The sequence below is a fragment of the Anser anser genome (assembly GCF_964211835.1).
Source record: "Anser anser genome assembly, chromosome: 13".
NCBI lineage: Eukaryota > Metazoa > Chordata > Aves > Anseriformes > Anatidae > Anser > Anser anser.
Window position 1 is genome coordinate 13,127,476 of NC_139734.1, and position 69,059 is coordinate 13,196,534.

Here is a 69,059-nt window from a genome sequence, read left to right on the forward strand (position 1 = left end):
CCGAGCCGGCTGCTGGCAGCAAGGAGCCAGCCCCCACAGCAGGCACAGCACCCCCAGCTTTGCCCTCCCCTTCCTCAGCGTCCTCCTCATCATTGTCCTCTTCATCCTCCTCCTCCTCCTCCTCCTCCTCCTCGTCCTCCTCCTCGCTGCCCGAGTCGTCGTAAAGGCAGAGCGTGGCCTGCACGGGGAAGTTCCGCAGCAGCCTCTCCCCCACGCCGTACAGATAGTCGAAGGACTTGGACCTGGGCCACAGGAGCCTGCGGGGGGAGACGGGCGATGAAGGCCTCCTCCCGCCGCCCTCGGGCACGGCAGGGGCAGGGCGGCGGGGCCGTACCTGACCGGGTGGTGGAAAAGCGCCGGCGCCTTGCTGGGGTTGCCGTCCCTCGACGCTTCCGCCACGTCGCGAGGCTGGGCCTGAGGAGACGGAGCCGGGGTGGGAGCTGCCCCGGGGCTGCTGCTGCCCCCTCCTGCTGCCGTGGCGCTCCGGCAGGGCGGGTGGCAGCAGGGGCATTTCTCCCGTCTCTCGCCCACCAGTGCAGGATTACCCCTTACAGACCCCACAGCCCCTGTGCAGAGTCCCTGAGGGGCCGGGCTCCTCCCAGCCCTGCTTTTCCTCGCTCCTCTGCCGTCAGGATTTAGGTCCCTGCGCCCCCGCAAAAGGAAGCTGGCATCTAAACCCCAGACAAGGGCCTTTTGCCAGAGTAATCTCCCCCGCTGTGCCCAGGCGTCCCGCTAACCCCCTGAGGAATGCCCGCCGGGCCGGGAACAGGCGGCCCTTTGAGGCCCCCACAGAGCAGCTGTGTTCGCCGCGGCTGGCACTGCCCCGGCGAGGCGATGTGCTGGGGGACGTGGGCGCCGAGGGTGGCCCCTTCTCACCCCCCTCTCCCCACAGACACGGCCACCCCCACGCAGGCTCCAGCCAGTGCTGCCGTGGGGCAGAAGGGATGGCAGGGTGCGGGCACCCTCGGGGGACACAGGGGTGAAGGAGCGTGGGGCCAAAGGCTGTTTTTTCTGCCCAACGTGGACCCCCAACCCTGCCGGCGGGAAAAGGGGAGCCCCAGCAGGGAGCCCAAAACTCACAGCGTCCGTCCGTCCCCGCTGCCGCCCGGTCGCCTCCTCCTCCTCTCGGGGCAGCCACGGTCTCCAGAGAGGCAGGGGCCTGGGTGAGGACAGCGGGTTGGTCGCGGTGGCCGCGCTGGCTCTGCACCCCCGGTGCTGGGGTCCCCACCCGAGCCAGGAGCAGCGCAGCCTTCGCCCAAAGCCAGCCGGAGCCCACCCGCCCCGAGACCCCCCGCCCCGCGGCACCCGAGGTACCTTCCCCTCTGCTCCAGCCCCGGGGCCGGGCGAGCACCGGGAGGCACCGGGAGAGAGCGGGGAGGCAGGCGGCAGGCAGCAGCTTCCATGCGGGCAGCGGTGTGTCCCTTCCGAGGCTGCGGGCCCTCGGCGAGGACGCCTTTATAGCCCTGCCCCGGCCAGGGACTCGCAAATTCTTCAGGGCAGGGGAGCGCGGGGCTGGGGGCAGCAGTCCCCGGGGTGTGAAATTTGTCCCAGTTGTGTAAACAGAGGGTTGGGGGGGGACCGGGAGCGGGGTGCTGGGATCTCCGGTGGAAAAGCAAAACACAGAAGGGAAAAGTCAGACACCGTTTGTGAGAAAATCACCAGGGGCACCAGGGGGGCAACGGAGGAGGGCAGAGACAATTAACGAGGATGATTAAGTGCTCTTCGTGGCCATTTGCATAAGGGAGAGGGGATTTGGGAAGGGCTCGGGGGCGCTGGGGCACCAGGGTGGCATGCGATGGGCACGGTGGGGGCAGCGTGACGGGCTGCAGCGGTGCTGAGCACAGAGCAACCAGGAGCGGGGTGAAGGGATGCTCAGGAGGGGACAGGGGGAAGATGGATGGCGGGGGATGAAACGGTCCTGCCCGGGTTCGTACCCCCCTGGCACCACCACGTGTCCTGACCCCCTGTAATGCCCCTGCCCGGGCACTCGAGGCAAGGTGCTGCCGGCGGTCAGGTCACCTCGCGGTCCTGGGAGAGTTTCACTTTGGGACAAGGAAAGAAAATAGCAAATGGTCGCTGCTGTAGCTCTGCCAGTGTCCAAACACCGGCCGGACCTGGCCTGGCTCCGAGTGCAATTTGTCACCGGGGGCCCTCCCTGCCCCTCTCCATCTGCGGCAGCCGGGGAGCGGGAGGGGGCACGGCGCGAGCGCAGCCCTCATTACCGTCCCCATTTGCTCCTCATTTGGGCCAGGAGCCTTGTGATAACAAACCCCGCAGAGGACGAGCAGGGCCGGGGGGTTCAACCTGCCAGCAGCGGGCACGCAGCCCGGCCCGGCTCAGACTCGGGCACAAGATGAGAACGGCGCGGCTGCCCGTCGCTGCGGGTGCCGGGGCGCCGCGGGGCACCTCGCCCCCTGCCCGCTGCACTGCCCCACGCCCGCTCGGGCTCCAGCTGCTCTCCTCTTGCCACGCCAGCTCCCGGGGGCTGCTGAGCCCCGCAGGCAGCGACGGCCCCGATGTGCCCCCCGCCAGCCGGGCATCGCCGCCAAAGGTGAAGGTTCCCAGGAGCCCGCGGAGATGCAGGGCGAGGGAGGAATTTGGCTTTATTTCTGCAGCTGCTCCTCCTCCTCGCTCGGCTCCCTTCGCTCCCCCCCGCGCCACGAGCCCCCCGCAGCCTGGCACCCCAAGCCACTTAGGCAAACGCCCACCCTGATAATTAATAGAAAACGAGCAAAACAAGGCGGCCCAGCTCCCCAATCCTTCCTGATGCCGAAAGGGTTTAATTCTGATCTACAATAAGCTTCTGATCCGGGCTGAGATTTGCGGATGGATTTTGCAAAGCCGCCGCGAACAGTTCGCAGTCCCTGATCCCCGGATCCCCAGCCGCTCGCCCTGCCCCGCTGAGCCTCCTCCGGTCCCGCACGCCTGCAGCCTCCCTCGGCCCCGCGCCGCCGCATCTCCAGCCGCCTCGGTAAGTACGGAGCCCTCGCCTGCCTCAGTTTGCCAGCCCCCGAGGGCCCCGGGTGCTAATTTAGCAGCGGCAGCCCTAAGATCGAGCAGAGGGGCTGGTTAGTGCCTGGGAAAGGAGACAGAAGTCAGGGAACTTTGGTAGCAGACATCTGAGGTGCTGCAGGGGCTGCGCCCTCAGCCGGCAACTTTCCCAGGGCGGGAGGCCAGTGGCCGGGCGGCACCGTGCGGTTTGGCGTTTCGCAAGAACCGCACCAGGGGGAATTTTGAAACAAGGCGAAGGGAAAACAAACCCGCGCCTGCCAAACCCCCGCTGCCCGCTCCGAGTCGGGGCCGGAGGCAGCAGAGGGGCAGAAACTCCCACCGCGGCACCAGCACCCCCGTGGGGAGCACAGGCTGCACCCCGCTGCAGGGCGGGTCACCCCTGCTGTGCCCGATGCGTTTCTGTCCTCTGCGGGCCTCTGGGCTCTCCTGGGGACACAGGTGTCACCGGCACCTGCCATTCCTCCCTGTCACCGTGCCATGGAAAAGCTGGCAGCCGAAGTTCGGCCTCAAGAGAGCGCATCCTCTTGTCCCAGCCCCGCTGGAGCGCAGGGCAGGTAGGCAGCAGCAGGAGCCTTAAGCGAGCCCCGACGGGAACAGGAGCAACCCCCTTCCTCCGGTGGGGAAGCCTCGGGGGTCAGCTCCCAAATCGCCACCGCCAGGTCCCAAACACACCGCACGCAGCTGCAGCTTTTTGGCTTTTTCCCTCCGGACAGCGGAAGATAAGGATTAGCTGAGCTTACAAAAGCAGCTCGAGGCGCGCGTAGCAGCAGAGAAATATTTCCGTCCCGTACAACACGGGGGGCAGGGAGAGGCAGCTGGGGAGGCTCGCACCGGGACACGCCGCTCTCCCTGCCCTTGCACCTCCTGCTCCCGTGGGAGATGGCCCCGCGGGGCCGGGCGCGCTCCCCATCCCTGCCCACGGCCGCGGCACCGGGGAGAGCTTTGGCGTCCTGCCCGGGCGGCGCTGCTGTGCCTCTGAAGCTCGCCTGGGAAGATAACAGAGGCGAAAGGGTGCTTGGCGCGTCTCCGCAGGCTCGGGTCAATCGTTAATCGGGGAGGGATTGCTCTCCACTCTTGCAGGTAACCTCTCCTCCCCCCTGCTCCCACCCACGCGCGGGGCCCGCACAAAACTGGCGCCCAGGGGAGCGGGGCGAAGGCACGGCCCGGGGAGAGCAGCCGCCAGCAGGGCCATGGGAAGGTAAGCGTGCGGCAGGGAGAGGCGACGCCCGGCCCCACCATGGTGTCCATGGGGCTCCAGCTGGCGGGCTACGCCATCGCCTTCCTGGGCTACGTGGGCACGCTGACGACCACGCTGCTGCCCAGCTGGAAGATCAGCTCCTACATCGGCTCCAGCATCGTGACGGCCATGAGCTTCACCAAGGGGCTGTGGATGGAGTGCGCCACGTACAGCACGGGCATCACGCAGTGCGACATCTACAGCTCCATGCTCAACCTGCCCTCCGACGTGCAGGCGGCCCAGGCCCTGATGGTGAGCTCCTGCGCCGTCTCCTCCCTCGCCTGCCTCCTGGCCGTGGCCGGCATGCGGTGCACCATCTTCGGCCAGGGCTCGCCGGGCAAGGACCGCGTGGCGGTGGCGGGTGGCGTGGTCTTTGTCCTCGGGGGGCTGCTCAGCTTCATTCCGCTGGTGTGGAACATCCACGTGGTGCTGCGGGACTTCTACAACCCCATCCTCCCCGACAGCACCAAGTACGAGATGGGGGAGGCTCTTTACTTGGGCATCATCTCCTCCTTGCTCTCCCTCGTCGGCGGCTTCATCCTCTGCGCCTCCTGCCCTTCGCGGGACCCGCCGGTCACCTACTCGAACGCCTACCCATCCCGGCTGCTGGCGAGCAAGAGCCCCCGGCCCTCCGTCAGCCCGACGCAGAAGACCAAGAGCGAGTTCAACTCCTACAACCTGACGGGATACGTGTAGCGGCGGCGGGGCCCCTGCCTGGCTCCTCTCCCAGCTCCCCCGAACGCCTGGGCTGGCAGTGAGGGAAGGTGGCGAGAGGAGGGGACGCGGCGGCACCTCCCCTGCTCAGCCCTCTCCTTCATGCGTGCGTGCTTGGGGGTTTGACTCACTGACTCTGGTCACCTTGACTGCTCACAAACCCCAGCTGGCAGCGAAGGACCCCGAATCTGGCTTCTGTTCCCGCCTCGGTGCCGCCGGCCCGCAGGAGCTGCCCCCGTGGGCTGGCTGGAAGCGCACCCAGGGCCGCAGCCCCCAGCCCCGCAGCCCCCAGCCCCAGCAGGGACAGCCACCCCGTGCCCCCAGGGCTCAGCCGCTGGCCACGGAGGGGTTGGGGGGGGGGACCGGGGCACCCCCGGGGGCCCTGAATCCCTGCGGGAGGCGGGTAGGGGTGCAGTGCTGATTACAAACTGATGTCGCAATAAATCTGTGTTTCTAGCTAGGCTGTGACTGAGCTTTCCTCCGGCACCAGGGGGCCAGGAGCCCCCCCAGTGTCTCATTTGGCAGGGCGGGCTGTGGTGGGGCTGTGCTGCCCTGCCTGGCGTCCGTCACGCACAGGGAGCCCCATCCCTTGCTCCGGGTCTTACAGGAGACAAATAAAACACGGCGGGGTCTCGCAGGCGGGTTCTGAGCCCAGGGGTCCTTGCAGGGGCTGGTTTGGGATGGGGAGGCAGGGCCGAGCCCTCCCCACGCAGCCCTTGGGCACTGTGCAGCTGCAGCCCCGCAGCTGGCGAGGGTCCGGGTGCGGGCTGCCGGCGGCACCGAGCAGCGCCACGTGTGCCAGGGCAGGGGAGATGCAGAGGAGGGCTCAGGCAGCCCGTCGCGGAGGAATGAGTGCGTTTTAACTCCGTGCCAGCTCCGATGCCCGTCGGTCCTGCATCCCACTGCCAGAGGCGCGATAACCCCTGCGCCCACGGGGGTTTCAGTTCACCCGCCAGCCCCCCATAAAACGATTTAGATTAGGTCCCGGCGAGGAGGGCACCGGGTTCCCCACTGAGACGTCACCATTAACCTTGCGCCAGTGAAACCGTGTTTACCCGCGGGGCTAACACGCTGCCGATAACAGCGTGAGTCACGCTTTCTCCCCTTCTCCCCGAGGAAGATGCTCACTATCAGGGACCACGGCGATTTCACGGCACAGGCCATTCCCCCGCTCCCCACGGCCGGGGCACAGAGCGCGTGCCCAGCTGAGCTGCTCGGTGCTGCCCTGGGGAAGGAGACCCGGGGTCACAGGGGCCGGGGGTGCAAAACGAGCAAGAGCTGCGGCTCCGGACGGTGCCTCAAATAAAGAAGGGGGGCAATAAAGTATTAACATGCCCTTATCTTCTGAAGCAATAGAGGCACTATAAACGCCCAGCACACAAGCCTGCAGCCACACCTGGGCCACGGGCTGCAACCTCCCAGGCCAGTCGCAAGAAGTGTGGTTTTCAAGCACGTCACTCTTTCCTAACTTCCTCCTCAGAAGGACACTCGCTCGGCCCCAAGCCTTCTGCAGGCAGCCCCCGAGCAGCACAGAGCTCCCCCCTGCCTTGGGGACAGATGCAGGTGATGCCGCCTTCCCCGGGCATCCCGCAGCACACGAAGCACTTACTAAAAGGGACAGCCCTGGCAGGATCCCCCAGCACCAAGGAGCCCTCCAGGCAGCCGGAGGTTAGCTCCTTCTGCCACCCCGCACCTGCCTCCTTCCCTCCCGGGACAGCGGATCCGAAGCAGCAAATAATTCACGGAGGCTCTCTAAGGAGTATGGGGCTAGGTGCTGGGGGAGACCGTCTCTCCCCCCAGTGCAACCCAGGGAAGCACGCAGAGAGGAGAGAAGGGAGGGGAAGAAAATTGAGGCCAAGTTCCTGATGGGCCGAGGCACTTGGAGACGGCCTCCGCATTCCTCTGCCCTCCTCCTTCCCCAGCTGCCTCCCGGCCCCTCGGCAGCAACGGCACTCGTACCTCACCTCCAAAGGCTTCCTGCCCTCCCAAAACCTCGGGGACAGCCTTGGCTAGAGCCACAGAGCTGGGACACCGAGGTGAGGCCGGTGGTGCCCGGCTCTTCTGGTTTTAGCAGGAGGCTTTGCGGGTGAGGGTTGGTGAGGAACCAGCTCCTCCTCAGGGAACACCTTCAGTCGGAGGAAAAGCCGGTCCTGCGCCTCACGGCTACCCATGTTCTGAAAAGTGAGCTTTCAGAGGAGCCTTAAAGGATCTTTTGCTCTTGACAGAAAAATATGAGGTAAGCAAGGCGGAACAAACTCCACGACACAGAGGGGAAGTGGACCTTTGGGTGCACCAGAGCAGGCTCCTAGAAAGCACTTTCCTGGTTGAGGTCGAAAAACAACTCAGAAATTTATCAGGAGAGCTATAAAAACTGTTTACCTTGAAAAATCAGGTATTAGACTCATGAAAAGGACACAGAGGTTCGATCTTCATGGCATTACATTAATATCATAATCACATTTTTCCATAATTTAAGTCTAATCTACCCTAGAAGAGTTCCAGGTTAGCAATCTCAGCAAAGCCAGCACACATGCAATCTGCAGCAGCAACAATCTTTATCAGTGCAGCCTACATCAACTGAGCCAGCAAAACAAGCTTTATCAGCAAGAAACACTTGTACAGGAGTGTAAATAGAAGCTACACCAGGGACCTTACAGAAATATCGCAGAATCACAGGATGGCTTGGGTCGGAAGGGACCGCCAAGCCCACCCAGTCCCAGCCCCCTGCCATGGCAGGGATGGCACCCACCAGATCAGGTTGCCCAGGGCCTCGTCCAACCTGGTCTTGGACACCTCCAGGGATGGAGTAGCTTCACTGGGCAGCCTGTTCCAGGGAAAGCAGACTCATCTCCAGACAAAATCCATCCTGGAGAACTGGGAAGCGCCTGGAGAGTTGAAGAGAAGTTGTGCCGCACCCTGGGCAGCTCCACTGCCCACCTCTGGTTAACCAGCGGCGTGCTGCAAGGAAGAGAGCGAGGCCAGAGGGTCCTAAACCTTTACACGAACAAACCGAGCTGCAACCACGTTAACCAGGCCGCAGAGTCATCCCAAGCAAGCCTGTTGTCCCCATGCTCAGGATACACCGGGACATTTGAGGGCTGCAGTCCAGGGGCACCCCTATTTTGGCAGCTGCTAACCTGTAGGTTACTTCTAGGTAACTTCTGCAGGTAACTTCTAGGTCTGTACCTCGGAGACACCCAGCCCGAGAGGCAGCCGAGCCCCTCCAGGCTCTCAGCCGCGCTGCATGACCCTGGAAGTCACCCTAGAAGCACAGGAACCACGGAGGCTTCACTGGCCCCGGGGCTGCCTCTTGCCTCTGCTCAGGATTTCAAAGGAAGGGTGTGCTTCAAAGAAGCTTTTCCCACACCGGGGAACTAATCTTTCCTTGAGCAGGTGCCTTTTTTCACAGAACTTGCAATACCGTCTCTATTTCTGGGATGTCCAGCTTGCTAAAAGAGGCTAAAACCAGGACAAAACCCACGTCACAGAACAGCATGACTACACTGAACTTGTTTCCCTAGAAGACCTCTAAGTTTCTTTAGGTCATCAGAGCAAAGTCCCACAACACCAGCTACACCTGGCAGACACTCCCAAGATTGCTACAACGGATGTATTATTACCCAAATTTTCAGCCCTTTTCCTTTTATGGGGTGGGTGGAAGCAAGAAGAGAGCTCTTCCAAGCCACAGACACCCAAGAGGTCTGCAGGCATTGCAGAGCTGAGGCCACCACTGGCTCCCCAACCTTGATGCTCCCACACCCTTTGAGCTGTTCCAGTAAGGCTGTACTGGGAAGACCACGCTGCCCTTTGCCTTTCAATTTTCCCCTGGCTGCAGCAGAGGCCAGGGGACAGCTGTCAGAGTGCAGGGGAGAGATCGATTAATCTCTGATCAGCCCTACCTTTCCTGCCGTTGCACACTTCCTCATTGGCCTCCTGCTCTTCCCAACCCACCTCACTGCTACGGTGGTGCCAGGCTGCGAAGGCTGCTCTCTCCATCTCGGCATCTGGGGCAGGGGGCACAGATAAGAGGCGGCAGATGGCAGGAATAATTAACTTCTCCTTTTCAAGGCAAGGAGAGCGGGCACCGCAGGGCTGGGGACTGTCCCCTTGTTGCGTTCCTCAACAAGGGCAACGGCCCCTGCTCCCAAGCCAAGCCCTCGGCAGAATCACAGGATCAGAATCACAGAATTGTAGGGGTTGGAGGGGACCTCAAGAGATCGTCGGGTCCAAACCCCCTGCCGAAGCAGGTAAAATGTCCCAGGGCCTGTTTGCACACAAGGGTCTTGCTGTGCCTTACAGCCTGCTCCCCAGAACTGAAGTAGCCTCCCTCCCAAGCGCACCATACAGTGCCTAGCATCCCATATACGCCCCTGGCTCGTAAGTCTGCAGCTGCAGACAGCTGTTACTGCACAGGTCACAGGCAGGTGCAGCTAATTCCCCCAGCTTTGGGACTTCTGGCTGAGTAAAAGTCTGCCAAAAGGAATAATCGTGCCCTCAGGCACTCCGATGGCAGCTCCGTCATGTCCGAAGAGACAAGCTTATCCTCGGCTGTCCCTGAGCGCAGCTACCCCTCCCCATGGGAAATCTTTGTAAAACAGAGGGAAGCTGCCCACGAAACACAGCGCTAAGACTCCCAGCTCCCGGGTGGGATGGAGCAAGCCGCACTGCTCGCGGCAGCGCGAGCCGAGGGGAAACGCAGCCCTGCTCTTCCCCGGCTCCTCGCACCGCTCCGAGGCTGCAGCAGGGCACCTGCACGCCTCCCACGCGGTGCAGGAGGACAGGCTGGGTTCCTCCACTGAGCCTTGCCAGGGCTGCCTGCCGCAGCTCCAAGGCTTCATGAGACACGGCATGGTACTGATAGGGAGGACCTGGAGAGCTCTAGGAGGAGAAAGCTTTGCCAAGTGGTCTTATCTTTGGAGATGCTTTACTGACCTCCTCACCCGCAATAAGTATTTATCTTCACTACACAACTTAATTCCCCCAAACCATTACGGCATCGCGAGCTTTTGGCACGGGCGCTGCTCGGTGTGCTTTCAGAGATGCAGGAGACAAGTGCCAAGTTTCAAAATCAGGTACTTTGATATCAGCTTATCTAAGGAAAACAAACAGCTGTACTGTTTGCCAAGTTATACCCATTTAGGAAATGATCCATCGCGCAGCCGCTTTCTGTGTTATTTCTTTACTCCGAGAAAAACAAACCAGCTCAAGAAATGTCAAAGACCCACGTATTACTGTAGAGAGCCTGTATTTTGCCTTGCTGGTAATGCGAGACGCAGAGGTAAGAATACGAAACCCGCTAACTGTTCACAAGCTGTTAAACATTTCTGTAGGCGCACGGATCTCTGCCGATCGATGCTTGCATCAAAGCTGCCCTTTACTCACCACCTCCTCATTCAGAAAAGCTCATTCCTATCGCTAACGCCCAAGCGCCTTATTTGTGTGTGTCATGCAAGTACGGTCGCCGTTCCCTGGGTAGCAGGAATTAAACAGGAGCAGCCCTGAGTTGTTCAGGCTCTGCCACGGCTCCCACCACGGCAGCAGCCAAGATCCTGGAGACAGGGTACAGCTGCACGAGGCAGGACAAACGTCGGGGATGTCTGTAAATAATCTCGTAAAGAAGTAAGGTCAAGTAGTATTGGGGATAAGCTTCAGATCCCAGAGCTAGCTATAATGGGATGGAATAAAAAAGATGCAAAGAGCAGCAGCAACTAAGATTACTAGCTAACACATGTGGAGATCAAGCCTAGTGGAGGTGTAGACATTTCCTGCTTTAGCAGCAGCTTTGGAGAAGAAAATAAAGCTCCGTCTCTTCCCCTTCCCACGGCAGATGATTCAAAGGATGACTAGCTTATGGTATAAAACTTCCCAGCATGGCCAGAAGCATGACAGCTCCCCACGATCTCCCTGGCTATGCAAAACTGTACTCCACGCAACTGTAAAATTCATGCAAGTGTCCCAAACGCTGTGAAAGGGAACTTCAATTCATTGTGATATCCCGGTGGAGATTTGATCTCTTCAATAGCTCTGTTGAAAATTAAATGCCATGGGGGTGTTATCCTGTGGTTTGAGGACCAGCTGGCAAGATGTCAAAACAAAAAAAAAAAAGCAAACATAAATGGAGATAAGAAACGCTGCCTTCAAACCATGAATGGAGGGAGATAAGGGAGCTACCTTCAAACTCAAGTGTTACCACCTGCAGTACTGACCTGAAAACACAGCAGACAGCTCAATCTGAAAATGTCAAGAGAGCTCATAGACGCAGATCTGAGATCTAGAAACATGAGCTAGAAACAGAGCAGGATTCAAACAGAAGGACAGGAAATCAAAAATTGTAGACACAGGCACAGTACCTACAGACCGCAGAAAAAAAAACCCACAGTTGTATTGATAACGTCCTTTCTGCCTGCACCAGCAACAGCGAAAGTCAGTGGTGCAGTACTGCATGCAAGCCCAGCCACAGGGGAAAAGGCGGCAGCAAGGTCCTCAGCACACAGGATGAGGCACGCTGTGTGCACACAGCCGGGTTGCTCAACTCCTGACTTTCAGGCGACACAACCCACATGACTGGTGACACCACCGGAGCAGTTTCTGTCATGTGGTCTCACGCCTTCGCAGGATAAATGAAGGGCTTAAGTCATGTCAGAAGAGCAAAGCTGTGCTGGCCACACACACACACACCCTGTCCTCCAGGCCCACCAAGAGAACGTGCCCAAGAAGGATGTGTCCTTCAGCCAGAACAGGGGATGCGGGAATTTGAGAGGGGTTCTCCTCAGCTCCTTTACGCCAGTCATTTCATACCTGCAGGAAACCAGATTTGATTTGGGAAGCTTCTCAACTGGAGATAAATACAGGCTTGAACAATACTGACAGACTGCCACATGCGTTTGCCCTTATTTTCTTCCTCTGAAGCCTGCTGGAGGCAGGACAGGGAGCTACAGCATCCTTTGGTCCGTGTGACCCTTCTCCTGCGTCGTACCTGGCTGCTCTCAAAACCGATGTCTGCATCATGTTCGTCTGCATTCCCTGAGCCAAAAGGATGGACGTGCAGCTGGCTAAAAAGCCAAGAAAGCAGGCCTGAAAAGAAAGTTTAAAGGAGAAGCTCCCCCCACAGGACAGCTACTGCGGAAAGAAGCTGCCTTAGCCACGCTAGCCCGGAGCCTCGCAGATCTGACTGCACACCCCAGCGTCGCCATGCCACCGACTGTTCCCATAGCTACATACGGAGATAAATTTAGTTCGAGGAACCTTGTGTTGCTACATTATTTAACAAACAAACAGATGCACTCGGGAGGAATACGCAGGCAGGGACCCAGTTTAGCTGCTGCGTGGGCTGATGAAGAGCGCGGACTCGAGGCCGCCTCCCCGAGCGCAAGGGCCCAGAAGCTCGCCATCACGCTGCCCCCCCGCAGTGTCCGACCGCTAACCGTGCTCAGAGCCCTGCCTGCTCCATCCCCACGGCTCACAGCACCCCCGGGTTCCCAGCCCCCGGGGAAACCCAGCCTCCGGCGACAGAGAGCAGAAAGCAGGTCCTGTCAGAGCAGGGGAGGCTGAGGAACAGGACCTCCCGCCCCACCAGAATGACCACCTAGAGCACGAGTGAAGAAACCAGGGGTTTATTGGTGATGCGCAAAAGGCCCAGCGGCAGCAGAGAGATGGCTACTCCTGCGTGCGGTTTGCCTCCAGTATGGTCTGCAAGACCTCATCCACCTGATCTGACTCAAAGTCAATATTCCGGAGCTCCAAGTGGGGGAGGATGAGCGAGAGAAGCCAGCTCACGTTCCTACGCAGGTTCTTAAGTCTCTCCGTAACACTGTGGGCGAGAGAAAAGCCAAGAGAGGAGTCAGAGGTGAGCGCCTGGATCCGATACCTCCCATCACACACACAGCTGCCACCTTCCCTGCTAGGAGTACCACCAGCGCTGGGGTTTCCAGCTCCATCCCATAATTATCTCCATTACAGACCCAACACTGTGGGAGGGATCCAGCAACAGTGTGCCACAGTGTAGCGCTGACACTGCACGGACAAAGCACTTTTCTGTAAGGCATCTTTGAAGCCTCATCAAATTACGTGGATCCATCTGCTGATTCTGCCTCCTCACAGCAGCAGGATCCTCAGCTGTAATCCCGCTACCTACACAGCGTGATGAGTATCAGGGCAGCAGTGCCCCATGGAAATGGCAGCCCATGGTTACTCCTGCCCTCTCCCCCCACGTTAGGGATGATGGGGACCGCCAAACAGCCAGCCCACTGTTCTGACCTCTTCACATCGTCTTTCTCTGGGCCCCTGCAGGAAACCTGTGCCTCCTTGAGCGCCTCTAAGTGCATCTCTGTATCCTTGAGTCTCTCCATCAGCTCAGCCTTCTCCTCTGTGGACCTCGCCAGCTTTGCTTTCAGCTCCTGCAGCTCAGCTTGGCAGTAACCCATGTGGTTTTTGCCCCAGTACAAGCCTTCCACCTTCTGAGGTCTGAGCGTTGCCAGTTCCTTTTGGCTTTTCAATAATTCTGTTTTCAGGCAACACTTCTCATGCTCAGTTTCCTCCACCTGAAATGTGAGGAGGGTGCATGCACAGGAATGGTATCAATCAGCAAGATAAAATGAGTTTTGCCAGGCCCGAAGGAAGAGCTAAGAGTCAGCAAATCAAGGACAAAGCCCAATGCATTCTTTATGCAGACGTCATGTCTCCTCCTCACTCCTCTTTGACCCACCTTCTCCGAAACCCTCCCAACCAGCAGGGATACACAGCTGCATATTCGTTACCTTGCACCGAAGCAAATCCCTCTCTGCAGAAATGTTCTTCAGTTCCACAGAGGTATTCTCCGCTGCTCTTCTCACATCCTCCTGCTCTGTTATACCCTCCTGCTCCTGGGTGTTGAGGACCTGCAATTCTTCTCCTCCTCTGTCTCCATCACTGAGGTGTGGGGCTTTCTCCACCTTTAATTTGTGAAGTTCCTGCTTCCATCCAAAAGGGCAGAGCTGAATGGGAGCTCCACTGCCCGTAGTAGCCTTCAAAACACTGACAACTGGCACAAAAGGTTTCTTTTCTATGTCCTTTGTGCTCCTGCATGCATTTACACAAACACTCATGTCTGCAGGCTGTCTTTTTGCTTTCAATTTTGGCATTTGCTCTTTCTGCCCCCTTTGGATCACACCAGTCTTCTTCTTACCTTCTGCTGAGCTACTGGGCAATGCCTTAAGGCAGCATCGCTCCCAGCGTGACACACTGTTAGCAAGGCTGGTGCCCAGCTGCTCTTCAAGTACACAAGTGTGCAAGCTGCCACCTACATTCACATCCTCCTGTTTTCTGCACAAAAGGTTTTCCCTTTCTCGATGAGGTAACACAAAGCTCTTCTGAAGAGAGGAAGAATGGGGGCTAGGAGAAGTCAGGTCTGGGGGTGAAACCACCACTATGTTCTCAGACTTCTCCAATATTTCTTCTTTTTTGGTCAACTTGGATTTTCTGGAAAACAAAAAAATGGGGGTGAGAGCAGGCAGGAGTGTCTCCAATTCACAGCACAGCTGACCTCAGTAGCTGCTGCAACTGTAGCACACTATCAAGCTCCTGACTGTGGGGATCAATCCTCCTCCTGGCCAGGTGTTTGCTGCCCAGTACAAGGCATCGCTGCTAAGGAAAACTCGTGGTATCTGTCTTTCATACCATGCTGCTCCTCACACTCCCTCTCTGCCCTTACAACTAGCAGCTGTCATGCCCACTTCATGCAGGGGACACATCAGGCCTACGGAGCTGAAGGATCCTGGCTCCCCACCACCCAGCCCCACTGCCCGTCCCCCATCTGAGACAGCAGTGGGGTTGGCCTGCGGTCCCTGGAAAAAGCAATTCAGAAATGTGCGAAACGTCCTATCTGAAATTCATTTGCCAAACGCATTTCATTTCACATGCCAGGCAGGTCTGTTCCCAATGGGCTGCCACTCTACGTTTCTTCAGCTATAAAATCATTTGGAGCATGTTTGTCCACAAACCCAACCAGACCTTGCACCTGTCAGAGCCTCAGATGCCTGACCTGTTTGTAACAGCCAAATTCAGGAAGGTAAAGGCCAGTCTATTCGCGAGTCTGTGATACGTCCCAGGCCCTCTGGTGGATTCCCAACAGCGCTGGGCAAACAGATGACAGGACAGGTAATGTGGACACAAGGAGGAGCTCAGAAAAAAGCAGAGTGGAGGGTAAAAGGGATGTTGGAAGACGTGAGCAGGGTTGGAGCGCAAAGATGTTGGTAGAGCTTGTTAGAGGTGCTCTGGAGAGCTTGCCTGGAAAAAACAGTTCAATGTGACAGCAGTGGAGAGACAAGAGGGGCCAGGGAATAGCTAAGACAGGAGTAACTGGAGTAGCAGCAGGTGTTTGGCCCCACAATGAGAGGCAGCTTTGAGAATTACTACTCTGAGTCAGCTAGTGATGAGCAGGACTATTATCAAACAATGTTTTAAAACCTGGTATGATCTACTGGGCCTCTCCCTCCCAGAGATCCCAGCACAGAAAAGCATCAGGCCAGCCGGATCCGCGATACACCAACCAGCTGCATCACGTGCAAACGATCCCACAGAGAGCGGGAGTAATGTGAGGGTCCACTTCAGCGCATCGCATCCATTCTCTAAAAATACCCCAGCAGCCCCAAGGCACTGCCCTGATGCAGCCCAGAGGCCGTACAGGGAGAAATGCGGGAGGTGGCGAGGCTGCCCCTCGGCCAGGCTGCCACCTGGGGCAGAGGCAGGCTGGCAGTGCCACCGTGTGGGAAAAAGGCCACATTGCTCCCTCCTGAAGTGCACTAAGTGTCAGCACTTACAGAATTACAAACAGCACGGGAGGGGGTAAGGAAGATAATTCGAAAATATACAAATAAATAAACCATATCTCAAAAAAAATACTTGAAGAGAATGTGGGACTTAGAGAAATTATTTTCTCCAGAAACCTTCTTTCGTACTGGAAGCCACGTGGTCTTCAGCTTCCCTTGGATAGAAACATCCTCTGTACAGAGCGATTCCTAGAGCTGAATGCTCTGGCTCTGGCAGTCACATCAGCTGCCATTCAGACTGACCATGGGGCTGGAGAACTGTAACGATGGAAGTTAATTTAAGTCCAAGGGGTGTGAAGGTGTTAACACCGACATGGACAGGCCACTGGCTGAGCTGAAACTTGGAGGATTTAAAACCATCAATTTGATCCTCCCTCAGTTCCTCCCTGCTCACCTTCTCTGTGGGGATACAGGAGGATGAAGGAGCGTTTGAGCCCTGCAAACCAGTCTCCCAGTAAGGGAGGACAGATAAGGACAGATCCACTGGCTCTGGCCAGCGCACTACTTCCAACAAACTGCACCTCACCAAGACCTTCCACGCTGACCTCAGAATGGATCCCAACACGTGGGCAGAAGAAAGAACACGGGTGGGGCAGAAGCATGCAACCTATTACCACTTACCCTGCCGTTAAGCAGCTGTCTCGCTCCCAAGGTCCATCCTCTCCCTGGACTGCAGTTATCTTTTTGAGAGGAAGGGAAAAGGCAGCAGTCCCATGAGCGTCCTTTTCCTCAGGCTCCAGCTTCCCGGTGAAACTGCTGGCTTTAGCAGGCAATGACACTGATGCAGGGGGTGACACCTGGGGAAGAAATGAACTTTGAGGAGTGTAAAACAACAGCCCTCGATACATCAGCTGCACTGGGGGAAACCAAAACTTAGCCGAGAGGAAAGACGCACAGTGAGACAACCAAGGCCCTTCTGAGCAGGTTCCCCCAGGCAGGTACTAAAATCAATACACCCCAGCAACAATGATCCTTGGGACTCAGCCAGGAAGGATCAGTTTCCAGTCCCTCTAATATCCATTTGGCTACGAGGGGCCGGTCTTGTTCCCAACAGACACCACTCCAAGGAGCTCTGCCAGCTGCGACCTGGCCTCCTTGCAGTTAACTGACTCACGACGAATATATGCAGTCACTGGCCGCAAAGTAATGCCCGCTCCCTTGCCACCCCGCTGCCCGGTACCATGGAAGCACAGGTGGTGTTTCAGGCTGCAGAAGCGTATCTCCTCGATCTGGGAACAGCGTGTTAGTTCCTCTGTGCTTTGACAAAGCACTTGCTGCTGTGCAGTGAGAGCTTTCATGCTTATTACAGACAAACACGCAACAGACACACTGCCTCTACATCCATGCACCTGGAATAACATGAAATTACCATGTCATGGAGGAAACGTGAGCAAAGCAGAGAAGGAAGAACCGGATGCTACAACATGGAAGAGGCGACAAACGTGAGTGAGGACAGAGTTACTCCCAGAAACCCTCCAAGGCTCAAATCAGGGCAGACTCTCTATGACAGCGAACAAACTCTCATTTACTTATGTGGTCTGCACTAGGCAAGTTGATTAGAGATGGTGCACAGCAGAAAAATGGTTTGTGGGAAGGAGGAAGAGAAATCCCCTGTCCTTACCAGGTTTGCCCTTTCCAACGAACTGAGAAAAAGACATGAAGGTATGGAGAACTGAAGGCATGTGACATGAAGGTGTCTTTGGGAAGACGGCACACAGAGGGACAAGGCTGGAGCTGCAGGGCTACAGGAAGGCATCTGGACACTATGGTGAGTGCTGGGAGGGAGCTGTCCCTACAGGATGGCCAACCTGATCGCATGCTGCAGTGTCCAGAGCTGCCCGGAGAACCCATTCTGGGCAGTCGTGTCCGAAAGACAGTTCTCCTGAAAATTCAAAACACCAGAGTCTTTATGTAACCAGTTAACCTGAAAACAGGAGAGGAGGCCACACAGAACCTGTCCTGCAACCCCAGAAACAGCAGCAGGAAGCTTTCTGCTCTTTTTCTCCTCTTCCAGACAGGAGTGGCAGGACAGGGTCAGGAACTGCCTTGGTCCCTGTTACTGTTAAGAGTTCGAAGCACTTCTAAGCTGTAGGCGGATAAAAATTAAGGTCTCATTTTATACGATGCTCCAACATCATGTGTTCGTGTCTCTCCTGTTGGGGGAATGCGAACAACAGCAGGGCAGGGGTAAGAACCTGCCAAGCCCTAGAGCATCAAGCACAAAGGCTTTCCCTGTGCTGGTTCTTGCAGCCTTCTCCCACCTGCCTCACCTGCTGTTCCACACTCTCCTCAGACAATGATGACCTTCTCTTTTTCTCTCCACTCTGCTCCCTAGAACACAGAAGGGAAAAAAGCAAGTTTCTTCTTGCTGTCATACTGAGGAGTACAACGTTCTTTTGCCAGGAGAATGGGATAGAGGAGGAACGCAGCAGACATCTCCTACATTAGAACCATGTGCCACTGCTGCATAAGGGACACCCAATGCCTCCCTTTCCCCACTTCTTGCTCAAGGTAGCTGAGCTGCAAAGTAGAACTGGATAATACTCACCGCTTCCTGCATTTCTGTCTGTATCTGGGGCTGTTCTCATCACTGTGTTCCAGTTCCTCGGGCACCAAACAGCTTCTACAAGAGCAGTCAACCAGTCAACCATATTTGAGTGTGTGAAAGAACAGGTTGACTCCCCTCACCCATCAAAAATCTCCGCTCTTTGGACAGCTCAGCAACATCGCTAATCCTTTAGGATTTCAGATAAAAGAGGATCAAGAGAATAACTGAAGAAGTTAAATGCTTCTGTGCTGAAACGCTAAATGGAAAAGAGCCACTTGAGTCACAAAGTAACATAAATGAAGAGCAATAAAGTACAGACTACGAGATGGAGTTCAGCCCACTATACAGTATGCCAGCCAGTTCTGCTTTGGTTTCGAGCTGACAGAGAAATGCATCACAGCCAGTGTGGGCAGCGTAGACCACTAATACCAGCTGCTTCAAAGGAGAGAAACTGTCACAGTCACGAGCCACGGGACAACAGGAAAGTTCCCTCTGTGCACCACTAAGCATTTGCAGGGAAGCAAATGAAGTCCTGAAGCAAAGGGTACAAATTCTGCATACACAGATTTTCAAAGCCAACAAAAATAAATGTAAGCATCACTTTTGTGACAGTCACAAGTAGTGCACAGATGCTTCCACTGAACTGTTAAACACATTCTTAGGTCTCCCTCCTCAGACGGTAACGCTAATTTAGAAATGATCTGTACACCGAGGCAATCCTAATTACTCCTTCCACAGTAACTTACTTGCCTGCTCTGCTCTGCCAGTACCTTGCTGTGTGATTGCTCACTTGAACCAGGTCGTTCTGAAGGTACTCACAAATCCCACAGTCCATTTGTATGGCTTGACAAAGAACTGTCTCAAATCTGTAATCTATGCTGCTTCCTCTCCCAGATCACAGACTTTTAATGTATCAAGCAGCTTTAAACGGAGCCACTCCTTTATTAGCTTTCTCTGTTGAAAAGCGGCTTTATTATCTACTTCCTATGCCATAAAAACTTACCCTCTTTGGCTCCAAAGCCAAATGATTTCCATAACAGTATTATGAAGGCTATCTTATTTATCTTTGTTGAATGCCAAATTTCAATGGATAAAGGCAGTTCAGCTATTTAAACTGGTTGCACTCCAGAATTTGTTCATCAGAGGAAAGGATTCTCCTTCAGTAAAATCTAGACAGTTGGTCTCAGTCCCAAGTCTATCAGTTCTTTCTGCTTAGCACTTTAGCTGATATCCTTAGCAAGGAGGCGAAGCTTTTTTTATCTTCCAATAGGTCAGCAGATCTCAACGAGAAACCATATTTTGTTATTAGCGGGTTTAACATTTGGCTGTAATTCAATCAGTACATTTAACTAAAACCCACCCACTCCTACAGAAGTGCTTTTAATTTAAATGGCCAGCTTCCGCTGCTCAGTCTCATTTTAAATGCATCAGGAAAAAGAGATCACACAGTGACCACAGCAAGCATGTACTGAAATAGGTTCCTATTCTAACACCGTCTGTTTTAAAAAATACGTATATTCACAGGTATGTGGAGGGAAAGCAGGAACTCGTGCATTTGACAGAAACCATTTGTATTTCAAAGATGCATGATGGCATGGAGAAAAGTCACTCAGGATTCAACCTGCGAGTCCCTTACCTGTATTTGTGGAGTGGATGGAGATGACAAAACCACTTTTCTGGAAACGATGTAAGGTCAGTTCTGTCAGGGAGCTTCCTCCACTTCAGACACTCTTCACATTGTACCCATATCTGGTCTGGTCTGTCTCTGCAAAAACCAACACTCGGTCTGAGTATCTCAAGTGCAGAACAAACACCAGGAAAGGCTGCTCAGAACGAGCATTGATCCCAAGGCAATGCCAGCACAGCACCTGGAATGGTCTGGGGCAGCCAGCACGCCTCTGCTCTCCCATGGACAGCCTGCCCAGGGTGTGGTATCCCCCCAGTAACCACAGGGCCTAACTCCCCAGGTTCACATTTCAGTTCCCTATAGGAAGGAGGGGTCCAGTCACCCCCTCACAGCCTCTGTCCCTCTGGGTGACACATCCCCATCCCGCGCTGGCTGAGGAGAACATTGGGCTTTTAATGCTGGAAAAGGTCAGAGCAGTGGCAAGCTGGTCCTTACGCTATTACACAAGCTGCATCCATGTTTTCCAAGTTCATCTGTTGCATCTTTGCTTTCCAATAGTTGTTGAGTTTCTGTCCCAGCACAGAGATCACCCGTCTGGAAGGAAGAACTCCATAAGAAGTCGGACTAATCCCACTGGCACAATGGGCAGAACAAGGAAGAACCAGGGCAAACACAACCCCCTTCCCCAAGGTCTTGATTCAGACTTGCAATTCCAGGTTTTAGGTTGACCCTACTTTGTCACCCACCCCACACTTGCCAAAAATGGGCCAATATCACCATAAAAAATGTCAGGCCATCCCCAAGAGCTGCTCCACTGCCTCAAACCCTTCCTGATCCTCTCTGGGGTGTGTCAGTTTTGGTATTCAAAGTCACATACACCTCCCATGAAAACCAGAGCAAAACCTGGCCTGCCTGGGGACCCACGGGCTGCACAGCACATGGGGAGCCAGTCCCTCTGGCCACAAACCTGCGGGTAGCACAAACATGCTAGACTGCATCAAATGGCCATTCCACACCTCTGCAACTAAGGAGGCCTGGCTAGACCCACCCCAATTAGTTCTGCACAAACCTACTTTGGCCTGTTCTGCCCCCGTCTTGCTTAAAGTTGTCACAAGCTTTAGTTGCCACAAGTCCCCTTCCCCAGGCGCAGCACTTCCCAAAGTGCTGCAACCCTAGGAGAGCAGGGGCTGGTGCCCAGAGGGAGGATGTCGCCTCCTTCTGTTGCACCCCTTTACTGGAGGCTCCCTGAAAGCTTCCAACTTTATTTTTTTGACTTTGGAGGTCTGCTCCTAGATTGGGCAGCTCTGCTAAAGTGAACATGATCACTGACTCCACTCGACTCTATTGTGTTCCAAACAGAGTCCAATTGCAAGGCTGGACTCTTGTGGGGGAACAAGCATGGATGCCAGACCTGACGGAACACAGACACTGTGTCCTTTCCTCAACCCAGGGCTCTATGTTTGCACCAGACTTCCAGGACAAAATTCTCCATGATCTCTAGGCATAATAGAGAAAGTAAAAATGGTCTAATTTGGAGCTACTTCAGAATAACCAGACCTAAGAACACGTGCAGTGCTCAGAACAAAGGCTGTATCACAGAAAAGCCCTCTCCAAGCAGCATCCCTGGGGCAAAGGTCTGTCTTACCGGTACTCCTTGCTTTCTTCAAAGTCCTGTTTGTTGTGTGTTGGTTTCAAGAAGTCGCATTCAATTACCCCAATCACACCTACACCTTCTCCCTGCATTGGGGGACAGAAACCAAGGGGAAGAGCTGCTTTAGCCAGTTCTGCTCACAACAAAAAAGAAAGTAGCCCTTTGAGGAGTGCAGATGCCCCAAATCCTGTGATACAAAGGTTGATGGCAACACCATGGCCTGTGTCTTGTAGGCCAGCAGCATGTATGAGGTACAAACCCCATGCCATAAGGGTATTTTGAGCATATACTGGAGCTTTTTGTTCCAGAAAGCAAAGCACATGCTGGTTTAACTGACAGATGAGAACTTTCAAGGCTACGATGGAACCATCTCCAAGGTGTGCCACAGCTCTGAGATACTGCTGCAAGGCCACAGCTAGAACTCAGTACTTCCCAGACAGCTTCCTGATGGGGTGCAGGCTATCCTGCCAGAGCAGATCACCATTTGGGGACCACCCTGGAAGACAGGCAAGCCTGCCTGTCCTCTGGTAGCACCTCCAGCCACAGCAGTATTAAACAGCAGCTGGACATTCCTAGTTAACTAAAACCTGGACAACCACCTGCTGTCCAGACACACACTGATCTGATCCTAGGGACATGGCCTCTGACATCAGGCCCCTTAGTTCACCTCTGAACACTGTGCAAAGTAGATATAAGGCTGCTTTCAAGCCTTTTTTTTTCCCCTCTCCCATATAAAAAGGGTTAAAAGACACTAGCCACTCACCTTCTTTTGGCAGCCCACCTTCTCATAAGATCTGATGAGCCGGTTCTTGTGGTACATCATGATCCCATAGTGGTTTTTGTTCTTGCAGTTGAATCCAAAGGTGATCTTCACCCTTTCGCTCTGAGGGAAAACACGTCAAGGAAGAAAGAAACAACAAGCCCCAGAGGAGAAGTAGGGGAGATGCACATGAGTTCCGCAGGAATAAGTGAAGCACACCAGAGAGGCTGCAGGATCGAGCAGCCCACGCTGCATTCCTCAGCACACCACCTCCTTTCCTCGGGAGGAAAACAGCACTCGGCCTACCAACAACCACCTCGTGCACGCGGCCAACAATCAGATAAGAACAAGTGTAACTGACTGAAGGTGAGCTGGATACAGCAGTACTGAGTGGAGTCACTTTGTTCCTGCCAAGTCAAAATATGCTTTGGTTATAGCTTTAATAAAACCTCTGATAGTCATTTACATTGCCCTGATAATAGAACAGGCAGATCTGTGCAAGGAAGCTGCCTCTGAGGAAATCACAAACAAGATAACTAATGACTAGTAATTTTACTTGCTATTAAAAGATAAGCAACCAGTGTTTACAAAACGAAATAAGCACATTCAGTCAGGGCTGCAGAAATCTTAACAACTAATAATGACACTAAAGTCCATCAAAGAAGGAAGAGCTCACCTTCAGCAGACTGCTGTTACATGAACTCCGTTCCAGACTGCTCTCGGATAGGGAACTGTGGTAGTAGGATTAAAATATTTAGCTATCCTTTTTTTTTTGTCTAAATACATTCTATTTTGCTTATTTCTTAAAGTCAGAGTTCATGTCTTTGCAATGTACACAGTCATCGTGTGCTTTTCAATACAATGCCACTTCATACGTACACAGCAGATATTAAACTCCAAATCGTGAGGAGCCGTTATTTCACGCACGTTGGTTATGCAAGGACAAAGCGCCTTTGAAGCAAGTATGTAAGTAGAGAATCTAAGCAAATAAAGTCTTTTCATATTTGATCAATGTTTTCATATTAATGTAAGCACAGAAATTCAGGACCCCAAACCACCAGTTAAGCACGTGGGAGGAAGGGGGGTAAAAGATGCTCAGACGTAATTCAAAACAAAGTGAAAAGAAAAAAAAATATATGCAAAGTTCTTTCTGGGAGAGATTTGAAGGGAAAATTTTTCTCTGCACTTGGCTTTGACTTGGGGATAATAGTCTGTGCTCTGTGGGCACTGTTCTCCAAAAGCACGTCAACCTTTTGGAAGGTATTTTCAAAGCAGAACTAACCAGGCAGGAAAAGCCTCAAGTCCTTCTCCGTGTCATTCTGCCCTACCACAGGACATTACCTTTGGGGTACGGCAGGAACTGGCTGACATGCAGCTTGACCCCTCAGCCTGATATCCACAGCTCCAGTCAAAGCAGCTTTGAAAGCTCCCTTCTAAGCTTCACATCAGGACTTGGCTTCTCAAAGATGACCAGGAGATGGGAAGAAGAAAATAATTCAGCCTCTCTATTCATTTAACTCTCGAGTTCCTCTATGCATTAGACAAGGCCTGAGCCTAGCCATGATGTTGGGGTAAACTGCCACCATGTACTGAGGGAGCAATGCCAAAAGGCGTCAGGAAGGATACAGAGAATCTCGGCTTGTATAAATCGTGTTCAGTGTTTGCCAAGCTTTTGGTGATCAGCTGAGTGTTCACCTTCTTCTGCCGCAGGATGATCTGCATACAAGGCTTCAGGTACAAGATACTGCAGTATGCCTAGGAGAAGGGACGGCACAACGCAACAGGAAGCAGAATCCTAGTCTTGTGTAATCTTTTCCAGGTGAACCCAAAATCTAGTTTGGATTTCATGGTTTTTGCAGCTCATGTGCATAACAAGCTCAGGGAAAGGCCACCCTGCTCCCTTTCAGCCCTCATCAACTTACCCGTAACGAGTACTCCATTTCCAGGGCAGGAAACTCTTGAACCTTCTCCTGAGAGCGCAGCCCCTTTCTCCTTGGAATCTCTGCACTGTCTGCAAGGAAGTCAGCTAACCGAATATCGTGCTTATCTGTATCAAAATCCAGCTCCGGCTTCCCATCTTTATTTCTGAAAAACACCAGACACAAAAATAAGGACAATCTTCTCCAGTCATCAGCTCCCCAGTCTGCTCTTCCGTATCAGGGTCCCAAGGGAATTTCCTGAGGAGCTGATAAACCAGCTTATTTCACACGCCCCACGGATCTCATTAGTCAATTGTTTAATTAGACATGTCAGTGCAGAACGCCAAAGAAGCAGAACACTTCAGAGCAGTCTTGGTACACAGAAAATGAGGGTTTTCCATTGCACAGGTGTGACAGACAACTAGAGCCATCTCTCTGACTCACAGCGGGGCATCCCAAGCACTCAGTCATCCCGATGGAGAAGGGGGAAACCCCTGCAGTTGTTCCTCCAGCGGCCAGACTGGATGAAAGCAGCCCGAGACCACCCAGGCCAAGGACTGTCCAGAAGCTGCCTCTGCTATCAGTTCTTCCCCATGCTTAGGGGGCACTGCTGCCTCACCGGGCACCCCAGCCCCATACCTGCGAATGTTCCAGATGAGGACGCGCGTGCCCTTTTTGCCTGGAATGTCATCGAACTGTGCCAGCAGCTCCTCACGAGTGTTGAACAGGGTATGCTCCAGGATGGCCTTCAGGCTGAGCAGAGAGTCTTCAGTAACAATTATTTTCTCTAGAAGCCACACGGTCAAGGAGAACAGAGTTGCCCACTCCACCTATCCCCCTTCTGCCACAGGGGGACAAAAAAGAAATAAAAAATCAGCTACAAAGAGCTTGCCACAGGCCTTATTTCTCAGAGACGTGAGACGCAACGCAGACTACAGGAGGATGGTCTTAGACAAAGACTGAGCCAGGACAGACATGACAGTAGGATGCTCTGAAGAAAAAAATTTATCAAGCTGTGTTATCAACACAAGTATCAAGCAGGGTAGGGCACAGACATATGGCAATAACGCCATGCCAGCTGATAACGTACAAGCAGGGCCGTACCAGCAGTGCCGGAGAGCTGTGTATTATCAAATGCCTTTAACACGAAGGAAACACAGCCCAGAAATATGCTAGCATTCCCCAGGCAGCACCAGTATGGGTGCAGAAAAGCAGCAGAGAGCACAGCTCCTGGGCAGGGCATGCATACATGGGTCTGTATGGGGGAAAAGGGACCGAAACAGATAGTCCACAGGTTGGGAGCAGGACTGCAATGGCTTGCCAGGAGCCAGGTTAGCAGCAGATGCCCCCAGGCAGACACATGACAAGTTCCAGCCCAAGCAGAAGGGAACGATATTGGATGGCAGTGTATTAACAGCAAGGCCTGCTGCACGGATTCTCCAGGTACAGCACCGTTACAGTTACTCCCATCCCTCCAAACACCATGGCAGTGCTGCTGCCCCCCCATGCCCCTTTGGATGAGAGCAGCAGCTCAGCCACTCGGCCAGGAAGGATACTGTTCTGTTGGCTGAATGGCACCAGCGGGACGATCACTTCCTCAGCGTGTACAAGTTCCAGGTAGGTCTGGGAAAAGAGCCCCACGCTGAGAGCCCCTCCAGTCTTGGTGAACACAATGGCATCCTTCCCCAGCCGCATGGAGCCACACTGGAAGCCATTTCCATTCAATCCAGAGGTTGGGTGGTCTCTGTTCTCAGCCTTCTCTGTGAAACCGAAGCTGAAAGCATAGGAAGGAGTGGACTGTTATTTTGTGGATCTGCCACATCTCAACCTAGACCACTACATGTTTGCCCCAGAGCAGCTTTTAATGCTTTGCCTCCCTCCCTGCCTTCTTACTATCACCAGCTTTCTGCTCTCTTACCAAAGAAGAAAGGTTTTGCAAGGAGCTTCCATCTGCTATTGCTGTATCTCATTCAGGTTTCCTGAAGCTTTCTGTCACCCTCCCCCACTTCAATTCACAGGCAAGTACAGAAAAAATTACCAAGCCCAGGGCATTTCTTTCCTCCTTCCCACACAATACAGGGCAGGAAGGGGACATGGCCTGATTTTTTCGTTTATTTCCTGAAACCCATTTGCTTTTCTGAAGATCCATGGACTTTGCGTGTGCTGCATTTCAAGAAAGGTTAGTTTCTCTGCTTTGCTCCCTCATGTTTTGTTTATATCAAATCAAATTGTCAGAGAAATAAAGAACCAGGTCCTAACCCCTCCACTTCCAACCCTGAAATGACCACGCTTTACCAAGCAAGCTAGAAAAGGAGCAACTCATACAGGAAAATCAAAGCCAGGACATTTTGTAGCAGCACCAGTTCTGGGACAGGAGACAACCATGGTTGGTATGAGGATCACCCCCCACCACGAGACATCCCTGTCCACATGGGCACTTCTGACAGACATGGGAGAGGAAGGAGATGCTGCAGATGTAGATGACACCAGGAACATGGAAGTGGCCCTGACGGAAGAGCAAGAAGGGAGACCTCAGGTGCAGGCTGGGCACCTGCCAGCAACACAACAGCCTCTTAAAAAACATGAAAGAGGCAGTTAAAAGAAAAAAAACAGATTTCTGCTGTCCTGTGACTGACTTCAGAAGAACACTTATTCTGTCTTATTTTCTTCACTACAGGTAGCACCTAACGTCCTCCCTGCGTGTGCACACATTATGCTGGATGCTGACAACTGGAAGCCAAAGGCCAGTGGCGATGCTGACAGGTGGGAGAATGCAGCCCAGCAGCTGGATGCGGGAGGGCTTGTGGCTCGTTACCTGAGCACGTGGTGGAGCTTGCGAGGAGTCATTCCTGCCCCGTTATCCGTAAAAGTTAAACAAAGGTGACCCTTGAGCTTCACGACATCAATGCAGAGAAGCTTAGCTGTCACACCGGGATCTGAAGCACTGTCTAGGGAAGGAAGAACCACGGGTGGTGAGACGTACGGTACGTAGGCTGGAAGCAGTACGGGACATTGCCCCTCTTCCCTCCCAAACCCTGCCTGCCCTCCGGTCAATTCCAGCGGGTCAGTTTCCGACCGCATCTCTCCCAACCACCGGGGAAGCAGGGGCAGCACACCCGCTAACCCTACTGCTGACAAGGGACATCTTTTCCCCCCCTGAGGCCGAGCTGCTCCAGAGCCACAGGGCAGGAGCACAGGGGGACACCGCGACACCGGTGAGCGGCTGGGCTCCAACAGCTATGCCCCCACCGCCGGGGTACGGGGGGTGAGCGACACAAACCGAGCCCAAAGGCACCGCCGGCAAGGCACCAGGCTCCTCTCCCGGTGCTTACCGAGCAGCTCGGCCACGGCGCTGAAAGGCCCCGTGTGCCTGCAGCCGCAGCCCTGCAGGTAACGGCTGGCAGCGGCGGCCATGGCGCCGCACCCTGACGGCCCGCCGCATGCCACAAGATGGCAGCCCCCGCGCGGCGCGGCCGTACGGCAAGATGGCGGCCCCCACGCGGGCCGGCGGCTCCAAGCGTTAACTTCCTCCTTCCCCCGGCGGGGCGACATGGCGGCGCCCAGCGCCGTACAAGAAGATGGCGGCAGTCGACGCCAAGCCACAGCTGGGGCCTCAGAGCGTTCCTCGCCCCTGCGCGGCTGCAGTGACTTGTAAATGAGCACTCAGAGTGATACCTTATAAATGCATTTATTTACATGGCTTCCCCTCCCCTTCCTTGCCACAAAAGGCAGAATGCAGACACAAAGGTGGAACGGGAGGAAAAAGGCCGCACAGCCCAAGAGCGTACAAACGGTGACAGGATTGTACGTAGGAGGCCCCACGCTGCCCAGGCCCTCACGAAGGTCCTCGTGTGCCACCAAGGCAGAGGGAAGCCACGCTTCCTCAGCACCATTCCGAGAGGCCACGTCCAGCCCCAGTACCCCAAGCCATCCCTGCTGGCTCAGGCTGGGACAGAGCTGCTTCTCCCCTCCAAAATCCTAAATCCCCAGCTCTCTCCCTTCCCCACTCTGAGATTTACAGACTGCCACGTTAACTCCCAACAGTCCTTCGCTGTCCCAGTTATGACCAAGAAGCTCCCATGGTCCATGCCAAGTCTACAAGGTCCCCGCTCCTCCATCCCTTACTTGGCAGGGGGGGTCTCTCCAGCAGAGGAGCAGGGGGCGGCAGAGTCTGCCTCTGTCAGCTGCCCCTTGCTTTTCCCAAATTCAATCACCAGCGGCTTCCCCTGCAAAATGTACCCGTTCACCAACAGCATCGCATCCTGGGCCGACTGAATATCTGCAAGAAAAGAGCAAAATGGGCTGAGATGACACAGCAGGTTCTGACACACACACGGTGCTCACACGTCATCAGTCTGCACCATGATCCAGCGCAGTTCTGGGGTTCTCCAGCTGCATAAATACAGCAGCAGAACACATCCCCGCTGTTTTGATGAATCCTCCCCCAGCCCAGAGCAAAGACTATGCCATGATATGAAGGAAAGGGAGCAAAGTCCCCTCCTGCTCCATGGAGAGAGGACTCTGCGCCAGCCGAGGGCCCAGTGGGAAGATGTGGCACCTTCAGGAGTCAGGGAAGAACCGAGAGGCAGGAGGCAGCGACTCACCGGGGAAGGTGATAAAAGCCTGACCCCTCATCCGGCCGCTCAGCAGGCGGAACTGGATCAGCGGGCTGTTCTCCTTCTGGAACCGAGCAAACAACGACACTAGGTCCTTCATCGTCACTCGAGGGCCCAGGTTCTTCAAATACAGCACCTGTAACAGAGAGAGACAGGGTCAGCTGGCCTGTGCCATGCCAACAGATGCTTTTTAGCCCATTCCCAGTCTGTACACCTCAAGCGTATGAATTATTTCAGCCACTCTGCCATCCCATATTTATAAACCATCTGCCGTATTTATAAAACAACACAAGCACCAGCTACCAGTTAAGCACAGTTTAAATAAAGTCACAGCCAGTCTCCGAAGGGCTCAGAGAGGGAGAGGACATTTTGTCTAGGGACATGCCAGAGCCAGGAGGGGCTAGTGTCTGCAGCACAGCTGTTTGCCAGCTGTGTAACCTCCCACTAGAGCCATCAGCCCCCTGCTCTCCCTTGGCAGGCAGCATCAAGCAAGCACCCTCCAGGCAGCAGCCATGCAGCAGGGAAGAGGAGCTTTTGCTTGCTGAAGCAGCTTTTGGGCATGCTGGCTGGGAAGGTGAATAAATCACGGTTCATCTCCAAATACCTTGTTGGGCTCTCCAGGATGGTAGGAAGCAAACCTGGGTATATTTCGGAGTTCTTCCTCTGAGAGACGGTTCTTGCAAATCTCCTCCTCTGGGAGGAACTCCACTGGCTCTTTTATAGTCACAGGTCTTGGAGGGGACTGATGGGGCTTTGCTGCAGGAAGGCTGGGGCTTTTTTCCTGGTCTGTCTGCTCTTCTTGGTCTGGAAGCGATGACTCCTCGACCACAGGATGCTGTGGGGCCGGGGAAGGGAGCAAGCACGGGTCACTCTTGGTTGGCTGGACTTCTTCAGGTAGCTGCTTGTTCAGCAGCTCTTGGTAAACACTGTCCAGGTGAACCATGGGGTCCTTTTCATCTGTTATCCTCCGAGTGTCATCTAATGCGCAACAGAGAAACATGGCAATGTGACCACCACCAAACACCTGCAAAACGCAGACTGCAAAAGAGACACAGACGGGACCCCAAAACAGGAAAAACCCCGTCCTGAACTAGCCTCCACGCAGGTTAATTAAAATAGGGAGGGCAGCCCTAGCAGGCAGCAGGTGCTGGTGTCCCTGCTTAGAACAAACCCACAGGCAGGAGCAGCACCACCAGCAGTGCTTTGTGCAGTGCTCATTTCTTCCAGAGCTGACCTCAGCAGCTTATCTGCAGCCACACTTCAGCACATTCTAGTGATTCCTTCACCACACCCTTGCTCCTCCTGCATGCACGGCCAGGATGTGCCATGCTACCTTTCTGCGCTGTTACTTGGAATATAAATATTTGGTTTCTAGGGTCAACACCGCGTTAAACTCCTGGGTTTAAAGAAAGTCCATCCCACGGACTTGCAGCATGGAACTGAGGGGGACATCTCCCCGCCTACCAGCCTCAACTTTGCCACTTCTCCGTTTTGCTAACTTCCACAACACTGACACCAAAGGAGGGAGAAGGGGACAGAGGATGCTGGGTCAGCTGTACTTTATAGAGCAAACACTGACCAAAGTGGTGTTTTAGGAGATAGGAGATGAAGTTTAGGAGTTCCTCCTCATCTTGTTTGTTATTTGTCTTAGAAACAAATCCCAGTGGGTTCATGCCTGTACATTTCTCCAGCTAAAGCAGACTGGAGCAGCTGTTACCAACTCTGAACAACACCAGACTCTCCATCCAGAAAGCCAAATGAAACCACTGGCTCGGAGACAACACTGCTGAGGTGAGAAGTGGTGTCATGCAATGGTCAGGGTACTGGGAAGCAGCAGCTGGCCTCCATTTCCACCTCTGCTACTGGGCTACCAGGAAGGGCCTTTAACAAGTCACTTCTCTTTCCTGCTCTGTGCTTTTGCTTCTCTTCTACCCTTGAAAATACCCCCACCCACCCAGTGCCACCTTCAGGGACAGAAAGCCAGACGGAAATGTGTCAGACCCCCATGCACCCATGTCTCCCTGCTGGAGCAGAGCCAGGAACAGCCACCGGCACACAGACCTTGGTGGTAGAGTGCCCGGAGGAAGGAGTGGCGGTCCATTCCCTGAAAGAGGGCATTTTCAATCTCCATCTCCCGCCGGCTCAACTGCTTGCTGCCAGCAAACCTCTGGGGCAGCGCGAGGATGCGCTGACGCTCTTCCATCTTCTCCTGGATGGCATGGAGCCGGTCCTGCGTGGCCTCCGGGGCCGCTCCCAGCCCAGAGCCCTGGAAGACAGGCACAGCTTTGCTCAGGCACAGCACGTGCCTCCTCCTCAGAGGCTGGTTCAGCAGCCAGCCTTCACGTTCTCCAGCCCTGGAGCTAGGAACCACCCCCCAAACTGCAGCTCACCAAGAAGTCCTGTTACTGCAAGGTTAGGACGGAAATACAAGCACTGAGAAAGCCTCAGTTCTTGAGAGAAGTGGACAAACAGCCCCTATCTCCCGACCTTTCTGATCTGCTTTCCTCTCCCCAGCCTCACTGTCTTACGGTGTCTGTGTCCTCTTTCCCAGCAGTCCCCATCTCTGTCACCTACAGGCATTTTCTAAAGCCCTCTACAGTAACTGCACAAACTCCTCTTTGGCATTTCTTTTTCTACAGCTATAGCATCCACAAGCCTAAACCTCCACAAAGCTTTTGGTGTCCGACCCCGACATCCCTTGGAGAACCTTGTCTGCTGAGAGGTGGACCCCAAGCTTGGCACCTGAGGGAAGGTTTACGCTGAGGACTAAATTCCTGGTCAGCTTCACACGAGCCAGCTTTCAGTAACCATCCCGATCCTGCACCTCAGACGCTGGACTAGCTAGCCTAGCTGAGACTAAATCTTCCTGTATGAATAATAAACCTCATTGCACGGGGCCAGGGCACCACTAAGATTCACCAGACTTGCACTCCAAAGCCCACTGACATACCCCAACACCTGGAGGGCCATTTCTGCCCCCACCTCAATCTCTATCAGAATCCCAAGAATACATTTTTCTGAGGTTGTAGCTGGATTTTCTTTTCTCAAATTCAGTTCAAGAATTAGCGGCAAATGCTTCTGTTTCAGGCAAGAAATCAGGCTTTTTCCTTGCACTGCTCACAACCTAAAAGACCTTCCCATGGGTATCTCTCCCTCCTTGCCTGGGCCAGTATCTGCCCTACTTCCATTCACCGTTTCACGGCTTCTTTGGGGCACAAAAGGCTATTTATATGGAATAGCAATTCTGGGAAATCATTTGTAGCACTTCGTTTTCAAAAAAGCTGCAATTTAGCAGCTGAAAGTAACAGCAGCCTACACTTGATACCTTGCTGAGAGCTCCACAGGCAACCTGGAGTCCTCTGTCTCAGCTGATTCCTCCTTGGTGGAATCTTTTCACTCGGGGCCTCCACATACAAAGTTGCACATCTCTACTGGACTTGAGCTCTCTACATTTTCTTCTCCTCTCACGAGCTGTAGAGAACGTACTCTAATGTCACTGGTTCTTTCTGTCAGAGTACTGTTTTCCATTCTATTCTTTATTTCTGAACACCCCAGAACCAATTTTATAGCAAATACAACAAACAAACTTGTAGCATTGATATTCGTTTTTACTCTTAAATTACCCAAGTTTAAACGCAGGCTCCACCATGGCTCGGTTTGCATTTAAACACCAAAGCAAGAAATAACTTCAGTTGAAGAGAGGCAAACCCATGATTACTGCAGACAGCTTCCTTCTGCACATGGCTACTGATCAGGAAGAGGAGGAGGAGGAGATGGGTGGAAGCCAAGGATCAGCCCAAGTCCTATTTTGCACCTTTTATTTTACCAAATTAAGAGCAAGACGCTCCAGTACACCTGACAGTGTACCCCCAAAGCACCTTGTCTCTGGGATGTGAAAGAGGCGAAGGCAGGGGAAGGAGACGACCTGCTTTGGTCCAGCCTTTAAATCCGTCTTTCAGGCGTATGAACAGCTGAAATGATTTGCTCAAGGCCATCAGGGTGGCCTGTGACAGGAATATAGCCAGGTCTTGCTGTGGTGCAAAGAACCAGCTCTTCTTTCCGCCACAGCTTTTAGCACAGACCCTTTAACCAAAGAAAACGGGCCAGAAAAAATACCTGATAGTGCTGGCTACAGGCAAGAGATACGTGGAGCGGCCATCCTTCACCGAAGGACTTACAAAGAACTTGAGCGTTCTAAAAGGGTGTAGAAAAGGGTTTTCTGTGGGGTTAGAGAGGCTTGACCACGTTTGGATGGAGCAGAGCGTGCCTCACCTTCCCCGCCGAAGCGCGGTTCTTCCAGAGCAGGATCTCCGGGTCCGAGAGCCCCAGCTCGCGGAGCGCCGCAGTCTCTTTGTCGCTCTCCTGCAGGGCCTGGAACTGCGACAGGGTCAGGGCTCCTGCGGCCTCCTCCCCGAAAGGCTTGTAGAAAGCCGCGGGGGCAAAGCATCGCCGCTTCGACTTGCACCTGCAACCCGAAGAGGCAGAAGTGCCTTAGGGTCCCCAGCCCCCGCGAGGTGACACCGCTGCCGTCCCCCAGCACGGCCAAGCTTCTCTCCCCGCCCCCCCAGGGCTCTCCGGGCAGGTGGGGACTCACTGCTCGATGGAGACGGAGGTGTCCAGCTGGTGCTGGAGCAGGCTCTTCAGCTGCCTCTCGCCTTCCGTCTCCAAGTCTTCCAGGAGCACCTCATCGCTGGCCAGGCTGCTGTTGACCCTGGGGAGCAGAGACAGCGCTCAGGGGACACCCGCAGCCCCGCACACCGGCACGGCTCCCGGAACGCCATGCCGCCACCCCCCGGACCCGCTCCCCCCCGGCCCGGCCCGCTCACCTCCGCATGGCCGCGGCTCTCGCCTCCCGCCCGGGACTCCAACTCCCGGCAGCCTCCGCGAGCGGCCGTGCCGGCCGGCGGAGGGCGGGCCCGCGCGGGGGCTGCTGGGAATCGTAGTGCGGGAGGACCGAGCGCCGCCTGGCGCCTGGGAGCGAGGGCAGAGCCGCGGCGCAGAACAGGCCCGTGGACAAAAGCGACGATTCCAATAAAATCAGTGAAGTATTACAGTGAGGTGGCCCTTCCCTGTTATTTCAGAGAATAATTATGTACGGAAGATGGGGGGGGGAAGAGAAAAAGTAAATATAAAGCACACCCATTGCATGAAGGGCAAATGAGAATTGGGGCAGCTCTGCTAAATACACAATTACTCATTTACTGCATTAGTAAATATACGATGGAATGTGCATAAACTACATTGTTATTAAAATACCCTTCGTCTTAAGTCTTCACAGCAGATTTTTCAACATGTTCTCCTTCACCCTTGCAACTGAACACGTTCCACTACTGAATTTGGTACTACCTAAATGTTTAGTTGAAAAATATCTAATCTTTTTCAACTAAAAAGCATGCTTACTGGAACATTTGAAGGCACAAAGTAAAAAGCAGCTCATCCAAAAACTACAGGAAATGAGGCCCACTTTCTGAAGTAGAAGCAACCGCCAGCTTGTGATATTGGGAAGCTAAATCTATCAGACTTCTACAGCTTCTTGTGAGGACAGCTGTTCATTAAACCACCTCTGTAAGGCTCTGAATAAATTTCAGAGTTCTGATGGAAAATATTCAAGTTACAATTAAGTACAGAGCTGGAGAGCTCCATTGTGAAGTCACAAAAATGCTGTGCTTGAGGGATTTGAGCACTGTATATATAACAATCTGCAGGCAGCTATAAAAAACAGAAAACAAAAGCATATACTTTGAGCACAAACTTCATGCGGGCTCTCAGAGCAGAGTTGGTGAATTCCAAAGACACTACAAAGAGTAGCTTTGGAGTAAAAACGAACTTTATTGCAACAAAAAGAAAAGCAGATCACAAGCTTAGACTTAGGTCCCCACCAGCTTCTTTCCTATGTGGATATTAGGTTAATATTAACAACTTTTGAAACTTTCAATCAAATGTGATCCGAAAACTGCGCTCTTGCTCCTTGCGGCGGCTCTCACAAACCTTTGTCACTTCTTCCACCTTTCTCTGCAACAAGGCTGGGGGAAAGAAGGAAAAAAGTGATCAATTTCACAATCATCCTAAAATATAACCCTGCACAGTTAAGCCTGGGGAAAGAGAAAGAAAAATACTTTGTTTTAACATTCACTGGAATTTGACAGTGCACAGGAAACACAGAAACAGGAAAACACAACACAGAGCACTGCTAACCTTCCACGGCCTTTAAAGGTTGTCCAAAAAGTATTGTGGCAGGGACTAGCAAGCAGAATCAGAAAAAAAACTGACATGTTCACACTTCTTGCTGAGCCAGCTTGTCGTTTCAGGGCACAGCACCAGAGAGCAGAGCAAACCCCTCCTGAACAGGAGCTGCAAGCTGGTCTGCAGCTTGAAAGGAAGTAATTGCTGTATAAAGGAACTTCCCCTGCCCACCTCACACTAAACTACTTCTGAATTATGCAAATTACAGGTTAGTCAATCTGTTTGAAGTATATACATATTTTCCTGCAGGATATCACACAGCCATAACAAGCTTTTAACTGTAAATACAGAAAAGAGTGCAATCATACAGAAGAGCTGCAGATCACTTGCAGTCGCAGTACAGATAACCTGTTATATAGATTTCCAAATCAGTGATCTGCAAATAAACTGATTGACTATCAACTTTAAATGCAGGAGGCATTGCAACATACAAAAATTCTTGGCACAAGCTAGAGCAATGTTTAATTTAATTTCATGAAAGCTTATCAGAAGTTATTCAACAGGGCTACAGCATTATGTCAGTCTGTGGCTTGGAGATATTCCAGTTTAAGTTTTAATTTTAGAGTTTGCCAAACCCAGAATCTTCCAGTAACATATTAAACACCACATTGCAGTTTGTCAGTTTTCAAAAATTCACTGTACAAAAATGATCATGGCATGAAATGACAGTCTGCTTCACCATCTCAACTCAGAACTCAGTTGTAACTAAGAAAAGAATTCCTGTTCCTCTCAGAAAAAGGAAGTTTCAGAACAGGGTTTTGTCCAAATCCTCTTTTCACTGAGGCCACCTTATGGCAGGAACATCACCCTGTACCCGTGTTCAGCAAGTCCATTCATGTTCAGCTTCTGTTACACTGACAAGTTAACATTAGTTTGATTAAAGTGCCCCAGCTCCACATAATTCTTGAACACGTCAGACAAGTTAATAACCGCTGTGTACACACAGGCCTAGAAAAGATCACTGGCTGTTGTGAGACAGCCCCGAAGGTGTTTCAGGGGAAATAAAACTGATAAAACTGATACCACCACCTATAGAACAGATGTCTTTCTTTTGTGGAGTTCGGTTATTTTGTTCATTCGTTTTTGATTTAAAAAAGAATGTTAAGAAATGGATCTTTCCCAGGCCTACTCTCAAGTTACTAATGACAAGAGCTGCTGGGAGGGTTACGTTCAGAACTGCATCTTCCTCCCCCTTGCAATAACAGGAATTCTTCTCCTTGCCAAGAACTCCACAGAAACAGATATATTAATTTAACTGCATTTTCTTAGGCTTTTTGCTTCTTATTTGAAGATAAACTGAAGCTGAACTGTTTCTTTAGAAAATGCACATTTATCAGTATAGATAATGAATTATGATTAACTGACAAGACAATTACTTTAGTATAGAATGACTGAAAAAATTATCTCCTTTCTAGTAAAGTTGAAATGAAACAGATTGCTTTTTTCAAACATTCTGTAGAGTCAGCGTTCTGGTGCCAAAGGAGCTATACCAGATTTCATGATAAAGGCATGTTGGGAATGTGAAAGCTAGCATTTGTCTTCTAGAAGAAAAAGGCAAATTTAATCCAGACCTAAGCAAGCCAATAGTGCTATTTAAAAATAAATTACTAGCATGCCTGCTTTCACCCAAGAATTACAGCAGGTGTGAACAGCCCTGCAGTCAGACAGCCACAGTTTGGTACTGGTGAGAGCTGCACTGCTTTATTCTGCAATGCCCTCCTGTGGCTGCTAACATCTGTTAAACGCAAAGCCACAGAATTCTTGAATCTCTCAGAAAGACACAGACCCTAATAGAAGAGTTCGTTTGTTTTGTTTTCAGTGTTGAGCCCTGAATGCACCACATTATATTAGTTGAGTGAATCCAAAACATGAAATAACAGTAACTACGCTATCAAGTTTTCACTATAGAGCACATTTTCTGCTCTGCATTAATTCTCAAGCAATTGCTATTTTGACATTTCCACACTATTACTCCAGTTACCATGCTTGCAGATAAACACATGCAGATCAGTCCTGCCTTGATTTGGCTTTTCCACAGTTCACAGGGGAATGCTGCTAACACTAACCTCCCCTATCTCCACCCCCCTCAAAACATACATTTTCTTATTTCTAAGGGGAATCCAGGAACACTTCAGAAGTTGAAATATTTAACCTCATTTTGGTGGAACCAAGGATAAGGTTTTTCACGTCATCTGCTCTGCATTGATGCATTTCAAATAGTACTTTTTATAAAATACCAGCTGTTATCACAAATCACTTTTCAGCAGAGGCCCTCAAGGCACATCAAGAGAATTCAAGCAGAGAAGGGACAATGTAATTGAAGACAAGGAGGAGAAGATTCCTCAGTGATCTTCAGGAACTCATATATCCAAGGTACACTTGCATACACACTACACACTTCGTATTTACATTCCCCCAAAGCTGCAAGATGGACTCTCACCTGAGTTCTGGTCAATCCACTGCAATGAATCCATGTGTGCATTCAAAATTTTACAGATCTGTTGAAGCTGGATAGAAAGAGAAGGTGAGAGCTATTTGTTACAGTACATTAAAACTAACAGCAGTAAAAGACAGCCTTCCTGTCCCCGTCTTCGGGGTATAGAAGTAATATTTCTCAAACATACAACTCCACTAACACAGCAGTCATTTTTGCTGTGCAGCAACTGTGCTAGTTTGCTTCTCCTTGACATCAAGAAAACAGACCAAGTACATGCCTGTGGCTTAGTTTTAGCCAAATTCAACCATAAGATCCACCACATCATTAATCTTAGTCTTGATGTGGAAGAAGTTAAAAAAGGGAAAAAACTCAGTCTGAACCACCGAATGGAAATTTTTACTGAAAAAAGCCTTGTAGTAAAGAGATGCAAGTGGTAACAAGATCAATTTAATACATATCAGGAAGCTAGCAATTCTGGTCTTCTTCTAAAGTAGTATAGAAAGAGTTCAACAGCTACTGCATCTCATACAAAATGGAGGAGCAGGTAGTGGAATAAAAGTCAAGAAAGGTCTCAAACTAGTTATCTAGGCAATATTACACCAAAAGAGGAAAAAAATTCACACCAGAATTAGATACTTTGAAAGCTACTAACAATCGCAGACTAAATGGGCAAGCCAGGCTGGCTTGCATTGTGTTATAATGCAAGTCTTATCAGAAGTGAATGAAATGAAAGATGAAACAAAATATGTTTCCTAGCTTGAAACTAAAAGCAGAGTATCCATGAGCAAGCAAATGAAGAGTCAGCACTGTTTAAATATCCTGTGACTCTTTTCCAGCATTAAAAAAAATCAAGCTTGGATTTACCGGGTCACTGGTGTCTGCTGGGCCTCCTGATGTATTCAAGTGCTCAATGATGTCCTTGAGATCTTGTGCCATACGCTTCAACTGAGCATCGATGTTTTCAGCCAACTTATAGCTGCAAAATGCATGGGAACCAAGGTCAGAACATTTAAAGTGTACTTCAGCAGACCTACGACCAATCACACTAACTTCAGTCAATCAGAATTAGCATTCGTGCCTTTTAACCAGGGCATAGCAGATATGCGAAGAGCACCATGAGAGGCATTTTATTACACAGATGAAGTAACTCCTAATGTATTTCACTCTATAAGATATAGAGACAGACATGCAAAACTGCTGAGCTCTTTCTGGAAGGTTCAGTCAGAATTGAACCACCTGTCCAGATTCTTATCTCTTGAACAAAACACTTCTTTAATTATCTTGCTAAAATTCAACACATGCTTAGAAGAAAGCTTGAGCTGCACATAGTGTATTCTGTTCTCATCACTTATCACCAAATAATCATTAATTTTTAGAGATTATGCCTAAATTAGAAACCTTTCCCCAGACAGCTGATTAGAACATCCAACAAAGCTCTCCTCATGCTCATTAAGGGGCTTCCAGTTGCAATTCTCGTGTTTCTAATGCGCAAAATATAAGTTGCCATGCGTAAAAGTGGATTACATATTTGAAAAAGGCCATTGATAGTTATGTATCATGCATCCCAATTATAATTCTGATTGATCATCATCATATTAGTCTGTTTTAGCACATGTTCAAACAGATTTTTGTCTTACGTCCTCTCCCGTTCTTCATCTGCATGCTGCAAATAGATAGTCCCACTCTGTTCCTTCACAGACTCCTCCAGAGGGGTCAACAAGTCTTCAAGCTCTTTCTGCTGGGACAGAATGAAGTCTAGCTCCTGATCCAATCTGAAAAGAAAGAAAACACCTACAATTTAGAACAGGCTTAGAGGCTATATACATTCTAGAACTTCCACACAATGCAAAACGATGCAAAAAAATGAAAAAATTATCTCAAGTGTTCATAGTTTACCTCTTCTGATCAAGCTTCACTTTCTCTACTTCTCTGTGTAATGAAGTAATCTGTAAGCAGAAGACAATTATAGCAGGAATACTCAAAAAGTAATCTCAAAAGAAAATGAGTGGAACTGAGAAAGCTATTATCATAAAAATATCTTCTAGTAAAGCGAAACAGTTGCACGAATGTTTACAGATGAAAAGTTTACTAATGGAGTTTTGGCTATAAAAAAAGACTAGAATAGGCACTGAGTTTTTCAAAGGCATTTCACATTTATCTTTTTAAAAGCAGAAAGTCTTACCAGAGGGCTTGCTGCATCTGTGGCACAATGCCTTTAACAATCTAAGGCAAGCAAAATGAGTTCACACTGGATATCACCTTACCTTCTCTCCATTCTCTATCAGTGTCCGATCCCAGGCATTAACTTGCGTAGCTTGATGAAGAAAGTGTTTCTCTTGATCTTCCAGTTCTAGACTCCACTTATTTATCAAACTCTCAAGCTGGGCGTAAGTCATCACTGGAGGCGCACTGAGAGGAAGCGTGAGACAGTACAGAATATGAGATCAAAAAAGTCCAAGTGTGGTAACGCCTGTTTCCCCTTCCTCCACCAGATACCAGCATTAATACTGACTCTTGTCCCAGTCAGGAAATAGTTGTAATAAGACTCACCTGGTTGTTGTGGTGGTTATAGCAGTTGTAGAAGTCACAGCTCCAATAGCACCCGTTGTAGTTAATGGCTTAAGATTCAAAGCAAAACTAGAAGCAGAAGTGCCTGAATGAAGAGATTCCGGTCAAATAACGAAAGAACATCCGGTACGTAACAAACTGAGAACAGATCCAATACACAATTCGAATGCAGTGCTTTATGAGCTCAAATGTCCCTTTAACAAAAAGCAAATCCTGGGTGTGTCAAGAAGGAAACCAAGCACATCTTGACACGATTAACAATAGTGGACTGTAAATACCTGACTGCTAGATCTAGTCAAATGAGGAACTGACAATCTGCACTTAACCTGTGCATTATTCAAAGAAACACAACATAGCCAACACCCCTCTCAATCCGTGTTTCAATATTAGATCTAAAATCTGTCAGCACATCCAGTTCCTACCCTGAACCATTGCTGCTATGGTGCACTTTGTAGGAGATTGACTTCTGTTTTTACAAAGCTAAGGAACATTTATCAGATGACACTGCCAGCCAGTCATACAACACTTTAGGTATTGAACTAAATTCTTCAGTCACTCTAGAAACAAGCTTGAGAAATGCCTTGAGCTGAGCAGCATCCATATTGTTACAGTAAACACTGACAGGTAACTGCATCCCGAAAAGGATGCTCAGTCCTGAATCCTAACACTGTGCAGCACTGCAGATCTTCACATGAGTGTCAACATTTAAATGCAGCACTTAGCACCACAGTTTTGGGAAGAAAAGCTAGTGAAATCCTATGCTTTTAAACTTAAGCTGTTTTTTCTACATTTTAATAGGGCAGAATCAAAACATAAAACATTTCTCCCTAACTTTCCCCACAAATCTTTGGCCTCTCCCTTCCCTTCTGTCCCAAACAGAGAAATCTAAAGCAATTTTGCATCTACACAGACAGGCTAGAGGAGAAGCAGCTAATGTACCTGCTTACTCCAGACTAGAATATCAAAGCCCTGAAGGCCTTCACGCACACCCTGCTGTGGACACTCTCAGAAGCCGTAAGTAACTGTGGACTTGTTGATATTGAAAAGGAAGATCACAGAAAGAAATATTGTATTACTTTCAGTCACTGTACACTAGAAATTAGCACTGCTGTGCTGCTACACTAGCATGGGCCTTTATACCACTCCTAGACGGAAGTCAGGCTTCCTTCTCTTCATCTTTTATCTGCATCTACTTACTTGTGGCTGTGCTTGTTGCTGCAGCTGTTGTTCCAGGAGCTTTTAAGCCAAATCCGGAAGTTCCAAGACCAGCTGTACCAGTGGAAGGAGCACCAACTGTGAACAGAAGACAACATTAAGAGTTTGCATGTCCCATTAAATACAGTTCCCCTTTGAAAAAACACCCTGCCTGTCCACCCACTTTCACTGGGTCTTCTGTTTGCATTAGCCATGATCACTGTTTACATGGAGGATCATACAGACACATGAAAAGAGGTAGGCTGAGGTCATAAAATAGCCAGTAGCGTTGTTCTTATGATACTTACAGAAAACTACTAGCTCAGCTGTCAAACTACAACCATTTCTCTTACTTTGAATTATCTGACATTTAACTCAAACTACAATCGATCAATTAAAAATAATGACTAACAAAACTTCTGAAGCTCCCTGGGAGCATCTACTAAGTTTTCAGAGCTAGGTGTAAGGCAGTATTATTATGTGGAAAAGTTGTATTAACTCTAGTAAACGTTAACATTTGCTGTAGCTAGTCTCCATAATCAAAGGAAACCGAAGTGTTAACATGTCCTTGCAGGTTGAGAAAGGAAGCTGTTAGAACTCACTTTAAACTTCAGCTTCTGCCCTGAAGCTGTCAGAAAACAGATACTATTTCCTGCCAAAAATAATTTTGCAAGAGGAAACAAGTCAATTATTACCAGAAGAACTTGTACATGTACAGCTGTATGAATACAGTGTGTTTTTACCACACTGCACCTCCACCATTGCAGGCCACTCTGTTCTTTAAGCGTAAGAACCTAATACAAGAGTCAAAGGCAGATGTAACCAGATTCAAGGCACTGGTCTGGGAAAACAGCAGCATCACCAGAAAGCTCAGCTGTGATATTATGCAGACAAAAATTCACATACAGATTAAATTCCCACTTGCTGCTTTGCCCACTGAATCTAAAGTGTGCTTTATTTTGTACAAAATTTTCTGTGCCTTGCTACTGAAGAAGTTTTGCCACAATTTAAAGAGGGAAGGCACCAAGCAGCAAGAAGAGCCTCGTCCCGTATTATCTCAGCAACTGATGCTTCACTACGGACAGACAGCACCTCATCAATAAATGCTACTCATTTATTCCCCCAACACACCAGATCTGCATACTGTGACTCACGTGAGAGGCCTGTGGTGGTAGATGAGGTCGGTGCTGAAGAACTTGCTATAGATGCAAACAAAGTAGGGCCCGTTGAACCAAGAAGGGAAGCTGTGGTGGTAGCCGCCGTTGTGGAAGCTGTGGATGTTACTACAAACAGAAGAAGTGGAGATCTTGTACAAGCAGAGCCCTTGGGGCTTTCACACATTTCAGAAGAACCATGCTACCAGTGGGACACAAATTTGCCTAATCAGACCATCTTTTGCATGGGTACAAGAGAATTTTAAATTATTTTTCCTGTGTTCTGCTTGAACTCTCTCTTTTCTAACGTACCCTTTAAACTTGTAGTTCCCTTCCGTTACACTCCAGAAAGATGTGCAGAACAGAATGTCGCACAGGACACAATACAGCACACTAATCAAGCTTTATAACTACATTCAATGAGCTTTCACAGAGTACCGATGCCATTGCAAACTCACAGTAACAGTTCCAGACCAACTCCTGAAGCCAGTTTAGAAAACTATACCCAGAAGGGCAACAGATTCACCAAGTTTGAGTAATCATCTCCTAAAATCTATTCCTACCTCCCAGTTTGTTTCCGAAGGACAGAGTGGGTCCCTGGCTGGTAGTAGCAGTCAGAGTTGCCGTCGGTGCACTAGTGGCTGCTGTTGAAGTCAACGATCCAAAGTTTAGACCTGGAACAAAACACAGGATACACAGAAAAGGAAAGATGAACCTCTTGCTACAGAGAAACTGATCACAGTATTCAAGTCAGCAGAAGTAACAGTTTAAGCAAAACATTAATGTTTAATGTAACAAATACTCTGCATTATCCAGCAAATGAAGTAGAGCTAGGAAGATTACTTAAGAGGCTTTAACAAATGATTTAATGCAGATGAACATCATCCTCACCCCAGATCTTCCTTCAGAGGCCTGAACTATCACCAAGTAAATCAAAAGCTGCGAACTGAATTTCTGCCAATTCTACAGAAGCAAACAGGCTCGTGCACACCCCGCAGCACTCCTTCCCCACTGCTTCGAGCCCTTTCCCCTCGCATTAGGAAAGCCACCAAAAACATTTTTTTATAGGACTCCAAATAGAGCTGGCACCTCTACACACCCTTTTAATATTATTCCAGCCTCACTTTTCAAACCCACCACGTAAGTAATACTTGTAAAACACCACTCAGCTTAGAAGCCTGTATCCATGGCACTCAAGCCCTCCCCACAACAGCCCAGACATACTGTCAAAGCCAGAGCAAGGTGCCATTCTGAGCAACTTCTCCATACAGATACTTTGCTAGCCACACTGTTAGCCAAGAGGCAAGCTCATTAGTTCACTTACACATACGAACTCTGCCAAAGACAGCTCACGTTTCAAGCCCAGGCACTCACCCGAGGACTGTGTCCCAAGGCTGAAGGGAGCTGCAGGCTGGGTTGTGGTTCCTAAGGCGGCCGCAGTGGTGGCCGCAGCAGCGGGTGCTGCTCCAAAGGTCAGCCCCGCAGGCGCTGCTTGCAGAGTCGTGGTGCTTGCAGCACCGATGCTGAAGCTGGTTGTCCCCGCCTGGGTCGTGGTACCGCTAGCGAAAGTAAAGCCTCCAGTTGTCCCAGACTGAGTGGTGGTGGTTGTCGTCGTGGTGGTGGCAGCGGCAGCAGCAGCTCCAAACACGAAGCCAGCAGGGGCTGCTGCTTGACTCGAGGGTGTGCTGGTTGGTACAGAGCTACCAAACCCAAATCCCCCTGTGATTCCAGTAGCCTGAGTTGTGCTACTGCTTCCAAAGTTTAATTTGGGTGCGTTTCCCCTACAAAAGAAAAAAAAAGTAGTGAGTCAGTCTGTTTAAGACATACATCCAGTGAATACTGAGTCAGCTTTCTTACGGACCGTTTGCTGACAAAACAACAGAAAGCATCTTTGAAAATGACGGGCACTCTACCAGGATCATATTTCTGTTTTGACAAAGATTGTATTTTAAGTCCTGTCAACTGCGACACTGTTAAGTCTCCTTACATTGACACCCCCTTAATTACTTCTGCCTATTAATACGCTATAAGACATTTACAGCGGTGTAATAAAGCTGTTTATTCTCTCAGCTTTTAAGCATCTTTTCCGCTTCCTCCACACAAGCCTGTTCTTTTAATTACACATCACAACTAACCCCACGTTGAGCTCCCTTCCCACCGCAGTGACGTAGCAGGCTTCCGAAACAATAAATCTGAAGAAACGTTTCAAAGCCTGGCAGTCACTTCCAAGGACAAAACAGCCCCACCTGACCAAGGGGGGGGCTCTCAGTGCTTCAGATTTGGATCACAGAAGATGCTTTATATTAAGGGCTGAAGCCTTAGCCATTTTTCCCACAAGCACCAATGACTCAGTGGCAGGGTGAGCTACAGAACGAGCAGCTCTTAAAGCCAGCTCCGGGCACCGGTACTGACAGGCGGCAGGTCTCGCTGCTCGCAGTAAGCACGGCGGACCCCGGAGCACCAAAGCGACCGCTCGGGGCCCCCCGCCCCCGGGAGCGCCGCTCACCCCATGGGGAACACGCTGGCTGCCGGCGCGGCGGCGGAGGCAGGCGTCCCGAAGCTGAAGCCTGCGGGCGGCGCGGTGGTGGCGGGCGTGCTGAAGGAGAAGAGCGCCGCGGGCTGGCTGCTGGCGGGCGTCTGCGCCGCGCTGCCGAAGCTGAAGCCCCCCGACGGGGCGGGCGTGAAGGAGAAGCCGGCGGCCGTCGTGGTGGTGGCGGCGGCGGTCTTCGGCGTGCCGAACGTGAAGCCGCCGCCGCCGGCCGAGGCCGAGCCGAAGCTGAACTGGTTCATGGCGGAGCGGCCTGGGCGGCGCGGGACGGGCGGGACAAGCGGCCTCCCCCGGGCCCGTCACGGAGCCCGCCCGCAGCACCCACCGGCGGCCAGGCCCCGCCGCGCGCGCTGATGACGCGCTCCGCGCACGCGCCCGGCGGCATTCGAGTCCCTGCTCCCGCCCCTCTCGCCCAGCCTCCCAATCGCCGCGCAGCTTTTCACCGCCTTCATTCTCTACTGGCTAAGCCTGCCGTCGCTCCTGAGCCGCCACGTCGGATTGGTTGGCCGGAAGAAGCGGGGAGGAGCTGGAGAGCGGTTGCTATGGGGACGGGGACGCGGAGGGCCGTGAGGTGCTGCTGGGCCCGACCCGGGCCGGTCCCTGTGCCCTGCAGCCAGAGAGCCTTTTGGGGGCAAAAACCTGCAGTTTGGGTCCCTCATCAAAAAGATCGGGTCCCTTTATGCATGTATTGACACACACAATATTTAAATCGAGAGCAATGCCCCTAGAACATAAAGCCCCTGAGGAGTGTCAGTACAGAGCAAAGCGCGGCTCCTTCCGTCTCTGAGCCGTGCTTTCCTCTGCCTGCAGCAGCGGCTATGGACTTGGGCAGCATTTCCTCAGCCTCCTCCCTGCAGGCCCTCGCCAAACTGCTCAGTGATGCGCCTGACGACGACGATGATGATGACGACCAAGGGGTGAGTCTGTCGCAAGAAGTGGTGCTTCTTCCACCTGTTGCACCGCTGCCGATCCGTGTCAGCTACGGAGATGCAAATCCCTTTTTTCCCAGTCTGAGTAAAAAGAGAATTAAAACCTTAGAAGGCTTTGGAGCGACTGAAACAGATAGGAGATATTTTTAACATAATACGCTCTTGAAGGAAGATGCTGTCCCAGGGGTATGAGGAGAGATTGTGACCAGAGAACGGGAGGGATATTCACTTTTTTCATCCTAAAGGAAATGAGAACGTGTAGTTGAGAGACGTATAGTTACTTAGATTTCCATCTACTTTCCCCTGAAGTCTGTTAGAGGTGAAGGCAATTACGGTTAGGATTTCATATGAAGAAAAAAAAAAGTTGCTGCTCAATTTCTGCATAAAGACTAAAACATCCAGAGGCAACTGAATACATTAAATCTGCATCAGACATCCGAGAACTGTAGAGATAACTGATCACTGAAGTACACTAGATATGTTGGAGATGATAGAATATGGTAGAGTGAGTAACCATGCTAAGATGAAAGATCCGAATGGTTAATGAGAGAAATATCTCTCTATTCTTTTTTATTAGTTCACCTCAGGACTAGAAGAAAATCACATATTTTGGAAAAAATGTCTGCTTCTCCTGCAATATACAACTGCTGCTTTTATTTAGGCGTGTATATGTACTGGGGAGAAATACCTAGGTCTGTCATGCTCAGGGAAGACCACAGGTACCACCAATCACAATGTGCACGGCCTCAGTGAAAGCTCAAAACTTTGGCAAGTCTGAGGATTTTCAACAAGTCGTATGGCGACATGAATAACAAAAATTGGCAAAACTCTTAGTGCTCCTCTGTGGCATCAGTTCTTCCAGGAGCCAGCTGGCTGACCCTGCAGTTGTGCACTAGTAGTGGCAATGGGACTGTTTGGGGGAAAAGAGATGCCTCTCTTGAAGTTTCTTTCAGTAGATGATAGATGTGGTCCATCATACTCTAGCTACACTTCTCTTTAATGCTTGATTTCTAAAGCTAGTATTACTGCTGTACATCTTTGCAGTAAACATCCTGATTTTAAAATAATTTGTTTACATCTTATTAATAAAATGAATGACACTTCAGAGGCAGAAATGGAAAATTGCCACAAGTGATGTCAATTAAGTCTGAGTCAATCTGGGTAATTTGAAATCTTTATTTTGATTTAATTTAATGTTCTGTGCATATGAGGCACTTTTTATCGAACCAAGGAATTTCTCTATGTATAGAAATGCCTCACATTGGCCTATTAACACTAAATTGATTCATAATTAGAGGAAAATGTTGTTGCCTCGTATGATCTCTTCTGTTAAAAGGAATCTAAATGCTACGATGGGATTTGCATGTAGCCCCCTTGCTTTCACTCAATATTTTCATGGCAGGCAAAGCAAGACAATTTTGTCAAAATGCCATAGAAACTAACGCTCAAGAAGCACATCTGGCTTTAACTCTACTTTTGGGAGTCCTGTCTAAACCCAGTTAGTTATCAAAGCTCCTCTCTGCAAAGTGAGAGTAAAAGAACATGTTCAGAGATTCAGGCTTGAAACTGGGAGAATTCTTTTTTTTTTTTCTAGCAGTGATTTACTTGACCTCAGATAATGTTATGCTTACTGACATACACACTCGTTGTTATGGGGCTGCTGTCTATGAAAATTAATTGGAGTTCAATTTGACATTTTTGCAGCCACGCTGTTCTGTTAGTGCTATGACTCCTGGTAGCATTGGACCAGTAAAGAAAGAGACCTCTGGTAAGAAGGAGTGTTTGTATGTCGTAGCGTTCAGTTGTGTGTTAGCAGACCGTAACAGCTGCAGTAAATTACCACAAATAGTTTGCTTCAGTAAGTGGGTGGACTTTTGAGATGGAAATAGCACTGCATTTTGGTTACGCTAAAATTCTCATTTTCCTGAAAACTTAACCACAAAGCATACAAAGAGCAGCAGAAAGGGTAACTCTAGAGGGTACCAGCCTCAAGTGGTGATAATAACCTGAGTAGAGAACGCAGCCTGGTCATGGGCTGCGGGGGGGTGAGTCATAACCGAGCAGCAAAAGGCTCCAAATAAGCACCTCATGGAATTGTTATTTCTTACTTAGAGCAAACACAGAAGATGGGACTTTCAGTACGCATCCTAAAGGATCTTCATGGAGTAAACTGCATGGAACTGAGTCTGTGCTTGTAGTGTCAGAGTTATGAAATATACCATGAAACACAGAGATGCTGTTACTCCCAAAAGTTTCACAACCCTGTTTAGACAACACTTGAGATGAAAAATAAGCTTTGTTCAGGGCTGCCCTCAACAAACCCAAAGCTGTTTTTCAGTTTTTTCCTTATCGCACCTTGTTCTTTGCCTTGAAACCCAGTTCAGCTCAATTCGCTATCTGACTCCAGGTGTTCTGGCATCCTAGAGAAAGGCGGACTCTCAGACAACGAGAACAAATGCCCTGAAGGTTCATAAATTTGTGTCAACACCTCGAATTGTACTCAGGAGAGAAAAGAAGACAAGTCTAGTCTTAGCAAAGTTAATGTGAAGTTCTTCCTGGGACTAACTGTGTCACGTAATTGGACAGCTTAAACCTGTAAGACAGTTTAAGAAGGACCGGGATGAAATTAACAGGAAAGGAACTGTTGTAAATACAACTGACTGTTTTTGCTTGGAATCCAGAAATAACCAGAGATTTTACTATAAAAACCTCCAGGTTGCAGATTTACCAGCTAACTAGAAAATGTATTTTTTGTTGTAGAATAGGTATAAACCATGTTATTCTTCCCGTGGACTTTCATGCGTCTTCAGTACCTTATCTGTGCTGTGCTCAATAGTTAATGGGAAGAACTGGATTTATATGTGAGGAAGAGATCCTTTTGTAAATGACTCTGCTCACTTAAAATCTCACGTCAGGGACATGGGGAAAGATTAATACTTCATACTTCTACACATTTTGAAGGACTAGATATTTCATGCCTGATAGGACAATTTCCTTGACATAGAGGTTGAGTAAAGGAGATTTAAGGGAATAGAATAGAAAACATCCTCCCTCTGCAAATTCTGATTCATATCATATCGAGGGGAAGGAGGCTGTAATCATTAATTATAATGTGTTTTTTTGATACAAAGATTTTTCTTAAGTCTAGAAAAATGAAAGTTTGCTGAAAACCTAGAGAAACAGACATTCTATAAAACATGACAGTGTGATTTTTCTCATCACTTACAGGTACTTCTGAAGTGAAATCTGAAAACAAGAAAACTATTTGGAATACGGAGGAGGTCCCAGAAGGATCTGAATTTGATGATACCTGGGATCCTAGAGAACAGCCAGAGTAAGTCAGTTGAGACGGCATGCATGGGTTTTACATAGTTTTATTGGAAAAATGAGTTAACTTCAATGTGAGTGGAAAATAGCAGTCTGAAAAGCTAGTCATGAAAGGGCAAAGGAATGACATCAGTGTTTCAACTAAAGCAACAAGCGAGGAAGGATTTTAACTTCTCCCTTGGAAGCCTTCTGATCTCGTAACAGAAATGTAGAGTTGGTTTTTGCTGTCATAAGATTATTTGCAGTGTCAGATACTTGTACCAAATGGGATTAGGAGGGGAAGGAGACCAGCAAAGTGATTTACTATCTTTGAAACATGCCAAGTTTGTGTGGAATACCTGGCTCTTCCTGCTGCAACTGAAACATGTTCATTTTTCATTCTCAAATTCATAAAATACTAAAACTCATGTTTATATTTCAAATAATTAAACTCTTCAGAGACGAATACTACAGTAGGAAAGAAGGCTACATGCAGGCAGTTTTAAACTTTTTAAAATCTTGTTATTCAATCATAGTCTGTCAAGGGACAGCCTAAAACCAGTCTTTTCCTTTGGTCATAGAAATACAAAGTTTTTGAAATGGATAGTGAGGCGAGTTATGCTGCAGTTTGTAGAGGTCAGAAAGCCTTCAGGGTCAAGTAATTCACAAAGAAGACTTTGAATTTATAACCATTGTGTTCTGATGCACTATGCCAGAGTTTGAGATGTCAGAACAGATGCACTGAAATCCAGGAAGCTGCATATTGCACACGAGATCGTAGTCCAGAATCATCACTTTTCTCTGCACATAAGTCATGCCATTATTTTTTCAATTTCCTGATATAAAAACTGGACTGAGCCCAGTCTGAAGTTAGGCTCAGCATTTCCAAAAATGGTTTGGCTTTCAGCTGCATCCTTGCATACTGTTGTGTGCTTGTTCTTGAAACTGTCACCTGTGAGGTACAGAACATGTTTTCTTTGTGTGGGTGCACAACAGAGGCTTTTCTCATGCTATTTTTGACCTTCCCCTCTCTGCTGGGTAAAGTGTGGTCTTTCTCTAGCCTCAAGTAATTGTCCTGTGTTGCGCAGATGAGAAGAGAATATAAATCTTTGTAATAGTTCATCAAATTAAATCATGGAAAAAGGCCCAAAAGGAAAACAGATGGTTAGAGGTGCATCCAGAGTGGTTAGACAGATTTCTCATTGACTTAGGAATTATTACATATGCACATGAACACTGGAGATGTGAAAAAGACTTTCCATACACTTTTTCCAACAGCTTTGAGAAGCGACTCCATTTATTTTGCTCAATTTAGCAGGAGTAATATGTTCTAAATACATTCTTTTAGTTTGCATTTCCTCATTCATTAAATATCAAGTGGAAGGGAACATGTGATTCTAGATTTTGTAGGGGTCTAAATTAAACAAATTGATTTTGAGGGGAAGAAAATCGATGTTGGCCAAATGCAAAGCAATTAAAATTAGACAAGATAACAGTGGTGTTCTCGGGCTGCAAGAATAGGCTGAATGACAGAACAGAACACGTGTAATTGTGACAGCATCCTTTTCAAAGCCTTTTCTCAAGAGTTTTTGGCTTTTGACTAGTTGATAAGTATCATTTTCATTTGGAATGCATTTTCTGTTCCATGATCCTGCAAAGGCTGGTTAGTTAAGTAGAGACAGCAAGGTGACTATCCTAAAAGATGGAGTGAATGTTCTTCACGTGTCTTGTAGCTAACTCTGTCATGACTCTGGACAGAATTCCAGTACGGTTGGCTTGAAGGCTTGAAGGGAGACTGAAAAGTAGGAGGAAATGTGATAAGGATATCAGCATTCATACAAAGGTTTATGGTCCCCGGAGAAATACAATCTCCTTTGGTTTCCTGCCTCTCCTCTGGTATTAGGCAACTACTTCTCTTTTTCAGGTATGAGATTTTATTCAAACAGCAGGTGGGAACAGAAGATGTCTTCTTCGGGATGAGCAGGAAAGACCCTTCTACGGCTTGCTGTGAAGATATGGTGGTGAGCTAAACCTGTATCTCCCATCCTTTCCTTGTGCCCTTTCTCTGAAGACTTGTCTTCAATCTGTCCTTCTTCTTGAGAGAGAGTATGTAAACACCAAGCTGTATGGCTGTCTTTGGCTTCCTGTAGGATTTTCTTACAGTTATCTAAGCATCTGTAGATATTTACATTTGCTAACCTGAGGAACTCATGTATATCTCCTCAAGGACCTAGTGTATCCGAGAGAATCTCTGCTAAAGTGTGTGCCACACAGACTAGAGGGAAAAGAAAGGAACTAAAATGAGTTTTCATCATGGACACAGTTTTGGGGTGGAGAGGGACTGAGAGTTTTCATCTGTCTGCATTTATTACCGTGTGTGCGTTAGCAAAATGCCACAGTACTGACAGTTTTTAAAGTTACAGGGAACAGATTCTGTCCCATTATTATATGATCAAAGACTTCCCTGCTTTCTGAACTTCATGACTGGTATAACTGCTGTGCAATTTTTCTCGCTGAAGCAAGCTGTCCTTGGAATACACAAATCCAGGGGCTTTTGGTGGGTAAAGAATACCTGCCAAGTATACTATCAGCCCAGGATTTTGTAGAAAATTAAGGTATCAACACACATCACTAAGCTATTGAAAACAATTATCGCTTTGTCGTATTTTCTCTAATACATATTACCTACTCAGAATGTTGCTCTGACACTAGCATCAAAATGTTCGTGGAGATGGTGTATTTTATGGCTTGTAGGTCTATATTTCTAATCACAGTTTTACCTCTGCCTGTCATTTCAGATTAAAATCAAGCTGCCGGAGACAAAGGTCTCAGACATCACATTAGATATCCAGGACAAGGTTCTTGACCTTCGAACTCCCCAAAAGTAAGTGAAACATAATTGACAGAAGTACAAGTAATATATTATTTCAAAGGAAGATTAATCAAGCCTTCCAGAGAATGCTGGAAATCAAAGGTAGAGACAAAGATGGGATTATTAATTACACAGAAGAAATAAACAACTATATTTCACCCTTATGTCTATAGTTTGCTAGCTTTAAATCTGTGATACTATTCAAGCAAAAATAGTTTTAAAACAGATTTTTGGTTATCTAAGCAGTAGGGCTTCAAGGGCCCAAAATGTCTGGCAAAAAAACTGCCCAGTCTTTAAGGACTTCTTGGGAATTAGCTTTTTAAATACTAATTTGTACAAATGAACAACTGAAGGTGCTCAAAAATGTGCAGACACTTTCAGGTATTGAAACTCTGGACATAACTAGGCATGGATGCAGACATGGAAATGGTACAAGGTTTCCCTGAAGAGATTCCCTTTGAGTTTGTTACAGGGCTAGCTATTTCAAAACTATGAAGATAACGAACTGACTGACTTATACTCAGGCTTCTTACAATCTTCCTCGATATTTCCATCTGTGCAATTGCCCTGCCTGAGATGCACAGGTAATTGCCATGTCTGTTCTGCTCTAAATTCTTCACAATAAAGTGTTTTCATAAGAAAGCTCAACCCTCTACCTGCACCTTTCTGCACTGAATGGGATGTGAGAAGATTCATACGTGAATAGCTTCCGGCAAATCAGTTCAAGGTGTGCACCATAGATTAAGGCCAAAATAAATTCTCTCCCTAGAGAACTAACTGCAGAAAAGTCACTTTTCTCACAGACAAAACCAGCCTGAATCGGTTACCCCTTGCATGAATTTAACCTGAAGATGCAACAGTACTAAAAGAATGTTTGAAAGTTCTGGCTCTGAAACAAGTAAAGCAGGAGGAATAATTGTCCAGCTAATAACTAGCATGACCTGTAGTTACTAAAAGAGGTAGCTTAATGCAATACTGCAGATGTAGGAAAGCTTCAGCTTCCTTTTTCTTTTGCAATTCTGTCTTTTTGGTGACTCAGATCTGCCATTATCTTAGTATCCAGCTGTCACAAGCCTAGCAAATCAAAGTTTGTTGTAAATCTAATGGTTGCTTGGGTACAGCCTGAGCCAGTGCTGCTTTTGTAAATTTAAGTGCAAATCTTCTCAGTATGAAAGAAACAAATAAGATTTCAAGTTCCCCATACCAAAAAAACATTGTGATCTCACAGATGTATGGGAAAGCTCAAAGGAATTGTTTCCAACTCTGTAGTCCTGGGGTTGATTCTAAGCCCATCTGGTTTTAAGGACTTTTCCAAATTATAACAACTTGTTGCCTTCAGTAGGTGGGATGCAAAGATGTTTGGAATGTGCTGCTTTCATCTATGGCTGCTGTTACACAGATGAAAAGGTCTGGAAGAGTCACCATGATTTTAAACCCCAGTTTGAAGTAACCCCTATCCACGCTACCATGTTGTCTTGTAGGGCTTTATAGTGTTTGGCTGGGCAAATTTCTTTATTCTAAAGTCTACTTGGTTCTCTTTGCACTATCAAATCAGTGGAGGTCCAAGACTGGCCAATCATTCATATCGTCAATAGATAAGCCTGTGATAAAGAGGAAAGAGTCCAGATTCTGCATGAGCAAGTAAGCTTGAACTATTATTAGAGTTGAAGGAGTCCAGACCTAGACATCCTAATGAGGAGATAAACCAGAAGTATTGTCAGACATTCCAGGAATGTCTGCCATAGCAAGGGAATGTCGAATAACTCCTGAGTCAAATGTCTAACCTTTGTGTAGTATGGGCCTGAGCCAAAGGTAGGGGATCACTGAATTAATCTTCAATGTAGGTTACAAAAAAGAATTTCAACAGCTTTACAACTCTGTTCACTCTTGTAACTGTGTTTTACAGTGTAGATATATCTTTTGTGAAACTGGACTGTCCAGAATCTCCAGCTGTGCTAGTTATTTCTTACAAGACAAGCTCCTAAAGACACTTTCAGGCTTTAGGCATTATTCAGATTTTTACCACCAGGAGAGCGTTATCAATGCAGCTCTTCATCTGCATTTAAAATGCGGCATTGTGTATAAGCAAGAACAGTGGAGAGAGCTCACAATCCATCATTGGAAGCTGTTGTCGTAGCCACAGAGAAAAGAAAGGAAGCATTGGAAATATTCCAGGGCCTGTATAGCTGTGCATCAAGTATTGCAGGTACTCCACAATCTATCATGAGAAGGATATACTGAATGGACTTTCCTTGGTATACTGATTGGTGAATTGCAAGAGTAACTTTCAATGTCATTTTAATTGCTCACATAGTTTGGAACATTAAAACTCAGTGTCCTCTTTTACAGGAAGCTGCTGCTGCATCTCCCTTGCCCCGTAGACAGCAAGAATGGTAAAGCTCGTTTCCTCTCTGAGGAGGAGATCTTAGAAGTCACCTTGAGGATGACAAGGGAGTTTGATTTCATCAATTTTGCCTGACGGATAGAGAAGTGGAGAAAGTTTTCAAACAGTAATCTCTAAATTTGAAGTCTTCTCAAAATCTAAGTGGTCCTGAAATAGGAGATTGTTCCCCTTGAACAGTCCAAGGGGAACATCCTTGGATAAATTCAGTAGGTTGGGAGGAAAAAAGACTTATTTATAGCACCCATAGGTTCTGTAAGCCGGAGCCGTCTGGCTCTTGCACTGATCTGGTTAGTATTCTGCTTCCTTCAGTCTGTTACAGCCTCCGTGAATTAGAAGATAGGAGATTACAAATTCTGTAAGCCAGGGAAAGTATTTTTTTGGTTATGGCTGATAAGTAGCACAATGGTGCCCTGGCCATTGACGCTGGTTCTTAGTTACTGTTAGAAGACTTGCAAGTGATATTTGTTTGGCCTCCAGTACTGGCACTGGGACCAGTTCAGAACCCACTCTTAGCTATTTGGTGAGAAAATCAAAACTCATCAGGGATCCGTACCCACACCTCCAAGGCTTCTTTGCCCTGGCAGAACAAGGTAACCAACTACAACTGTGTTGCTGAACAACTTGGCTCTTTTGAACAATTTTTGACAATGTATGGTTCGATGTCATCTATTCACCTGCTGCCCCTCCAGCTATTCTTCTGATTTCTGTTAATAAAAGAATGTGCTCTAATGAACTGTTCCAGTTACCTTTCACTCTGCCTTCTCTGCATTATGTCCTGAGAGACTTCCTAAACGTGGAATGAGAGGAACTTTGCATAACAAAGTACCACTTTCTTAAAGGGCAGAAGTGCACAGGAGCTTTTCTTTTGGCCTTTGGGTCTAATCTAGAGCAACAGAGACGAGTAACCATGATGTTACCAGCTTCTGGGCAAATACATTCACTTAGCATTGTTAGTCATGCAGCAAGCAAAGATATCTGCTCAATGATCAAAGAGGTGAGGACAAACAGGACTCACACTTTGATGGAATTTAAGCACGCTTAACTAAAATCTTGTAATCACTTTAACAACAAAATAGATTGGGTCCTGAATTTGCCTGGCATAAAAATAAATAAATAAATAAATAAATAAATAAATAAATAGAGACTAGCTAGATTGTGGATAGTATCCATGCAGCTATATTTGTGACAGGAAATTTGTGACTGAGAACTGAGACAGCCGAGAAGAAGAATTTTCCATGATGGATGAAAGACACTGATGGTGATTTTTTCAGACATCTTTTTGGTCAATTAGAATTTTCAGAATTTGTTTGTAATATACTTCCTTATAACTCTAGGATGAAGTTAGCTGATGTTTGTATGTTTCAACCACTTCCCTTAAAGCAGACCTATTCCTTGGGTCTGAATAATACTGCTCAACCTCTACTTTAGTGTTAATGCACTGGATTGCATGGAAAATGGGTACCTCCGTTGTTATGATTCATCACAAGCAGTTGGATATGCTGACAACACTAAGGGGCTACTCCAGTTTGTATTTGCTAAAGTTTCCATAAATTGCATTTGAATGTCTCTTATTCATACTCCAGGGAAGCCATGGTGGAGGGGAACAATGCAGATGTATGAAGAGGCTGAGATCATTCCTCCTGACTCAGTTTGTACTGCGTGTGGTTGCCAAGAAGTTACAGTAATGCTGTTTCTTGGAAAAAAAGGTTGCCTTGAGGTCCCTAGACAATATGCTGTTATGCTGTTGCATTTTTTATGTACATTACAAAATGGAAGGTTGACACTGTATTTATACACAGGTGAACATAACATTTGCCAAAGGTCATTCAGTAAGTCCATGGCAAAGCAGAGAGTACAGCTCTGCTCTTCTGAGCCCTATTCCAGTCCTCCAACCACAAGGCAATATTCCCCTTATAGTTGGATGTAGTAATTACCTAAGCTTTCAGTCATAAGTTCTGCATAATTTAGTGTTAGTGCTTGATACTGACTACAAAGGTGAGTTTGGCTCATTGTGCCTCTTTCCAGTCCTTCTAATAGGAATTGAGAATGTGCCACACTGGTATTCATGTCCTGTTTTCTCCCCAGATCTTTTTTTAACCTGGGTACATTTCATCTGCATTCAAGAGACAAAAATCTCAAAGGTACATATGTTTTATAAGAAAGTTGGCTGCTGAATACAAATACATGGGAGGGAAATACAATTTAGTTCTGCCTAAAGGGAAGTTCTTGTGTATTTTGGGGCTTGTATTTTTTTTATATGCTGGCCAGTCACTCTACACCCATATTCCAGGCTACAATAGATCATCCTCACCAGTCCATGGGAGGAAGCTGGCGAGCTGGTGATGTAACTGATAGAGAGGATATTGCAGGGCAGGGCACGCTGAAACTGCAGTGTTAGGGTGCCCAAACACAGGGGACAAGCTCAGGAGAAGCCAGGCTTCATATTTTCCAGTGTTCAAAAGGACAAACTATTGTTGTGCTTTCAAGGCAGTAGAAACATCTGCCCAGAGATGTGCAGATTGCTGTTCTGATCAGGTCAACTGCCATCACCACCTGGAGATCCTCTTGTGTTCTTACTTCCTTTTCATCAAGGAGACAGAGGCTGCCCTAGAATAAAAGTCTTTTTCTGCAGATCATCCCAAGAGGAAGGTGGTCAAAGGGACATGCAAGCTAACTTTCCCAGAAAATTGGGAGGTACAGCTGGCTACAAGAGAGTTAACTTTTTTGCAATGCTTGAAGGCAATTTTGCTTTGCTGAACTAGCTCTGGTAGAAATGCTTTTGAAGGGGATACAAAACCCCCTTTGCCTCTGAACATCAAAGCTATTGCCTAAGTACCACTCCAACACCTGCAGGCATCTTAATTAATCAAAATTATGAGCCCAGTTAAACAACCCAGCCATTAAGCCCCAGCCATTAAGCATCATCAAGCTTTATTTGGTTCCCTAAGAAACATCTTGATTAAATGTATTGCAGTTAACTAGAGGGTACTGTAGCTGTGGAAATGAGATAGAGGCTGTTTACAGTAGCATTCTGATAAACTGCAGGTTGTTGTATTGCCTCGGTCATGCGTTGCGTCCTCCAGTTGTGGTGGCAGAGTCACTGCTCCCATTTTGACTTGCTCCTGCCTTCCATCTGAACCACGGTCTTGTGCTAAAGCACACAGCCCAGCTTGCTCTGTTTCTGTTCTCCTCACGTTCACTTTTGCCTACGTGTTGAACTTCTGAGGCAAAGCTACTTTCTTCATTCTACAGCCTGAGAAACAGAAAAACTAGAGGAGTTGTTCCATATAAGTGCCTGAGACAGAACAACAACTTAAATTTAGATTTTTCCCTTAAACGTGCAGACTGGCTTCTGGACTGTTCTCATTTCTATCTTTCTCCATCCAGGTAGCAGCATGCTATAGCCCTTGTATTTGTTTTAAAACAAAAATTACTTCACATTTTTGCTGTTCAGCATAAAGTTTGTATCCAGACTTTCTACGTACTTCTTTCATCGTGTGACACACTCTTTTATCAGTATCTGCTTCCCACCAGATAAAGGTTATCTGAAATAGCTAAGCTGGATCTAATAACTAGCTCGGTATACAGACGGATCTCTCACTCCCCTACAGCATATGGAGAAAGTAAGGAGACAAGATCAGTATCGCTTCTGTCTTTCCCATCTAGCCTTGGCCCCCAGTGCTCTGTGTGTGACTGGGCTCCTGGGGGCAGGACGAGCTTCCCAGCGCCCCTCGCAGCTTGCAGTGCCGGCACCGGCAGAGGAACACCAATACACAAAGGAAACCTTCAGTGAAGCACTGTCCCCAGGGCATCCCAGATTGTCTCATTCAGGCAGCAGGGGACTGCTTTTAGCAGTACCTACTCCAGATATTTGGCAGCCTGAGCTCCCGGATATACAGCAAGGCAGTCTGATGGCAAGAGCACGCGGCAGCACCAAGCCGTGCAGGCAGCGGCTTGAGCGTGGCCAGTGTGCTCGCTGAGCGCTCATACAACCACTGCCCGTGCACCGTCTCACACCAGAGTGGGTGCCTTTGGGCCTGCTGGCGTTAGCAGACCTTTACCCTCTGCTCTGTGGTGCCTGCAGCCTGGATTTACCCTTATTCTCTGGGATCTCCTTCAGGAGCTGCTGCCAGGCACAGTTGGTCAGTCTGCTGTCTTGGACCCAGGGAAGGTGCCTTGAATCTACTGCGGGTGGCTTGTTTCTGTCCTGTAATCTGCACAAACAGGGGACAACTCTGTCCCTCTTCACTCATTCTGTCTCCTTCAGGCAGATTTTACATGCAGATTGTGATGCCGAGCAGCCCCATTTTTCCCTTTCCCTCCCAGTTATTTGTTCCAGTCTCATTTCAGGGGACTCTGATCTCCCCTGAGTGCTTCATCTCACTTCCCCCAGTCGTCCTCACATTTGGACGTGTCTCACCAGTCTCCCCACAGGTGGCATTCGGCACATCTGACCCTGGCTGGACGTGCCAGATGTCGGCGAAGTGCCTGATCCACCTCTCCTCGCCCAGCCTAATGCAGGGCTGAAGCTTTGTTCTGCGTCTGCTCCGCGTGCGTGCAGGGGCACCGCAGCACTGCAGGTCAGAACCCGAAGTGCATGAGGCAGTTACATCGAAGGTCTGAGGCTGCAGGCCAAGGCAGAGCTGTGCAAGGAGCCTGGGCAAAAATGGGAAGGGGCCCCTCTAACAGACAAGCCTAGTGTGGGTCTGTTCCTCAAACACGGCCAGCCCCACACCGCCCTGGTGCAAATAGTGAGCCCATCCAGAAAAAGCCGGAATCGTTCAGCATTTCAGCCCTTCCCAAAGCCTGAAAGTTTCTTTTTGCTTCCTGATACGTCTCTGCGTGTCCCAGCAGGGTGCTTAAAGAAGTTTTTGAGATCCAGCCCACGGCAACAGTGACACAGACAACACAGGAACGCCTTTGGTTTTGGAATATTTCTCTCAATCAAGTGAAATCTTTGACCACTTTGGCCTTTCTCAACTCAAGGTCTCCTTTTCATCTCTTTCCTGTCTTCATGCACTCGTTTCTGAAGAGAAGATCATAGGAATTTACCAGTATGCTAGCTGATGCTGTCCACCTACAATCCTTGGAGACCATCTCTCTTTAATTATTAGCCTCCTTTGTGGATCCCAGCAGCCTGTCAGCTCGTTTCTGATGTTGATAATCCAAGTTATTTTAACTTGGTGGTATCACAACCCAGCAAAGGTTGCTAAGGCAGCTCGGTTGCATTTGGCCGCCTGTCTCCTGCAGCTGCAAGGCAGAGAAGAAAATTCTTCTGGAAAGTTCTTCACCCATTGGAAAGCTGTATAAAAAGGGAAGGGATAGGAATGGGGATGGATACAGTGGATTTCGTTAAATTTTAAGGAGATGATGCCTTTTTCTCAGGCTGGGGACGCAGGTGAGGGGTTCTCCTGACCAACAACTTTCTACCCCAAGGTTTCTGCAGCTCTGTCCCTCAGGCAGAGCCCCAGGTGGCACTGAGGCAAGCAGGCAAACTCATGAAGGGGAGGCAGGGCTTGTCTTCACCTGGGATGGCCAGCTCGGCCTGGTCTCACCTGAGCTGATCCCGGCTACCTGGGAGTCAGAGGGCCCCATCCGGGGGGTTAAACGGGTGCACAGCTAGCAGGAAGAGCCCGTGCTGTGTTCACGGAGGGGAAAAAGAAAGGGGGTATGACTGCTGTGCAAGGAGCAGGAAGGTAGCTGGAAGATATGTGATTTGTCTTGGTTTTGGGGCTGTCTGCATTGTGCCCAGGGTGATTCAAGAAATAATTGGGTGACGGCCGGATGTGGGAAGCTCTGACAAGGTGAGAAATGTTTCTGGTTTTGTTCTGGGTCACGGGCATTGCGAGAAGGCTTGAGCGTCAGTGTGATTTAGCGGGCTGCGCGGCTTCTGGCGGCCCCAAGAAAACACTGAGTGTGCCACCAAGCACCACCCTCATCGTGATTTGCCTTTAGTACCTCGCCACCCGGCCTGGATGAGGTGTATCTGTGCGGGGAGGTCGCGACTCTGAAGGATGTGGGCACTGGAGGCCTTGTGGGAAGTCAGGGCTGGGGTCATGTAGAGCCGGAACTGTGTTGTAAGGCAGCGAGCAACAGGCTGAATCGTGTGTGGTGATGGAGAGAGACGGGGATGGTGGGGAAGTGAGGCGTGCTGGGCAAAAGCGCGGTAGGGAGGGGAGGGAAAGTATCGAGGTTCCTTAAAACCACTGTGCTGAAGGGAAAGGTCGGAGCAGACAGAGCTCAGGACAGATTAAGTACCTCTGTTAGAGTGTCACCAGCCCTAGAAATACTGGGCCAAGAGAAGCTGTGGAAAGGGAAGTGTGCTTGGAATAGCTATGAGGTCTCCAAGAGAAGCTGAGAGCTAAGGTTGCACAGATCTATTGAGCCGGGAACCCTGTCTCGCTCCAGGGTCAGCCCAAGGTGGCACGCAGCAATTACTTTCATCAGCATGGGAAGAAAGGTGAATTGGTGCGGGAGGAGGGGGAAACGTGGCCGCAGACCACAAACCCTCACAGATGCAGCCTGACTTTGTGCCGCCCTTGCTGCGGCTGTTTCAGGGTAAGCAGAGTTAGTGCGTGAAGTGTGTGGTGTCAGCCGCCGTGCTGCAACGCCGACCGCCACCTCTGCTTCTAGGGCCGTGTGCGTGCCTTCCTGGCTCCGCTCTTTTCCCCATTTAGAGCACATCTCGTTGTTGGGTGCATGTTTTGGTTGTATTTAATTAAAAAATAAATAAAATAAGATAAATGATGAGACTAGAGTTGCTCTTACTCTGCAGCAAGGTGCTACCTCCGGGCCAGGATGTCTCCTGGATGAAGAGCCGGGGTTTCATCATCCAGAAGGTTGTCTGGACCAGCAGTCAGATAAGAGAGAGATGAAGTTGATCAACTGTTTGCTGTGCTGTGGGGACTGAATGAGAACACCCTGTCTCTGCTGTTCTCTGTAACTGTGAATTCCCCAGCTTATGCTCTGTGGGTTTAAATAAGACCTCTGCTTCTATTTGGAAGTAGTTTTTTTTTGTTTTCCTGAATAAAACATCTTCTCCAGTTCTGTTGCCCCTCCCCAAGCCGTAGTCGAGCAGCATCTCAGGCTAGTTCCTTAAATCAAGAGAACTGTTTATGTCCTTGGAGGCTGGAATAATAACAGCTGAAGAAAGCCATGAGACGCAGGAGGAATTCATTTGTAAGTTAATGAAGGCTGTGCAGTGCAGCGGAAGGATGGTCGGGGATGTTCCTGGGCAGCATTTACCAAGCTAGATTTCTTTCTGTCGGCATTGTTCTCCCTTGAAGCATTGTGGACCAGCTTAAATACCACTTACGTATGAGTTTATTATAGTTTTCCTTGTTCCAAAGATGTGCTCTGTGTAACAGCCAGCGTCCAGCATTGTGGCAAAAATGGAGGAAAGCTCTCAAAAGAGAGAACCTACTTGCTAGCTATATGCCCTTTAAAAAGCGAAAGAAGCAAAAAAAAAAGAATGCTTGAGTGGACAAAGTGTTGATGCTTGAGTTGGTGAGGCTTGGAGCTGTTCAGGCCCCCCAAGGCCAGCAGCTGAGGCCAGCCCTCTGCCTCCTCTCGCGGCACCTGGCCCAGGAGACCGGGCAGCAGCCCGCTGGCGTGGGGGCTCCGGGCAAGCTGCTTGTTCCTCGTCCTGCAGTCAGCTGCTGGCACTGCTGCTGGGGCTGACAGCTGATGGTCGGTGTGCCTTCTGGGATGCGGAAGCCTTTCCAAGTGCAAATGGGCTTGTTTCATATCAGCCAGTGAATAGCTGCCCAATAGTAAATTGGGCTTTGCAAATAAATTGATTCTTTTCACCCCTTCCGGACCAGCAGCACAACTGTAACATTCAACTTGGATCAAAGAGAGGAGGTAAAGACTCCGAGTCCTGCTTTCCTTGCCCAGAGAAACTTTGTGATGTTGTTTCCCACAACCTGCAATCCTTCATTCAGTCTGAGGCAAAACCAACTGGTCTGGGGTTTCTTCAACAAAAACAAGGGAATTTGAAGACTGCATTCTTGAAACCAGCAGCGTCTGCTTTTCTACCAGCTAGTGTGTGATCTGGAGTTGCTCTTCTGGTGGGAAAAGGGGATCCTGGAGTGAATGTTTAGGTTCTGCCTGGACACTGGGGTGGTCGGAGCAGGCCAGCGGTGCCATATTACAGCACCGCTTCTGCTGTGAGTCAGAAGCAGACTCGTCACCGTCATGTGGCTTTCCAGTCACAAGGACGTGTTTGTCCTCTCTCACACTGCTGTGTCTCTTGAAGGAAGAGGAGCCTGAACTCGGATCTGTGACTTACTCTGCAGCAAGACCCTCGCTATCCAAAGGAGCAGGCCTGCTTCTGCTTTCTCTTTCTGCCTCTTATCAGCTTAGGTCTTAGATCTCCAACCCTTAGGTACAGGCACTTAGATGGAGGAGAACCTAACGCAGACCTTGGTGGTCAGAGCTCTCCTGCAGAAGCAGGCTGCGGCTGTAGTCCCTGTGGATTTTGATCTGTGATAGAGCCAGAACCCATGCCCTGCTTTCCCCCGTTGTAGGAGCACAAGTGGGTTTCTTTTCCATCTAGTTGCTTCTTGACATGCAGGGTGTAAAAACATAATTCCAGCTAACACTGATAGAGGCGTAGAGGTCTCATAGTAATTAACCACCAAGCTCAGAAGTTACCGAGAGTGGGAGGGGAAAGGAGCTGCAAACAGCATGATCGTATCAGCTGCCTTTTTTTAAGAAATTCTGCCAAAACAAATTAAATTGCTTAGAGAGCTCTGGGAGTGGGGAAACAAGACTGCAATTGCTTGGGGAGAGGAGATGGGCAGATCCATGGCACAAGAACAAAGCTGTGGACCCAGGTCAGAGTAGCTGGAGGTGATGTGCATAATGCTCGCAATGACTTAGCAGACCTGAAGGCAATGTTGCAAAAAACCCATGTTGTTAGCCCGCCCGTTCCCAGCACCAGAGGCTGCGTGATGAAGTTGGGCACCCGTATCTCTAAGTTCTCTGCAAATACAGACAACCGTAAGCTATAGTTTTTGTTTGGTTAATCCCTGTTCTCCCATGGCTAACCACCTGCTTGAGCCTCAAGGGACAGACACACACCCAGCAACTGAGGAGACAATGGGAAATACTGGCTTTTATGTTCTCGGCAGGACCCCCTCTTGTTTTTAGGGAAGGGAGGTCAGTGGGTTGGCTTGGACCAAGCTTAACGGGCAGTGAGGCAGCTACCTTGGATGTTCTTCCCCAGAACTGTGCTGGCGTGGCAATTCTGCTGTGCCTGCAGCCTCCCAAGGCGCAGCTACACCTGGTACTACAAATGCGGCATCCTAAAGCACAATGTTGTATTTTTGTCTCCGTTTTACGTTCCTGAGATCTGGGCTCCCGAATTCTGGCCTGACACTTGCTGCAGGCTCCTTCAGGTTGCTAAGGGAGGCAGAAATTCCTCCACAAGTCTTAGCTCCCCATTCGCTGCTGCCGTCTGAGCTCTGAAGCAGCGCTGGATTAAGATAACGACTAGCTGGGCAGAGACCAGGGCTGCCGCCTCGTTGATGCAACGCCAAGCGGGCTGCGAGCTTTCAATAAGAAGTAATTAACGGTAGAGCAGACTCCTGCAATCCTGCAGAGTCCCTTCTATTTCTGTTACCAAGTCAGGCTTCTAAAGGCAACAGGATCACAATGGCTTGACTTTCTTCTCTGGCCAAATAAGAAAGAGCGCTTAATTCAGTGGCCTCGCATTTATCTTCTGCCCTTCATTAGCACCATCTGTCTCCCTTTGCCTGCTAAAAGGCTACTGTGCCCATCCTCACGGCCGGGACAATACAAATATTGCTCAATTAGAGCAATGCTCCAAACACGATTATTCAATTGCAATGTTAATTGAATTATTTGAGTTTAATTATTCCATTAGGAATTCTGTCAGTACAGCCGAAGTTGCTCGCTTTCTCTCCGGGCTAGCGGCACAATGCAGCAGCTGGCCATTTGGGGAAGGGCTGCCTCTGCTCGGATTCAGACAGCCCTAATTAGGCTGGGGAAAGTCTGGCACCGCTCAGAAATGATGCTCTCAAGTTCAGGGACAGGTGTTGAGGCTGCAGGGACCCTCTTGACTCAATGAGTTTCCAGGCACAAAAATATTTGCAAGCAGAGAACAGTGACTGTTTATGCAGAAATAATTTTGCTGGAGAGCTGGTGTCAAAAATACTTGTGAGGGATTTGTGAGTGAAACAATCCATCCTGAGAAGAGCTACGTGGCAGAAGCCAGAAGGACTAGTAGCAAACACGAGCACGTAGTGAAGGCTGCATACGTCCAGCAATGCAGATACGAAGGGCTGCTCACGGGCCACATTTGTTCCTGAGCTGCTCGAGAAGCAGCAGGGTGAGAAGAGCTGGGATTAACAAGATGTGGACCTGTAAGCCCTTAACCCCTTTGGTGGTCCCAAGGCGTAGGCACGCAGTGCACTGGAAGCCGCCTTCCTGCCTCCTTGAGGCAAGGGCAACCACCGCCTCTGTCCCGGGCAGCACTGATCTCACATCCCAACACCCTACGGTCCTGTCACTATCTTTGCTTTTTCTCAAGGAAAAGATCACCAGGAGCCCTTGACTTGTGGGTCACGTTATGCCTAAGAAGGGTACTTAAAAATCTCCTTACCCTTCCCTTCAACCACGAAAGCCTCCTTGGCTCCTTGTAAGAACAGCAGCATCCGTTTAGAGCTCTGACAGGAGTGGAGATAACCCTGTCCATCCCAGCAGGACCTCTTCACCCTCTTACAGCCCGAGTCCCGCTGACACTTGTGCTCTGCAGCAGCTCAGGACCCAGGCTAGCACAGGCAGCCCTGGGCTTGGTGCTTGACGCCTGCATTGCACTCTGTAAACGTGTTTAGCATCTGCGCTGTGCTAAAGGTGCTGTCCCCTAAAGGGTGGACGTCACTGGGGGGTGGGGGCGCACATCCTGCAGAATAACTGCGCAGAAATGCAAAAATAGCTCCTAAAAAGCCTCCAGAGATGAGTGATCCTAACGGCTGCTCCCGATGTCTCGGGCTTCGCATCCCCCTTGTGTAGCTGCAGAGCACTCGGGAGCTTGCTGCTCCAGACGCATCCAGTCCATTGCGTCGCACTGGTTATTTGAATTTCCAGGCTGATTTTTGTGTTCATTTCCATATTCTCCAACATTACTCTTACGGGCTCTCTCAATCATCTCCATCTACACGCCCGTGTGTATACACACGAGTGCCTTTCTGCATCTCCAACCTGCAGCCTCATCTCTGTCTGAGATGTTACCCTATCAGCATTATCTTCAAAGCACTGCCTATTTCCAATTTAACAGGGAATTGGATTTCTGCAGCCCGCAGTATCTCGGCATCTCTCCTCTCTGCACCCTCTCTGTTTTCCTGCCCGCTCTCCAGGATGTCCCTGCCGTTCTGGCAGTGCCTCCTTATTTCATTTCAGGCAGATCCGGTCTGAGAAGCTCAAGCTTTCAAAGCCGCTTCAGTGCCAGCGGGTGCACCAAGGCATCAGCTGGGGCTTTTCAGACGCACCTACGGCGTCCCTGTGCTGCAGCTTGCTGGCTGTTCCCCTGGCAAAAAGGAACGGATCCACGGGGAAAGCAATAGCTTGGCACGGGGGAGCCTTCATCCAGCACCATCCTCTGCCTCAGGCCCTGCGGGTAGCCCTGGGAGCCCTGCCTCCTGCTTGGAATTGGAGGGATATGGGGGGGCTCTGAATGCCACTGGGGACCTGGATCGTGCGAGCCGCGCACAGCCAGCGCCGTGCTGGCTGGTGGGGTTTGTGGATGCGCTCTCACCACCAGAAGCGCGAGGCAGGGGCACACGGGTACCGAGGAGGAGCCACCTCCCGTCCCCTGCCTGTGCCAGGGCGGGTTTGCCATAAATCCATACCCATTTACGTCACGGGCGTTCGGAGCCAAACCCTAAGGGTATTGGAAAGTGGCCTTCAGATGCGTAATTTTGTTCTTTAGGCTCTGACTCCTCATTTAATATTTCACAATCTTGGCAACGCGCTGCTGTGCCAGAGACACCCACAGAGGCCGGCTGGAGGTTCAGCAATTGACATTTACATTATTATGATGGGGCTCCAGAGCTCACGCTCGGCGAGGAGAACAGGACTGTTCCTTCCCTCTAGCTGAAAACACGGCGTTTGCAAAAGCTCTCGGCACTGGCTCCGAGCTCTAATCCAGCTGGTGGTTATAGATTTCAGACAGGAGTTAGGACAGCGCTGCGTTTGAAAACCTTGCCCGAGGTTTTCTTTAAATGGAAGTCTGGACTAGGGTAAAACCATCAAGAAATGTGTGGGCTCTCGATAAGTGTGCTCCTGAGTCAGATGATGCTGCTCTGAAGCACTTCCAGATCCTCTGCAGACACCGGTTTAAATAATTGCCCTTCAGTTTGGAAATATTGGCTCTTCTTTTGTATCAAATAACACCTAACATCGCCGTTGCTGAAAGCGAGTGGGATAAAATTGCCTTCCTCATTTCTCCCAGTGTGTTGGCTTTATGCATTTGGCAGCATCTGCAGCCTGATCAATCTTCCCTTCTCTTGGACAGGCGCTTCCTTTTGCTGGTGTCAGGGCAGAGCCTTCACGAGCACCGGGAGGGGAAGGGAGAGGAGGCAGTCCTGAACTGTTCCGGGGGATAAATCCCTCCAGAGCAGGGAGAAAACCGCTGCCTCCTGCAGAACAGGCCTGGCAGAGATCTGGAGATCTTCACTCTGCAGGCGCTGGCCGTGAGCGGCCGAGCTCCTGCCGTGCTGGGGCACGTGTACCGCGCAGACCCCGAGCCATGCCTCCCCCCACGTTAAGGAGCCATCCCCCCGTGGCAGCTGCCTGGCCCTCAAGTGAAGGGCGCCGCAGGGCTGGCAGGAGGGCCGTCCCTTGCCGCTCCTCTTCGCCCTCCTCCTTCGTGAGCTGCGTGGCCTCCTGACCCACGCGTGGGCCGCGGGGGCAGCTCAGGAGGAGGCTCACGCCGCGGATGGACATCTTCCCTCGCGTCAGGCTGCAGGAGTCCCTCCGGCACGTGGCAGGAGCGCGCGGCATCCCCCTGCGCTCGCCGGTGTCTAACCGGCACCGCCGCCTGCTCCTCCTCAGATCCCTTCGTCCCCGCCGTGGCTCAGGCGCCGTCTCTTTTCTTCATCGCTGTAGATTATCCCTTTCGTTCTCTTCAAGAGGCCTCCCGTTGCCTCTTGAACCTTTTCACTTCTGCTCATTTAAATATTGCAGCCCACTCCGGAAGCCTGATGTGGCGAGGACTGCGTCCCCAAGGGATGCTTTCATTCTTGCTCAAGAGGTGCTGGGAGCCGCTCTCTGTGCGGAGATGCTGGAGGGCAGCTGGGTGGCAGCCCGAGCGTGCTGCTCCCCGTCTGCCAGGGGTGCAGGGACGGTCCCCGGTGACCCCGCAGGGTATGGAGGTGCTTAGAAGGCCACTGTGCTGCTCCACTGGCCGTGACGTGAGCCTTTCCCAGCCTTTGGGACACAAAGGGGGCACCTGGGGAGAAGCCCGCAGGTCAGGCTGCCGGCACAGCATTTCTGGCCTCAGCAATCTCCCTCCCTCGTGCCTCGCTGCTGCCCCTCCTGCAGGCTCGCTGTGTGCTGAGCGAGATGGGAAGAAATCTTCCTCTCCAATTAGCGCTTTTCATGCGATTGCAGCCGGGTGCTCCCTCGGATGCCCAGCCACCGAAGAGCGCTGGTTTTACAGCCGCGGCAGGGGGAGCGTAATCTCCATTCATTGCTTTATTAGCGCTGTAACTACCTCGGGCTGCAGTTACCTTTAATTACTGGCTCTGCTGGGGCTGGTTGTGCCTCTTTCGGCAAACAGTTTGGAAGTCCTTGCTCCCAAACAATGAAAGCACTTACTGTCACTTATCTTTTAAATCGGAGCTAATATTTAGCCTGCACCTTGCGTTCAGCCTGCTTCTCCGTGCCTGCACAGAGAAAAGCCGCGCAATCAAGTCATTCGCAGAAGTGTTTGAAAGCTGCTCTCCAGCAGTGCCACTGCACGCTGCTTTGGGATGGGGCACCGAGGAGGACATCGCCTCTGCTAGCATTGTCTTGCTGTTGTGCTGTTAGGGGGCTTCCTTCGCTTTGTGCATCGTTACAGAGAGAAAATGTCTTTGTTACAGAGTGAAAATGTCTTTGTTATTGAGTGAAAATGTCTTCATGTGCGTGAAGCGGGCATGGGAGAGGCGGCTGGTACCCCAGGGCTGGAGGGGAAGCTGCTGACTGAATGCTGGCTTTGGAAGAGGGCTGCTGCTCATCCAGGAAAGGCAAAGGAGCCAGGGCTGGTGTTCCTGGCCCTGTCGTGACATGGAGCATGGCTGCAGCATAAATCCCAGCGGGGGGAGCATCAGTAAAACACCAGCACTTGTGCAGCTCCATAGCAGCGTTAATCAGGGCGCATAAGGCGCCCGTGGAGGGAAGTGGAAGTCCCAAGGCAGAGGCAGCGGCAGAGGGAGCTGGCTGGGGGTCACCTCCCCTCCACACGTGTGAAACGAGACCTGGTCCCTCCTCCCCGGGAGCTCAGCAAGCG

General features: G+C 49.8%; 5 protein-coding genes across 7 annotated transcripts; 2 read left to right on the forward strand and 3 right to left on the reverse strand.

The window, feature by feature from the left end:
• Positions 1-2,752: 2,752 nt before the first annotated feature.
• Positions 2,753-5,419, forward strand: CLDN2 (claudin 2). Its single transcript, XM_083796779.1, has one exon. It carries the CDS (start codon positions 4,250-4,252, stop codon positions 4,943-4,945), a length of 696 nt encoding a protein of 231 aa, XP_083652905.1. The 5' UTR covers positions 2,753-4,249; the 3' UTR covers positions 4,946-5,419.
• A 2,381-nt stretch (positions 5,420-7,800) lies between these two features.
• Positions 7,801-27,825, reverse strand: MORC4 (MORC family CW-type zinc finger 4; the record flags this gene model as incomplete). 3 transcript variants are annotated; one of them, XM_083796767.1, is made up of 16 exons in its annotated part: positions 7,801-12,773; positions 13,220-13,503; positions 13,720-14,419; positions 16,390-16,565; positions 18,039-18,099; positions 18,317-18,391; positions 19,953-20,081; positions 20,439-20,537; positions 21,589-21,680; positions 22,358-22,477; positions 23,981-24,109; positions 24,277-24,439; positions 24,913-25,060; positions 25,830-26,047; positions 27,089-27,221; positions 27,606-27,825. In XM_083796767.1, 16 exons carry the CDS (start codon positions 27,823-27,825, stop codon positions 12,620-12,622), a joined length of 2,901 nt encoding a protein of 966 aa, XP_083652893.1. In that variant the 3' UTR covers positions 7,801-12,619. The 3 variants fall into 3 exon arrangements, with proteins under 3 accessions (XP_083652893.1, XP_083652892.1, XP_083652894.1); XM_083796766.1 differs by having other exon boundaries at positions 18,030-18,099; XM_083796768.1 differs by lacking the exon at positions 13,220-13,503 and having other exon boundaries at positions 12,609-12,773; positions 18,030-18,099.
• Positions 27,826-27,945: 120 nt separating this feature from the next.
• On the reverse strand, positions 27,946-33,863 carry RBM41 (RNA binding motif protein 41). Its single transcript, XM_083796777.1, has 7 exons — positions 33,716-33,863; positions 33,484-33,600; positions 33,162-33,354; positions 30,951-31,155; positions 29,494-29,867; positions 28,878-29,025; positions 27,946-28,552 (listed from the first exon to the last, which is right to left on the reverse strand). The coding sequence occupies exons 1-7, from the start codon at positions 33,721-33,723 to the stop codon at positions 28,395-28,397; spliced, it is 1,203 nt and encodes a 400-aa protein (XP_083652903.1). The 5' UTR covers positions 33,724-33,863; the 3' UTR covers positions 27,946-28,394.
• An 835-nt stretch (positions 33,864-34,698) lies between these two features.
• NUP62CL (nucleoporin 62 C-terminal like) lies at positions 34,699-45,423 on the reverse strand. Its single transcript, XM_083796769.1, has 12 exons — positions 44,992-45,423; positions 43,860-44,266; positions 43,049-43,159; positions 42,486-42,614; positions 41,335-41,430; positions 40,120-40,222; positions 39,834-39,978; positions 39,466-39,515; positions 39,207-39,341; positions 38,434-38,545; positions 37,573-37,639; positions 34,699-34,912 (listed from the first exon to the last, which is right to left on the reverse strand). The coding sequence occupies exons 1-12, from the start codon at positions 45,273-45,275 to the stop codon at positions 34,821-34,823; spliced, it is 1,731 nt and encodes a 576-aa protein (XP_083652895.1). The 5' UTR covers positions 45,276-45,423; the 3' UTR covers positions 34,699-34,820.
• Positions 45,424-45,576: 153 nt separating this feature from the next.
• Positions 45,577-55,273, forward strand: DNAAF6 (dynein axonemal assembly factor 6). The gene is made up of 6 exons (XM_083796780.1): positions 45,577-45,950; positions 47,667-47,730; positions 49,191-49,296; positions 51,193-51,289; positions 52,067-52,152; positions 54,490-55,273. Exons 1-6 carry the CDS (start codon positions 45,852-45,854, stop codon positions 54,617-54,619), a joined length of 582 nt encoding a protein of 193 aa, XP_083652906.1. The 5' UTR covers positions 45,577-45,851; the 3' UTR covers positions 54,620-55,273.
• Positions 55,274-69,059: the final 13,786 nt, after the last annotated feature.

Excerpts from the sequence above, each read along its gene's own strand:
- CLDN2 (XM_083796779.1), top strand. The coding sequence starts at position 4,250 with ATGGTGTCCATGGGGCTCCAGCTGGCGGGCTACGCCATCGCCTTCCTG.
- RBM41 (XM_083796777.1), bottom strand. Across the intron at positions 33,355-33,483 it reads ACCTCCGTCTCCATCGAGCA|GTGCAAGTCGAAGCGGCGAT; the intron begins GTGAGTCCCCAC and ends TTCGGGTTGCAG. Across the intron at positions 29,026-29,493 it reads ATCCTGGAGAGCCCAACAAG|GTGCTGTATTTGAAGAACCT; the intron begins GTATTTGGAGAT and ends TCTCTGTTACAG.
- NUP62CL (XM_083796769.1), bottom strand. The coding sequence starts at position 45,275 with ATGAACCAGTTCAGCTTCGGCTCGGCCTCGGCCGGCGGCGGCGGCTTC. Across the intron at positions 39,342-39,465 it reads GTGAAGCTTGATCAGAAGAG|ATTGGATCAGGAGCTAGACT; the intron begins GTAAACTATGAA and ends CTTTCTTTTCAG. Across the intron at positions 37,640-38,433 it reads CAGCAGACACCAGTGACCCG|CTTCAACAGATCTGTAAAAT; the intron begins GTAAATCCAAGC and ends CTTTCTATCCAG.
- DNAAF6 (XM_083796780.1), top strand. The coding sequence starts at position 45,852 with ATGGACTTGGGCAGCATTTCCTCAGCCTCCTCCCTGCAGGCCCTCGCC. Across the intron at positions 47,731-49,190 it reads AGTAAAGAAAGAGACCTCTG|GTACTTCTGAAGTGAAATCT; the intron begins GTAAGAAGGAGT and ends CATCACTTACAG. Across the intron at positions 51,290-52,066 it reads CTTGCTGTGAAGATATGGTG|ATTAAAATCAAGCTGCCGGA; the intron begins GTGAGCTAAACC and ends CTGTCATTTCAG.